Raw genomic sequence first — 72,089 nt, forward strand, 5'->3', positions numbered from 1 at the left:
CCGCGACGGTGACGCGCAGCATCACCATCGTCCGGCCGCCGTCGCTGTCCGTCCCGTCGCCGCGCGGTGGTGGCGGCGAGTACAGCTCGTCCGTGCCGTCCTCCCCAGCCAGCGCGCCGGACTCCCCGTTCGCGTCAGGTGGGGGTCTCCTCTGTTTTTTTTTCTCTCTCTCTCTTGGATTCTGGATTGGCGTGTAGTAGAGCCGCCCTCGCATCGATGCACTGTAGAACTCTAGATCTGCGTTCGTGGTTGGTTGGTTGGGGGATTGGATCCCGATGCGACGAGAGACCATGGTTGCGTGTCAATCTGGTGAGCTTTTTCCATGGAAATGGGAGAGAGACAAAAAAATCATCAAAATTGTTTGTTGCTTTTTATGCTTTATGCCTTGAGTGCGGCTGATGCAGTCAACAGAATACAGATCTACGGAGTTCATTCATCTGTTCTTGATTGATGCTATCTGTGGAGTTCATCTAATCAAGAAATGGTGGATCGTCGTAGTCTGATAGTACAGGGTTAATATTGAATTCAGAAATTAAGAAAGTAATGGGAACTGATGCATGTGCCTGACGTGTTTGTGAAATTTGATTCGGTGGTGCAGCTACTACGCCCAAGGGGGACAGCTGGAGGAGGCTTCGCCGGAAACCCAAGACGGCCACCGACGCCGCGCCGGAGGCCGCCGCCGCCGTCGGGCCGAGAAGCCCCACCGTCTACGACTGGTTCGCACTCTTCCTTTCTCTCTCTGCAAGGTTACAGTTCCGCCATGGTTGGTTGGCTCTGATCTGAAACTCTTGGTTCTTCTTGCTGTGCTTGCAGGGTGGTCATCAGTTCGTTGGACCGATGAACTATAGCGCGATCCAGCGGGGTGAAAAAGTTCTGAAAAATCTGAAAAAACAAAATAACCAATCGAGCAGAGGAATATCTATGACAAAGGAAGCTAGCTAGCTGACGTGCCTGAGGCTTCACGCATCCGTTGTGTCTCATGAATCTGTGTCTGTGTCTTGAATCCATGTGTCTGTGTGTGAGGTGGTCGCTGGCGATGCGTGCAGTGTTTTTTTTTCCTATGTAACTATGCGCCTACGCCGATAGATCACTGAAATATCAAATACTAGTAGTGATAGTGTTAGTGGAGTCATAGGCGATCTAGCTAGAGAGATGTCTGAAATGGTATGAGGATGTAATGAGAGTGTTCGCTCTGTATCCTCCTCTGTAATTAAGCACTATGGAAGTAAGAAAAAAAAAATGGAAAGCCATGCCTTTGCTGCTTTCTTTCAGCTCGTGTATAAATCTTGCTTCAACATGCAAGGCGACTGTATGTAAATTTTCCTGAACTGAATTGCTCAAGAAACATGATAACTGGTGATACTAGCTGGAGGAACAAGATTCTTCAATCTAGAGCGGGGTTCCATTTTGTCTTCATCAGTCTGAACTCTGAACAATCTCTGGTCATTTTTTTTGCTCTCTGTAGACCTGAATCCAGTGATTCCCAGCAGGAAATAGCTCTCGCTCGGTTCTATATGGCTGCAAACTCTTTCTGCTTGTCAACTTGCAAGTATATGGATTTGCTTTTCTAGAGAAAACAAATATACCAAGATCCCAATTGGATGGATCCCTTTGTGTGGACAAATAAATGATGCTCTACGATCTTATTCTATATTCCTATCTGTCCCGTCAGAACCCTGAACCCATCGGTCTAAAAAAATATAGGAAAGGAAATAGAGATAGCTTTATTCATTAATCATATTCATGAGGTCAAAATCAAATCGATAGGTTCTTAGGAAAAAGAAAACAAATACTGAAGACGACATCTGATCTGAAAGGCTCTAGCTTATTATGTTACTCGTTCTTGAGAAGTAGCCATGGTAGGATCAGAGGAAACAGATTAGCCACTGGACCAACCAGGTCAAAAAACGAGAAGTGATGGTACCCTCCATCCAATCATCCATGGAAAACCGGATGAGTTTAACCAAAGCAAGACACTGAGGAATTGAAAACAGAACAAAAGTTGGTGCTGCAACCTGATGAACCTCTCGATGAGCTGGAAACATGATCTTCCAACTAGTTCGGTATTATCTGCTCGAGAGAGGCAGAGAGTACTGAATCCACTCTCGAATCTCGATTAGTTCCATGTGGGCGCTAGTTTTCTCTGCATCAATTTGGCTCTTGGAACATTCCATGTGAGAGGTAGTAGGTTCTTGCCTGGGAAAGGTTGGTGCCGGATACCTGTAGGCAAACCTGGTGTACCTTCCTGTCTCACCCTCTCGCCTCTCGTCCCGTCTCTGTCCGTGTCGCCAAGAACCTGTTTCTCGACCTACGTACTCTCATCTAGTCATCTGTACCTACCGGCAGATCATTTGTTTCAGGCCAAGGTCGCTTCAATTCTTGATCAATCGAAATGTTTGCAGTAACAACAGCATGCGTGTTGCTTGCAGATTGTTCCATTCAGATTTTCAGACTTGCAGAGGGAAAAAGGAGGCAGTGCTGTACTGTCATAGTGAGGTCGTCAGTGATGGGGGCAAGGCAATGATCAAGGTGAAGGGTGGTTAGGATCGATGGAGATGCATGGCGTGAGGTTTGTTCGTTTGCTTGCTAGCTGGAGCCTCTATCTGGCTACCGTTGCCGAGCTGTGAGGCTGGGGATGGTGTCAGATTGGTCGATCTTGTGCAGACTGAAATCGTTGGGCATTTTGCTTTCAGGGAACTGAACATGCGTTTTCAGGGTAAACTGACACTGACTGTCGTTTATTGAAAATGATCAATATAATCAATACAGGGGATACCGTTTGCATCAACGGGGACGTAGCTCATATGGTAGAGCGCTCGCTTCGCATGCGAGAGGCACGGGGTTCGATTCCCCGCGTCTCCATTTTGTCATTCTTTTTGCTGTCCTAGAAATCTAGAATCTCTGGAGAATTTGTTGCTTGCAGTTGCAGTTCTTTCCTGCAGGAAATGCAACCGACGACCCAAAAGACAGCAGGTAAAACGCCTTCGATCCACCTCCTGTTGATACACAGGTCACCAGGTGAGTGCGAATTTAACTGCCATTGATATCAGATGATGTGTGTACATATTGACTTTGTATCTGAACAGTATATGTTTTGTGGACTCACCAATGGTTGGTACTGTGCTTGTCGCATGCTCCTGCTCTCGTGACTTAGTCAGCCGCCAAGCCGCAGTGTTCACCAGCTGATCGTGCTCTAGCTCTACCCAGGAGGGGGCTAGGTCAATTGGCAATACGAAAGCAGGGGGACACCACAAGCACGAGTTTTCTCTTGGAACCATAGCGTGGTTGACGTGTTTGAATAGACACAAAATGTGTTCTTCCATTTGTTTGGAGTTTGGGCAAATGGACAGGCCGCTGACGGTGGCAGCCCATCGAAACAAAGCCTTCCCAGTTAGTAGGAATAAGTTCACTTTGACTCCTTTAAAAGTGACCCGAATCTAATCCATGACCCTCGACTAAAACCAGTTCAATTTGACTCCCTCGACAGTTTTGAAGAGCGGTTTCGCTGACATGGCGCCTACGTGACAGTGCTGACCAGGTCTTCGTACTACTTGGCGTTAACATGACGCTTAAGTGGCATTAGAATTAAAAATATATATACGGGGCCCATTGGTCATTCAAAAAAAAAAGTTGTAGGCTCCACTGATATAATGATATGTGGGGCCAACATAAATCCCTTCTTCCTCCTCCCTCTTTCCCTCCCTTTTCTCTCTCTTTCTCTCCCTTTCTCATCGGTTCTTCCTCTTCGGTTGGCGGTGGGCGGCCATGGTATCTCTGCCCCCGCTGTCGGGCCCTCGCCGCCGGGGCGGAATGGGCCGAGAACCCTGTCCCTACTGTTGGATACTGACGCCACCGCTCCCCGTTGTTGTGGCGATCTGCGTTGTTGTGGCAGGCTCCAGATCGCCAGAGAGCGAGGCCGTGGCCATGGCAGCCGCCGCGGCATCTTCGGCCATGGAGGAGGGAAGGGATGGATCGGATGAGGATGCGGGGGCGGGTGCGGGTGGTGGCGAGCTCTAGGTCATCAGAGAGAGAGGCCGCAATCGCTGACCGCCGCTACAACGAAGAAAGAGGGAATATAGGAGGGGAGTCACATAGGCGCCACGTCAGCGAAATCATCAAGAGAGTTAAATTGAACCGGTTTTAAAGTTTAGGGTAGAGATATTCGGTTTTATGGTTTAGGATCACGGATTAGATTTTGATTACTTTATAGTATCACAGAGTGAACTTATTCCCAGTTAGTACTGCGCCGATGCCGCGGGCGCCCACCGGCAAGATCAGCAGCCCGAGAATCAGGAAGTGACAGCTGATAGCTGACAAGGCCCCCGCGCGACGAGGCCCAACCCGCGCCCGGCGTGGCATGCTCCATGCCCAAGCATGCTACGGCCCATCTGACGACGCATCGCGCGGCGGAACAGGCGACCCGCGAGCCTAACGACGAAATCCTCGGGAGCCGGGGAGCCCCGGACCGGGCAACACCGGCCTTCACTAGACATTTGCCAGCTTTGCAGAGAACTGGTTTCTTCCCTTATTGGTCCAACTAGTGCACAATAATCACTTTTCCGATAAAAACAAGACTTCGCGCGTACCTTTCAAGCGTTACACTACACACACGAATACGAGTGTATCATTTAACACACGATTAAAAAGACGCAAATATTAGAGAATGATCTAATATTAAATAATTAGAAAGAGTGAAGTTTCGAATTCAGCTCATTTAGCCCACCATTTTATGGAGTTAGCCGGAAGACCTCTGGACGTTTCTCATTTAACACACGATTAAAATGTGTAAAGCCAAAAGTAAAATCATGTGTTGATTAGTCCCGATTATAAACAATTATCAAAGGTAATAAAAAAAAGAAAAATGTATGAATTATCATCCTGAACTGTAGCTGTTGAACGAATTACCCCCTAAGCTTGAATACCAAATATTACTCCCTCCGTCCCTAGACATGCTCCACATCTAGATTCGTAGTACTAGAATACATCACATTCAACTAAAATCCCTTATATTTAGAGACGAATGGAGTACCTGACAAGCGTGTAATAGTTGAGTTGTAAAATGTCAAGTATTCGAGTTTAAGGGTGTAATTCGATCGTCTGCTATAGTTTAGGGGGTAATTCATACTTTTTCCATAAAAAAAGGTTGTGTTGGCGTGTCAATTTCATTGAATATGGTAGGAATAAAACACTATACAAATATCAGATTGTGACACACTGTGTTCATATTTATGAAGTGATGATAAATTAATTTGGGGAAGTTTCGGAGCCGGCAAGATTAGACCAGCTAGGTAAAGCTAGTCAGACTGGCGGGTAACTATAGTATGACCGATAGTATGTGAACGGTCAGACCGGTAGACTCTATGTTGGAGTTAGTTTCGGGTTGATTTTTTAGAATATGTTGATTACTTCATGTTCATGACTTCTAAATGGTTTCTATATGTAAGATATACTGTTGTGTGCTAATATAAGTCAAGTTGGAAAAAAAAACTTTTACTCGGATAATGTTTCTTTGGTTGTTTATGTGACGGTGTTGCTTGAAACCTCGAGAGTTTTTTCGGTGATAGATCGGAACTAGACTTGGGAGAAGTTGAAGTCCAGACAATCAAAGATATCATACGGTATACTAAGTCTATAGAGAACAATACACGTGGATGTGAAGTTTTTATGTGGCATACAAAAGAAATTGTGTGCATATGTAAGGAATGAAATTTGGATTAGAGCATAAGTTTGGAAAGATTGGAGTTCGAAGTTATAAGGGGATGTGTGTATCACTGGTTTGAAAGGTTTTCTATGTGATTAGGATTTCTTATTCTGGTTGGATTCGTCGCTATAGGTAGTCATGTTTAATGGTATAAATCACTTGTATGATTCTGGGGCAAAATCACTTTTGCGATGGTATTTTATGGAACTTACACTCGTTGATAGCATTTCTTGGATTTTGGTGTTTGTCAATTGCATTTTTTGGATTTTCAATATTCATGATAGCCCTTATTTTCCTCAGGATGTTACATCAGTTATATTAGTGATATCAGTGGATATATCAGTTTCCCACTGAATCCCTGAAAGTATCACAGGACCGTTTGAGTGAGATACCTGAACGTACTAAAGCCGACCGACACAAACGCGCGCACATGCACAATTTCTAACAGCGAACTTGCTTTGATCCAAAGAAAAATCCTTTTCACGGGTATTAGCTAAACAAGTTCTTTCGTTAATACTGGCTGTGCCATCGTTGAGCCAAAAATCACATCTGGGTTAACAACTCTGATGTGCAAGGTTTCGTTTTCCAGGCAGCCGGGAGTCGTGGTGGCCACGCATGGTGGTCTTGGGCACCATGGCGCCGGTCTCTGTCCCAATCCGTTCCATTGATTTTTTTTTTAAAAAAAACATTTGATCCGGTTGTCTCTTCCGTGCATACAGTTTGTGCTTTTTTCTTGGTGCTGATAGGCAAGTCCTCACCTACCAAGCTCGATCGATCAAAGTCTTTTCTAGCTTCCAGGTTGACAGCTTCTTGGTGTCACAATTTGCATGGCTTCTTCTTGCCATTGCAATTTCCCTGATTATATATCCTCCTTAGCTTTGATTTCTTTTTCTCTTGCAAGACCTCCTTGTCATGCATGTAAAGGTTCGTTTTTATCTGAGTTTTTTTGGGGTCTTAACATAGTGGTAGCAGGTGAGTTGCAGGGGGCATTAGTTAGTGCATTACTATTGCTGACAGCGTTCCACCGGTGTACTTACATGAGTTTGCCTATTTACATCAGTATAGATATAGAAGTAGAACGGCTCACCTTTCTCTTGTTAGATCATGACTCTTGATGACTGTTGACTTGACCCGTTGCTGTCGTTGCACTGTTTCCAGCTTCATCTAAAGCACAGTTTTGCTGCAGGCTAGTTTTCTTGCTTGAAATCGAGAAATTTGGACTGATGTTGATCGTGGAGTGTGATCACAGGCGCTCCTTTCTTCGATGAATGTAACAAAAATCTGTAAAATTTCCATAATTACGTTGGTTTATAGTATGCTTGAGCTAGCTGAACTCAACTGGAAGTGCACTGGCCACAGTTCCAGAATCCAGCAGAAACTAGAGGGCCATTAATTTGTCACTCGTCAGGCAGAATCTTTGCAACTTGTTCTATCAAATATCCTGGAGAGTACAGTTCATGCTTACAGCCAAACAGACATCTGTTTAGGACAGTAGCGGCGGCAGCAATCACGGGCACGGCCCAAAATTGTACTACACCCGTTTGTTTCCCCTTGAGCCGATCGCATGTTTGTCCTTCTGTTTGGCATCTAAATTTTGGTCATTTAAACTCACCAGAGGTGACAATTTTTTGTGTAATCTGTTCATGTCAACGTTGTGGTCACGGCCTATACATGGAGTACCTAAGCTAGGCACAACCTTTTGCTGCAATTTTTTTTTTATTTCTGTCCAATTGATCGTGAACTATCTTGTATCTTTCAGGTTGTATGTTTGTAAGACTATACTGCAGTAAAAAAAACCAATTCTTGCATTGACTGAATGGACTTCAAAGTTCAACCAAATTGGTCGTTTTCGAAGGACAGAGATTAACACGTCTTTCAGGATCAAGGTGGACTGCTTGTGCGAGCTAGATTAGAGCAAGTTGGGACGACTACTTGACTAGTATTCTAATCGAAATGCACCACTGTTTTGCACTGAGAGCTGGTTGGTAAATGTCCAATTCATCGTAGCATACTATCAGCCCAACATGGTGTTTGGTTGCTCTCTCTGATAGGTCCATTTTTACTTCTTTGAATTGCTGAATCTGACATTTTTCTCTATCAGTGGAGCTTTACTATGGCATCAGTTAACCTTTATTATATATAAGACAGTAGTTTTTACCATGAGTGTGATTTCATGTCATACTTTCCATCCAATTTCTTTCCAACTTTTTTGGTCTAGTCTGCTCCAAGCTAAGTAAAGCTACAAAATTCGCATCAAACGAGCACAAAATTAGATACAACAGTTGTGTGATTCTCGCAGACGGTATTGTTTATTCTCAACAAGAAAAGATGGATTTGTTTCGGTTTGGTGACAAAACGATGAAATGCCAAACAACAACTGCACTTGTCTATTTCACTCGGGGGTGGACTGATGACATGTTACAGATGGTTTGTTCTGACTGGTGTCATCTCATCTTCTAGAGGCATAACAAGAACAAACTACCTAACAAGGCGTACAAAACAAGCTTTTATCTTTAGTTCCTTCTCTGAATCTACTGCTAACCACTCTTCTCATCACCAAGTCCCCGATAAAGTTTGGTTACCAGTAAGAAAGAAAAATATGAGATCCTCTCATGGAAAGTGAAATGCAGGAGCAAAAAAATGGAAGAAAAGATTGACTACTTTCACCTTTGAGAGCTGTGTGTGACTGTTCTTTTCCCCCAGATAATGGAAATGGTTCTCATGGCTGGTTGTAATGCATTTTTCATCAGTCATCAGCAATGGCAGTTCCCAGCTTTCTACAACCACCGCGATTTGACTTGATGATTCTGCAATGGATATGGATATCGGCTTGATTCAGTTTTAGGTGAGAATTAGATGCTAACAAGCAATTAGCAGGTGATCGAAATTCAGGTCTAGCTAGTGCTAGATACGTCCCCTCGATATGCTAGATTGTTATTCTCCCTGGTGCGCCGGAAGTCCTTGTTGTTTTCTGAAAATTTCAAGACATGTTTGACGTGCAGAGATGCATCATTGCATCCACGGACAGTCTTGGTCGAATCAATCAGCGGCGAGATTAATGTCGTGCAAACTTGGATATGATATTGGTTTTGTCCTGATAGAATCATGGAATCTATATATATGTATCTGGTCATTCAAAAGTAGAAGCAAAATGCAGAAGCTGAAATCATGCGACATATATTGATATATACCTATAACATTGGTCATCACTCGTTGATCAAAAGTACATGACAGTAATATAATGCCACAGAGATAAGTGAATAAAATGAGAGGGAAAATAAAAACATATCACGACGATAAGGAGGAGTACTTTGCTCCTCTGCCGGCCGGCGAGACAAACGCTAAGGCACCTAAACGATAGGGAATATTTTGCAGTGGTCTGATCGATGCTATCAGTGATGTTGCCATTAACAAATCTGCACTAACAATGGTCTTCCGGATTGCTAGCTTAATGCTTAATCAAACGCAGGTCATGTGTGATAGCTAGTTTGACGTCTTCCCTGATCTAGCTCAAGGGAGTAGAGGCGGTTTGTCCGGTTATATGCTTTATTTTTTCTTGGGGTTTAGTTCCACGTCGCATGTTAATGATTTAGAGTGCGACGTAAAAGATGGATAAATTCTTACATACTATACTATTGTTTTTGGTGGTTGGTTTTTTTGGGTCCATGCTCAACGAGACATGATCTAAGATGCTATTCTAATTTCGTGCAGTAGAGGAGGCCACTCGTGGTTTAGCCAAGTTATAAATGCGAAGATTTACAAGTGGACGAACACTTGACCCAACAGGTAAACATGTCATATCTGGCTTTATACGTTCAAGTGTGAACCCAAGTCATCTTACAGAACTCCTTTCTCATTTCAATCCTAGCCTGCTTCCTATATAAGATATAAGAGGAGGCCACTTCTTGTGTATTGAGTTGGACTCTTGAACTCAATTGCTACATGCATCCTTGATGCATGCAGAGATATACTCCAGCAATTTTGAGGGGCTTTAATTAAGTTCAATTGTTACTTTTCTAGACCGAACTCAATTATCACTGGCGAAAAGAAAGCAAAGAACCCTATATAGGGAGCTAACAAATAACGCTTGGATCTTTTCTTTCAAACAGATAGATATGGTGGAGGCCATCCATGCATGAGCTCATGCAGCTAGGAAACCTCATATCCACTACCCAACTCAACGCAAACACAAAAGATGATATAGTTTGGGTAGCACATCCCTCCGGACTATATTAGACAAAAAGTGTGTACCTCTTGCGATTCCAAGGAGCGATTCTAGAACCAAACTACAACTACAAGTAGCTTTGGAAAGCACAGGCCGAACCGAAACATAGGTTCTTTGGATGGTTGATCATGCACCACAAAGCCCTAATTGCCAAAAACTCCTCGTCCGATATTGGATTTGTGATTGGATATGTTCCCTCTGTACATAAGCTTTTGAAGACACGGATCACGTATTCAGGGATTGTGCATACACAAGGAGAGTTTGGGAGATGGCATCTGTAAAAAAGGGCTTTGCATATTCCAAGATAGACGCCTCTATAAAGAGTTGGATATCAACACTAACATCATCTGGACGGCCACAAGAAGCTGGTCAAGCCTCGGTGCTTTCACTTCCTAGTGGAACATGTGGATAGAAAGAAATAGAAGGACTTTCCAAGAAAAACAATGTGTAAAATCAAAGGTGTTTTTGATTATTATTCTGTGATGAACAATTGGGCATTGGAGATTATTGGTTTTGTTATTTGGAATTTATTCACGAAGTGGTTTTGGAGATGATTGGAATTTACGGGTGAATTTATAGGATACTGTTGTTATTTCATGTGACCGGTCAAACCGGGCAGTGTGTGCCGGTCAGACCGGGGGTGATCGAGCGGTCGGACCGGCCAGCTCGCGGTCTGAACGGCCGACGCTATGTCGGTTTCTGTTTCGGGTTGGTTATTTGGATATCTGTGATTATTTCATGATTATGGCTTCTAGATGGATATTATACGTATGTAATACTGTTGTTTGCTACTAATGAGTCAAGTTGGAGATAGCTTGGTCTCGGAATATGGTTTCTTTGTTTATTTCATGTGTAGGTGACTTGATGCCTCGGGAGAGTATTTGCGGTGATGGACCGGGAGTTGGCTTGGGGATAAGACGACATCCGTAGTGGTCAGAGATCATGCGGGATACTTAGATTAGAGTTGATGCACGTGGTTGATGGAGATTCCGTATGGCATACGATGGAGGTATTGTGTGCGTATGGGATGCGGAGTCGAATTTGGAAGGAGTCCAAATTTGGTACGATTGGTTATGTAAAGTTTCTTTCTTGTACTAGAGGATTCCTAAGGTGTTTAGGACTCATAGTATGAGTTTGGTTCGTGGCTTTAGGCTGCTTACCTCGGGTATAAATAGAGGGGGAGCGTGAGGCTTCCCAGTATCGCTTTTGAGAGCAATTGAGTTGAGCTTTGAGTTAAGGTTTCGAGTTTAGTCAAAATTTTTGTAAGGAGTGCTGTTGGTGCACTTTGTAAACACAGAGAGAATCAATAAAGTCGTCATCCACTTTAAGAGTTCTTCGATTTGTGTTTACCGGGTTTCGGCGGTCTAACCGGCGATCTACCGGCGGTCAGACCAGCGGCATTGCGGCGGTCTGACCGGCGGGCACACGGCGGTCAGATCGGTGGTGACAGGAGTCGGCGGCAGGCAATCTCGGCGGTTCGACCGATCGATCTACATCGGTCAGACCGACATTCATCAGGCGGTCCGACCGACGCAACTACTTCGGTCAGACCGCGATCCGTCAAATTCGAGGGTAACTTTTATTTCCACTAAAATTTTTCGGTTTTTGGGTATACCAACCATTCACCCCCCCTCTGGTTGGCTTAGTTCTTGTGATTCGATCCTACACAATGTGATGAGATTGCGGTAGTGGGTCTCATCTTGGAAGACCTAGACCAACAAGCCCTAGCTTTTAAACTGCCCTAGAGGCGGGGCTTTCAATTTATTGTAACCTCGCCAGGTTGTAATCTCCTCTTAATCCCATCTCCCTCTGAAATTTATTTTGTATTCTTTGAATTTTATTTCTTCTCAATATATCCAGCAGAGCTCTTTGATATAGATACTAGTTACATGCATCCTTGATATATATGTTCTCTGACAATCTTCCGTGTCTCTCCACAACTATGTTTTAGGGTCAACTTCGATTGCTAGATGTACCATTGATGGAGAGGGCGAAGGTGTACTCACTCTTCTGTTATCTTAAAAAAAAAAGAGAAGCAAACACTACTGTCATTTACAAACAACATAGATGAACACATTTGACAACAAAATGGATCATAGTACTTTTTTTTCCTAGAAAGAACACATATTCTATTTTCTTAATTTTGTCTATTAAGATAGATAAAAATAACCCTCCACATTTACTCTGGAGGCTGGAAATTTTCACATTACTCTGAGAAAAAGAAAAAAGAAGTTAGACCATTAGCTTGTTCTGTTGGCAGGGATAAAACCCAATCGAATTCAGACGGATAGTAGTCATACCATATTCTAAAACATATTTTTAAAGTGGATTCGGAGCAGGTGCGTATAGTGTGCATATGTTATAAAGATAGATAAAAAAGAAGAAACCACCTTTGTTCTAGAGGCTACTAGAAATTCTTATATTAATCAAAGAAAAGGAGAAAGATAAGAATCATTCAATTGTGAAGATCTAAATTATAATGGTATAGATCGGTTGATATAGTTTATAGAAAATATGATTTTATCTATGGAAAATGAAGTTAAGAGTTGTATATGAAATCCAATACGACTTTTAAAATCCATCGATATAAATCCTATATATCTATAAAGTTCATCCCCACTAAGTGTAGTTAATGCTAATTCTCATTTCTCTCGTGAAGCCACATCACCTTAATTGTTTTTAGCTTATGGATGATTCATCAAGGGTGTAAATTCCATCTCTTCTCCCCAAAAGGCACATTATACAACCCAATCATTTATAACCTATGGATAATTGATAAAAGTAAAAAAAAAATATATAAACACATGAAAAAATTGTATAGTTGGTAGGAAAGAAAATTTTAGAACTCATACATACTATATTATTACACAATTCTCCCACAAAAATGCGCGGGGTACCCATCTAGTATACATTTACATCTATGTAATGAAAAGTTAAATGTTGTAGACTAAATCCCATTATTATTATGTACCTAGGCCCCTTGAATGTTACATAGGACAATCAGCTAGTGGTTTACATTATATGACTAGAGAGTTTACGGTCCTTAAAAAATAATACTTATATAACTATAGATATCAAAATTTTTCACTAAAAATTTTGGTACCTAGTACCTAGACATACCAAATTTTATATGAATAAATATGGTAACTCCCGATATTATCTTAAGAATAATACATTTACCATTACATAGCCATTACAGATGGCATATAAATTGGGATACCATTCAAGACCCCAAGCATCCAACTACTCATTTGCTTGCAAGCTTAAACTTGGCAGTTGTTCAAAGGTTTGTCCATAGTTTAATCTGTCTATCCTTTAGGATATGCATGGTCACACCACATGCAGTGTTTCACATCAGTTACGTTGATCTTCTATTCAATTTTCTCTTACTCCATATAATATGATCATTCAGTCACCAGTTGGTATTCAGATTTTAAAATGTTTGTCGATTAAGACATGAATCATATTTCTCAACTTATACGTACGCAATGAATTGAACAATAAAACCCAATTAAGTTACTAATCTTTTAAAGACAAAATGACGGATATCTCTGCCATTTTTTAGAGACACAAATTAAGCTACTAGTCCAATCTGTGCAATTAGCGCTGAAGAAACAGTAGTGAATCTTGGGCTGTGTCCAGGAGTGGCGCCTGACCTTTGGAGGTCCATATTACACGTCCCAATCCAAAGTTGTTAATGACGTCTTGCCTCTCTAGAGCCTCACCTTGTTGCATCCTGCACGCATTGTGCGTATCAAATTGGACATCTATAATCTCGGTGTTTGGTAGCCTATCCTGTACATGGGTTTGTACAATTGGATCGATTACCTCATACATAACCACTGCGTGTTGGGCTATCGGCACCGGCACACCGCCGTCCTACAGCTAGAGTATATATGATACTGACACATCACACAAGCAACCGCTCAATATTGCATCTAATTATAAACATTTTGTTAGAATGATGATAAAATAATTCTCTCTGAAAAGAGAGAAACACCTGTCAAAATTAGGGTGGAAAACAATCAGATAATTGTCATTGATTAATATTTGATAATAGTATAATATATAGCAGGGCCCTGAGTGTTTAGCCTCTTTTCTGGCATACACTGGTATATATAGTAGAAAGATGACTTTTTATATAGGATCAGAGCCTCCAAAATAATAACCTTATATCCTATTAGGATTGATATGTATGAATAGTATATGTATACAAGGATGTATAAAGATAAATCTAGTCGACTAGACAAAAAAAAAGAGGAAATTCCGATGACAGCGTTTGCTAGATGTAATCGGCGAATTGGTCTTCAAGTACCGATCTCCTTGATTGGATAATTCAGATATGGTTTTGGTGTCATTAGTTTGATTGTGGGTTCGATTACTCGATGTCCTAACTCCCTCTTGGGTGGCGGCGGATTCAGAAATGATGGGGAGGAGGGATTCATCTTTTTCTTATGCTTTCGGACCCCCTACTTTTCTTTCCCCTTCCTTCCCTTTCTCTCTCTATGGGGATCCAACGGGGTAGGGGGCTTGAGCCCCTGGTACTTACGTTGAATCTGCTCATGCATGGGCTATATATTTACACCTTTAGTCTCTTACTTCTCAGGGATTCATACATACAATCTTGGTATTGTCCTGAACAGTCCTGCTCGAGTTCGGGGCAATTTTAATGAAGTTATTTTGTATTTTCTTATTTGCTCGGAGAGATATATTTGATTTGAGGAACCTTTCCCAACACATTGGTATATTTTAGCCTGATGTTAGGCCCTAATTCACTCTCCATGGACGAATCTTGTGAAGGAAATCTAAAGGGCTTTGGGTTCTCGCTTCTCTCTAAGGTGGAACATGGATCACTCCCCTACTGCATAGCTTTAGCAGATCGCTTAGCCCCATTCATTTTCAACGCACAAATAAAAGAAGGATGTATATATGAGATATTGTGGAACATGATTTGATTATGCAAGTGGTTCAGTATAAACGAAGAAATTTCGAACAAAAGGATCAGAACTCACTGATAGGAAAAGGAGGATAAAAACAATGCTTCTCTTTTTCATTTCATGCCGGATGTAACAAAATATCATTAACTTTTCCTCAAACCACAGGAGCACCTAGCGCCCAGAAGGGCAAAGCTTTTGGTTCGGTGTACTTGTCATTTTTTTAACCTCATATGTTTGGTGTACTTGTCATTTTTTAATCCCATATTTAGTACACCCTCTATTTAAAAAGAATTATCTTCTGAAGATTTTCAGAAGTTAGTTTTTTTTGGTACGAAGAGAGTACACGATAATAATCTCTAAAATATCACCTCGGCATAAGACTAAACAAAATAAACCACCAATAAATAAATGGTTAGAATTTATCGATCAAAGCTCTTATGGCCGAGTTTAGTTTCAAATTTTTTCTTCAAACTTTCAACTTTTCCATCACATCAAAACTGTTCTACACACATAAACTTTCAACTTTTCCGTCACATGGTTCTAATTTCAACCAAACTTTTAATTTTAGCGTGAACTAAACATACCCTATATCTAGGTAGGCAAGGGGAAGCACGTAACAATACGATTTACTTGCACTTTTGCTAAAAATAATATTACGCCGCTGGACACGTGCTACTATATGATCAAGCCACGAGAGACAATATTCCATCCAAGTTTCATTTATGAGGATCTATGTCGCTACAAAACTCAACTTCTTGTCTTGTCCGAGGAAGCAAAACAGTTCATGAGCAGCAGGAATTTTTTTTTTTTTGATAGAGCATAACTTCGGATATGCACATGCATGGATATTGGATATACACGCACGAATTTCCAGGCCCTCGTCAGCTCACCGATAGGCCATCTCTTCAGCAACTGTGTGAACCTTTTTATGGGATTAGAGAATTTCGTTCAAATGTTTATATGAGTAAATTAATGGTCGTCTTAATTAATTTCTTTATATTCTTAACGTACAGAATATGTTCATATTAATTCCGTCTCAAAATTGCAACTCAAAAAATCAGAAGGGGTCTAAATTTTTTACCCCATATTTAAAAACCAAACTTTAAATTTAGAATGAATTTTAATTAAATTGATGAATTTTTAATGGGTGATTTAGGGTTTAGGGTGCTGATACCGCCTCATCGGAACCCATCGCAAGTCCTCTCACCTTCCCCCACCCTCTCCTTACTCCTTCACTGACCACTCTAGTGGTCGCCAAAATTCACAGCGTAATTCACAAGAAGCCACCAAAAATAAAGCTAAAGGTTATTGGCACAATAATCGTGGAATAAATTGGAAGGTTAGAAATTCACATGGTTTTATTAATTCGTAAATTTCTATCGAATGTAATGTGAAGATGAAAATGAAATTGTCATTTGTTAAATCATGCACACATACTCTGCTTCCAGGAGGCTCATGCAGATACCCCTTCTAAGAAGTAGTACTGTCTGTACTGATGAGGATTTGTGTGACCCAACTAATCCATTGTTCATGTGGTTGGCAACAGGCCAGGTGCTACAAGTTCCACGAAAAAGACCAGCTTTAGGCACCACAGATCATCAAAATATGGTAAAAAAAAGAAAGGCATTTTCAAGAAAGAAATAGATGAAAATGAGAGGGACATAACCCCATGATAGCCGTGATTTGCACGGTGCCTATGGCACCTCGTTACTCAGTTAGCGTCAGTCCGTTAAACGGTGGTTTTCACAACAGAGACGTTAATCGTCGGCTCCAAAAGCGAAATCTTTGCTGGCTTTTAGGTAGAAAAACGAAGCCTCTGCAATAATCAGACTAATTAACGTCCCAATTGCATCTTTTTCTTTGATTGATTGTTGGCTACTTAACACACGTTGAAAACGGAACGTACGTGTATTAAAATCTCAACTCCTCCCTAAAAAAAAATAATCTATGTTTCACTTTTCAAATTCAAAGCTACGTATGACACTCAACCACTAAATTTATAATCATACATTATGAAAACTTACAAGCGTGTGATATTATGAAATTTTTTAGCCATGCCATATCTGAATATAGTTTGGCAGACTATATATATTTTTAATCAATACAACTTGACTACATGTAGTGGCAAGCTTAACCATCATGAGGAAAAAAGTTAGATACCACGAAGAAGCCAAATATCAATACTATTGAGAGAAATATGAACTTACTTACAAATTTAACGCAGATAGATAGGGGATTCGATGGCGGCCCTGACAACTGGGTTAGCCCAACTCTATAACTAAGTTAAGAATTGAGCTTTTAACTGGGTGTACTAAGTGGTTGGAGATGTATTTTTCATCTTTCATCATCCTTGAAGATAATCTTGAGCTGAACAACTATAAAGATAAAAAAAATGACTATTAACATTTAAAACAACAGATGTTACTTGCTAGGGTGATAAAAACTACTAACCTCTGAACTACTATATTTATAAATAAATTAATGGCAAGACAGAAGGAGCCGCCACTCATCTGTACTTATACCTACTTCAGAACGACATTTTTCTTTTTGATTTTGCCGCCCCTTTACGGAAGTAATACTATTGCAAATCCGACATACTATATAGAAGAGATTGATTGAGGTCGGGGATATAAGACATTTCTATCATCAAATATATATACAAGAGAGATTAACTACTCGTGTGCTTGTCCTTGGCCTGCTTTGGTAATGGTACATAATACATTCCTGTTCCAAATAGATAGGCACCATGTCAATGCCGTTCAGCTAGCTGCTTCTGCAGGCAAAGCCAAAGACACAAGATAGCCCTGTGTAGTTGGATACAGCCAACATGTTTCAGTGCGGATCAGCTGCAGAAGAAGTTGGATTTGGCCGGAGCCCTTGGAGCACCGATCTAGCTAACGAACGAACAACACCGGTTTGCTCACCTCCATAGCCGCTCGCAGACAAGCAAAGCATCCGCCCAATGTGTTCGTGTGATCCAACGTACTACGCCCCTGTCCCTCCTTTTCGTAGTACCACACACACGTTTTCAGGTTTCAGTACGAGCTAGCTAGCCAACACCCGTTTGCAGCAGTGGCGTTTTGCCAGAAACCAAAATGGAAGGTGATTTTGTTATTTGTGTAATAACGGTGGAGTTTAATTTCCTTAGATATATATTCAGAGACTGGCTAATGACTGGGTAATTATAACTGCAAAACACTTGGGCTGATTATTATCTCCCACTTGGCCCTAGTCGATTTCAGTGTTTGTTAGCTTGCAGGCTACCATGACTGAATGATTGATTATTCCGTAATCTGTAGCTAATCAGATCGGATACGCTAATACGGCGCAGTAGGTATAGGGAGGACAAAGTCCACAGGCCCAGTAGCACTCTTTCTGTCACTCACTCACTCACTAGAGTTATAGAGCAGACGGCTCTCTCACTGTCAGTCCTCATGAAACTGAAAGCTATGAAAATCCCATCAAAAGAACTTGACCGTGAAAAATACCCCAATTAAATTACATAACCATCTAATTTTATGATGATAGTTTGGTTCGTTAAAAACCTAAACCAATTAGGCCCCGTTCTTTCACGATTAAGATATAAGTAGATTTTAGCACGGTTTTTAAACTGTTGAACGATATGTTTTATCTAAAAACTTTCTATATTTATATACTTCCTTCGTTTCATACTATAAATTGTTTGTTTTTTTCCTAGTCAAACTCTATTAAATTTGACTAAGTTTTTTGCAACATATAAAATATTAAATTGGTTTTACTAAATCTAATATTGAATATAATTTGATAATATGTATGTTTTATGTTGAAAATAATACTATATATTTTTTATATATTTGGTCAAACTTAAAAATATTTGATTGAAAAATAGGCAAACAATTTATAATATGAAACGGATGGAGCATCAGCATATTTTAAGTTCGCAATAATCAAGGCTCAATTATGCACTAATGTTTTTTTTCTTGTTTTGTGTAAGTAACCTGAGCCGTTCGATCACGCGTCGTCTCTCCCGGATCACACGACACCCACCGTTTGCCTACTTTTTATCTCCGTCCTCTTGGATTGGATGCGTCCGACACTCGAGCCACACCGAATCCCAACCACCATTGCCGCGCCGAGCTCTTCTTCTTCACCATCAGCGAAGCAGAGCAGAGCAGAAGCAGAGCGCGGAGATATGCTCGGAGGTCGACGGCGAGGTCAGCAGCAAGAAGCGAGGTAGCGGGCGGCGGCCGCAGAGAGACATGTGGACGCCGTCGCGGGGGTCGGCGAGCGGGCGGCGGGCGACGGGTCACCGCCGCATCGCGGACTACCTCGCCGACGACCGGACGGAGGCGTCGACGGAGAACGGATCGTTCAACACGGCCTACAGCGACGAGCTGTTCGCGCCGACGTCGTCGTCCGCCGGCGGCGATGGCGTCGGTGGAATGCTGCCGGCGTTCCTCGCCGACCAGAGCGACCTCGTGGAGGTCATGCTGGAGCTCGACGAGGAGTCCATGGTGGTGCGGAGCGTGACGCCCACCACGGGCGCGCTGTACGGGCCCACGTCGTTGGCCGGGGGCGGCGCCGCGCACACGCCGCCGGGGAGCGGGCGGAGCCTGAGCCGGTGCTCGTCGACGTCGTCGCGGATACGCAAGAAGTTCGCGTGGCTACGGTCGCCGTCGCCCGCGCCGGCGCCTCGCGCCCCCACGCCGTCGGAGCCACCGCCGCCGCGGGAGGCGGCGATGGCCGGACGCGAGCGGCGGCGCATCCAGGCGCGGCTGAACCGGTCCCGCTCCGGCGCCAGGCGCGCCCTCAAGGGCCTCCGCTTCATCAGCCGCACCACCGGCTCCGCCGAGGCCGCCGAGCTCTGGACCCGCGTCGAGCACCGCTTCAACGCCCTCTCCCGCGACGGCCTCCTCTCCCGCGACGACTTCGGAGACTGCATCGGTAAGCAAGCAAAGCCATCCTCCATGTCCATGGCGCGCCGCGCGCGCGCGCGATCACGCGATGACACGGCGTACGGCGCCGGCATTGGTGCAGGGATGGAGGACTCGAAGGAGTTCGCCGTGGGCATCTTCGACGCGCTGGCGCGGCGGCGGCGGCAGGAGCTCGAGCGGATCAGCAAGGAGGAGCTCTACGACTTCTGGGTCCAAATCTCCGACCAGAGCTTCGACGCGCGCCTCCAAATCTTCTTCGACATGTACCTAAGCCAGCCATAAATCCAACCAAATTTCCTTCGAATTTTGAGTTCGTGCGTGTTTCGATGAATTTGTAAAAAAATAAACGAGTTTCTTTCAGGGTGGATACCAACGTGGACGGGAGGATCACTAGGGAGGAAGTGCAGGAGGCAAGTAGACTTAATTACACTTACTTATTACTCCATGATTAACTTGTAAAATCACTGGACAGTAACATTTTAGAAGCTTCCGTTGTTGCATGGCTAACGACATTACTACTACCGTAACTGTCACTCTCACTCTCACAGCATTTCCAGTGTCAAACTAGGCTACACGAATGATTAACTTCACTGTTAATTAAGGTAATTAAATAATTTTTACTGCATGTGGTTTTTTTTTTTTTTTTTTTTACAGCTGATCGTGCTGAGCGCGTCGGCGAACAAGCTGTCGAAGCTGAAGGAGCAGGCGGAGGAGTACGCGTCGCTGATCATGGAGGAGCTCGACCCGGAGGACCTCGGCTACATCGAGGTGAGGATTTCGCTTTCGCCATTTCTGTGCTCTGTGTCCGCTGCTGCTTGAGCTTGACTCGTCTTCTCCGGCGACGGCGTGGTGCAGCTGTGGCAGCTGGAGGCGCTGCTGCTCCAGCGAGACGCGTACATGAACTACAGCCGGCCGCTCAGCAGCGGCAGCACGGCGCAGTGGAGCCAGAACCTCGGCGGCGGCGGCGGCGGCGGCGGAGGGCAGCAGGGAGGGCAAGGGCAGGGGCAGGGGCAGTCGGAGGGGAGGAGGAACGACTGGAGGCGGCGGTGGAGCCCGCGGCGAGCGGCGGCGAGGGCGCAGGTGGCGGCGGAGGAGAACTGGCGGCGCGCGTGGGTGCTGGCGCTGTGGTTCGCCGCCATGGCGGGACTGTTCGCGTGGAAGTTCGTGCAGTACCGCCGCACGCCGGCGTTCCGGGTGATGGGGTACTGCCTCCCGACGGCGAAGGGCGCCGCCGAGACGCTCAAGCTCAACATGGCGCTCGTCCTCCTCCCCGTCTGCCGCAACACGCTGACGTGGCTCCGCTCCTCCTGGGCCCGCTTCTTCGTCCCCTTCGACGACAGCATCACCTTCCACAAGGTAGGTACTCCTCCTCCTCTCGAGCTCACCGCCGGTGGTTGGGAGGTCGCCGTCGCCGGAGTTCGGGGAGACGACGCGTCGCCCAATGATTGGCGGCCGGTGCGTCTCTGCCTTGTGGGCCCGGGTGGGCCGGCTCGGGATCTTCTGCGGCTCGGCCCATGTGGGGCGGTGCGACTTTTGGGCCGTGTAGGTGGAGAGTAGCTCGGGCTTTAAGTGGGCCCCACCGGGGCGGTCCAATCAGTGTAGCGTGGCCGGGGAACCCGCGGGTACAGAAGATCCCCGGCCCGGTCGGCTCAGGGTCAAAGCGCCGGTCATTCAAAAGTCTCCCCGACCGACAGGGCTCCCACTGTCATGTGGGGCCACTGTAAGCTACTCCAACCGGCAGGGCCACGTGTTCATTAAGCTAAGCTCCAGGCATAAAACGTTTGTAAATGTACTTATAGGATCAAGGTGGTCAAGATCGCAATAATCGTTTCTTCTGACATTAGCAATTATAAATTTACCACCCTCTTAACTCGTTATCATAAAACTAGAATATGAATAGTGTAAAGCATTTTATTGTAACATATAAAAACCATTGATAAATTTACAAATACCCCTGCTTATAACTATGTAGGATCAGCCGTCATACGTCAAATTTAAATTTTAAAAGTTAATTTTTATTTTTTTAATATTTTGTTTTAACATTTTCTTTGGAATTAAAAACACGTATATAAAAATTTTACTTACGCTCCGTTCGTTTTTTCTCTTAAATGGCACGAAAACCGGAGCAAAGAAATTAACAAATAATTAAACTTAAAAAAAGATTCGTTTGAATTTTTAAATAAAATTTTATATAAAAACATTTTATAAAAAATACACCGTTTAATAATTTGGAAAACGTATAAAAAACAACAAAGTTGAAGTTTAGAGTTTTTTGTAGGGAACCTTTTGTTTTAGGGAACGAAGTTTAGAGTTGGAGTTTAGAACGGGGCCTTATAAATTAATTTTGATTGTTTCATTTACTTTTTCACAACTAATTAGTTGTAGAGCAAAGAGAGCGAGGCTAAAATTAGCACATTGTTTAGGTTGCTAGTAATTGCAAAAGCTAAAAAACTTTGGCTACACCTGCAGATCATCGCGACGGCAATCGCGCTGGGCATCTGCACGCACGCGGGGACGCACCTGGCGTGCGACTTCCCGCGGCTGATCGGGTCGAGCCGGGAGGAGTACGAGCTGCTGCTGTCCGGCTTCTTCGGCGCGTCGCGGCCGACGTACCGGGGCCTCCTCGCCGGCGTCGAGGGGGTCACCGGGATCGTCATGGTGGTGCTCATGGTGGTCTCCTTCACGCTGGCGACGCGGCCGCTGCGGAAGCGGGAGGCGCCGCGCCTCCCGTTCCCGCTCGGTCACCTCGCCGGCTTCAACGCCTTCTGGTACTCGCACCACCTCCTCATCGTCGTCTACCTCCTTCTGCTCGTTCATGGCTGGTTCATGTTCCTCGTCACCAAGTGGCACCAGAGGACGGTAAGTAAAGCTTATATTAGCTATCTTGTCACGTCATCTTTCCCTTTCACTATCAGAGCTTAGTTCTTTTTAATATATTCATCAGATTATTGGAAGGAAATATTTTTTTCACGCTTAAAAATATATTTAAGCTATATGTTTATCTATTTATCAAAATATCTAATTTGTTCCTATAATGAAGTACTATATAATTCTTATCAACAATCTGTTTTAAACTGAGCCTCTGAGTACTTGATTATAATAAGATCCTATTAAACTCTCAAAATCTAGAATAATAGCTGTAAAAGTTAAGAACTATTATAATTTTATAAACTTATTTCGATATCCTTAAAAAAACTTACTACTACATTGATATGAAATAATGGTAAAAAAAGTACTACATTTTCAATATTGTTTTTTTTAAAAAAAGTCAAATGCTAATTACTCTGTACTTCTTACCGTACAATAGATTCTTTTTGCTAGGATGCTCATCACAGATGCCAGTAATTTGCCTCGTGGGGTAGCTTTCGTGAGGGCGACATTTTTCCGGTTAATTTTGATCCTTCCAAAAGGTTGCAATTGCACGTTTTTTTGGGTTCTAGCATCGATCGTTTTGGATGTGTGCTCTCGCTCGCTCTCGCCCTCTCTTTCTCCTTTGGTGGCTTTTGCTTTTGTTATCCATTTGTTAGGGTCGTCCTCCTCCTGGTCCTGCCTGTTACGGTGATGGGCACAGGGCACCATTGGAAAAAAAAAAGGAGAGAAATTTTAGTTGCAAATTAAGGGACAATTGACCTCTTGGGGGGCCGGCCAAAATCATTGCAAAACAGAAAAAGGAAAAGATAATTAGGACATTACACCAGAAATTATTTAGTGAGTATCAAGAATTCAAAGTTAAATTTTAAGGTCATTAGTAGTACGTAGTTACACAGGCACATCAATTTATTTTTGGGTAGGTCCATGCTTTGGACATTGGACATGGAAGGAAGATATGTAGACCACCATTGCACTGCTTCACATTGCTTTCCTTGGAGGAAAAATGACGTGTGCATAAATGTGAGTGGAGCCCACGTACATGTGGGGTCCAGGATGACTAGATGCATCTCTATCCGTGTCCTACACTCCAACCTGTTTTAGATAGTCTTGAAACCACTGTTCAATATCATCATGTTATTTTCAAGTTATTCACTCGATTATGAAAATATATTATTTGCTCCACGCTCTTCTTTTTAAGCTTATTCACTAAATTATTGAAACGGGTTATTTGTTTCACACCCAAAAAATGCGTTTCTCTCTACAGCGTGTCGCTTCGACAACCTGATTTTTCTTTTTGTTAAGTCTATTTCTTAAAATATTTAATTTATTCATAAAATTAAATCGATGATCCATTGTAATAATCTGTTTAATGATGTATAAATCACATGGCATCTATCCAGTTTCACCGCAAAGAGTTTAGATCCAATCATTCCATAAACATAGCAGTCTTGGATAAAATCTGTTGGGTTCTACGGACCGTACTGTTGCAAAGCTAGCTCTTGCACGGAACGTACAGTGATGGTAACGGGATGTTGACGCCGGCGCACGCACAATTTATTGTCCGGTTGGTGTCGCGTTCGAGTCAGACCGGAACTCGATCGACCGAAGCAAATATGAACCTGTCCAGTATTGAGGGGGTTTGATACGCCAATTTGTCATTTTCAGATGCCTACGCATCAATTGGGGAATGCGGGGTCCAACCGAATGCCAAGCCCAATCTGTTGTGAGTTGTGACCATGAAATAATAAAGTATCCTGCAAATCAGTCTGGGAGATGAAATCACTGTCACATATATATATGTAGTATATTTTTTGGATCCACAGAGAGTTTTATAGGAGAAAAATACTAGCCAATTGGATATTTTTGGATCCACAGAGATTTTTATAGGGGGAAATGCTAGCCCATTGGATTACTCAATTAGGTTACAATTATAGTGACAGGGGATTTCGTTAATGGCATCCATTTGTAGATTATGATTGGGTGTGATCTGCTAGTGGTTTTCCTTTAAAGCATGTCTGGCATTGGTTGGTTTTAAGGCATACAAACTTCCAAAACTACAGAAAATTAATTTAATTATTTTTGCACCATTTCTAATTTGAGCACATGGAAAACACCTATAAGAAATTAGCTTTATCTTCCACAATTACAATGGTCAGTGCCATTCACAAATCTGCATTCATAGCCTTATGGGTAGCACTCTAATCCCTTTTTCCATTTGTTCTTCCTTTTGGAGTGCTACATTTGCCAAAGGCAGGGGTTTGTTTTTTTGTTTTTGTTTTGTCTTGCCAACAACCACATGGCTAAACAGCACATTTTGATTTGCGTCAGTCACAAATAGTATGATAAGTTAATGAGGTGTACTACAAGCTCATGATACTTACATAGCTGGAATAGGTTCATTCACATTTGCCATGGATTTTTTTTCCACCCTGGTTGACTTGTGCTACCCCTAAATTCCTCAACACTAATTAACTCGGATTGATGCTTCTGCGCCTATTCAATCTGCGATATGGTTCATATGAATCCTGTCCTTTGCCACATGCATCTTGGCTACATACCGTTCAATCATTGCTGGCAACACAGGGCGTTGGTTGTACAGGGTCACGGATTTGGCATCTACAAATCAGTCATTAAGAAAACATAATCAACTACTGAAATGCAGAAGAGTACATACTTTGCACTCAACATCTACGGTTGCCATTATTTAGGGCCAACGTTGAACAATCCAATTCCAACACAATCTGCCCTATCTCCTCGACGCTGAGGTGTCATATTCTGAACATAAAAAAAACCACAGATTTAGAGTTCAGTATGTCTAGATTCTGCACTCTTACAACTTTGCAACCTCACATTTAGAGTTCATTGTGAAATTTAGACAACCTTCTCTTATCAAGTAATCTGAAGTTAACACAGTGATTTCTTTGGTGATATTCAGACATGGATGTACATTGCTGTGCCATTGATGCTTTATGTCGGCGAAAGGACGCTACGGGCCTTCAGATCCAAGGCTTATGCAGTAAAAATCCTGAAGGTAACTGAACATCTGAATGATCATACATTTTCTGAATTTCAAGCATTAATCATCACTCCTTGAACGATAAATTGTTCTTAAAATTATTAGTTGGTTGGATCCAAACCAAAAAAGGTTGTATAATTTGCATTGAGGAACATACACTGATTAAGTTTGGTGATCCATTTATATCATAAGAATCTTGAAGGCAACAATAATATAGTATAGGGAATGGAAAGATTCAGGATGCATGAAAGATAATGGCATGTGGACGGTCAGATAAGGTTCTGGGGTTAGGTCATATTGGCACTACGATATTGATGATATTATAGGCCTAACTAAGCTTCTATCTCCTTTTAGGAATTTTCCATCACATCCTATCCAATTCAAAAGTGACACCATCTAATGTTGAAACCAAATGAGACAAAAAGAAGGATATAGCGTATAAACTATATGAGTAGCATCTGTTATCATTTTCTTTACTACTACCTCCATTCTTCTCAGAATATAGCTACTTCTGGCTATACCATCCAAGTGCATAGTCAGGAGTAACTATATTTTGGGATGGTTGTAGTAGTAAAAATATGAAAATGAAAATAGGCTAAATTAGGTTCATGTTCTTAACTGAATTTGATCCACTCAGGTGTGTCTTCTACCGGGTAATGTGTTGACCATCACAATGTCAAAGCCTTATGGATTCAGATACAGGAGTGGGCAGTACATTTTCCTTCAGTGTCCAACGATCTCTCCATTTGAATGGTTCGTCTGCCCTTCAATCTACTGCTTCAGTCAGCCTTGCTCTGACTATCTACTACTACTACTTTCAGACACAAGTAACTGATGGTGTTCTTTCTTGCCCCATTGCTTCAGGCACCCTTTCTCCATCACTTCAGCACCTGGAGATGACTACATCAGTGTCCATATCCAGACCAGGGGGGACTGGACGCAGGAGCTCAAGCGCATTTTCGTCGAGAACTATTTCGTGCCAAGCGTTCCGAGAAGAGCTTCATTTGGAGCTCTAGGCATGGCAGAACAGAAGAGGTCAATGCACTCTCCCTGTCAATTGTCATTTCTGATCCTCTAAGAGTTAGCTATGGAACTGAGCACTCCCTCATCTCTTCTGCAGTCCACCAAGGTTGCTTGTAGATGGCCCTTATGGCGCGCCGGCGCAGGATTTCAGGAACTACGATGTTCTTCTCCTTGTCGGCCTCGGGATCGGTGCGACGCCTTTCATAAGCATTCTTAGAGATCTGCTGAACAACATCAAGCTGGCTGATGAGCTGATGGTAAGGTTTCTTTAACATCAGTAGGCTAGCTGGGTTCCCTTCTCAGCCTTCTGAAAGATGCATCATTGCATTGATGCTGCAATGATGCCTCCTCCCTTGTCTGAATTCTTCAGGATCTGGCAATGGAGACTAGCAGGTCTGACGACAGCGCCAACAGCTTCAGTGTGTCGACGGCGAGCAGCAACAAGAGGAGAGCGTACAGGACGAGCAGGGCACACTTCTACTGGGTTACAAGAGAGCCAGGGTCATTCGAATGGTTCAAGGGGGTGATGAATGAAGTTGCTGAAATGGACAAGAAGGTGATGCCTTCTGCTCCCTGAACTAGTGCTGCTCTCCTTGCAATTTTTGTGTACTGATGAAGGTGATCATGCTTTTTGCTGTTGCAATCAGGGTGTCATAGAGCTGCACAACTATCTCACAAGTGTGTATGAAGAGCGTGATGCCAGGTCGACGCTGCTCTCAATGGTGCAGGCCCTGAACCATGCAAAGCATGGTGTAGATATTGTGTCAGGCACAAGGGTAAGGTTACTCTTTAAGTACGATGAATTTGCATTTGAAACAGAAATGGGTGTTCAGATGGATGAACAGACAAAACAACTTGAAGTAGATTACTGATATAAAATGTGTTATGTGCAATTGACAGGTCAGGACACATTTTGCAAGGCCTAACTGGAAGGAGGTCTTCACTAGAATTGCTTCCAAGCACCCCAATTCTACAGTAGGTAATATTCTGACCCAATTTGAAACCTCTCGATCTCCTAGTTGTTTTCAAGCACCCCAATTCTACCATTTGTATCAAATGCTAAGCATCATGAAAAAAAACAACTGACAATCAGTCAATCTTATATCATTCTGATCATAGTAAATTTTCTTTATACTTGCAGGGGTATTTTACTGTGGAAAGCCCACACTAGCCAAAGAATTGAAGAAACTATCACTTGACATGAGCCACAAAACGACAACTCGCTTCCATTTCCACAAGGAGTACTTCTGATGGAATACAGAACAGTCATGATTACAGTAGATATTGATAAAAAGAATCAAAATTTTTTGCATAGAAGCAAACTGACCCTCTTCACCATTTGTAAATGTACATAGTATAATGCAGAGGGATAGATAGAAACATTTTTATTAACAAATTTGAGAGGGCAAAATCTTCAGTGCCCTCAGCCATCGTCTATCATAGATATACATGTATAGCCTATAGCTACTCATCAGATGCTAAGCTTACAAGACCCTGAGGTCACCAAAGTACACGTCTACCAGTCTAGTACTGGCAGTGGCATTGCGCAGTGATACTATATATGGATATTCAGTTGGGCCTTGGCATTAACACAGAAAAGAAGACTCATAAAATATGATCACGTGATCCTTACTGCAAGCATATTGCAGTACTCTATATTCGTTGAAACAAATAACATGCTGTATAATTAGCATACCAGTAAAGAGCTGCTTAGGCTTTATTTTGTACTTTGAAGGCACTTTGTATAGCCTTCACTTCAGTAAGTGCTGTTCAACATACCACAATAGCACAAGAAGAATTGCTTACTATTAAAAAAACTAATGGAATGGATTGTCACAAGTAATAATGTACAACATATCCACATATCTATTGAAGCTATTAAAGACAAAAAAAAAAAACATTTTTACTACGCAGTAGCCCTATAGTTCCTAAACCAAGGTCAGAAGGAGAAACAACAGTCTTCAGATAGTACTTACACCTATTTAACGCCTAGGAACTTAATCCTTTGCAAAGAACAGCGAGTCTAGATTCTTTTCCACAGAAAGGACGCTACATTTTAGTGATGAAGTATGCTGCGCAAAGAGCATCATGTGCGGAAATCCTCTGCAGAATAAATAAAAGCAGAAAGGTATTAGATTGTTTCCACGTTCAAGACCCACAGTAAAAAAACCTTAAGAATATTCTTCTATAGAGAGTACAATTGATTCTCTAAATCATAGTATAAAAAACTGATACAAAATTGATATTAGCTGGCTCCATTCATATTGAATTCCAGATACATCATATCCGATTTCAGAAATTTAAATTTTATTTTATACTAGAATGATGTGCACATTAATTATTGTCCAGTTCAAACAAATGCATATATGATTTACATCAGATCAACAAGCAACCTCGACCTGCATAGAGTGTTTTACAAAGGTTTCCTACATTTAACACACATGTCTACACAAATCCACTCACAACTATCTTCTGAAGTGAAGAGGTGAAGTTGAGTGTGGAGTGCACAATCCCCGCTTACTCCTTTGAGCAGCATAGATATAGCATAGCAATTAAACATAGAACCTTCCCTGAATGTGTTTAAAATGTAACAACTATTTATGTTTACGATACCAATAGGGTTAAGTACGTTTTACCCCTCCTCAACTATCACAAAAGTTTGATTTACCCCCTCAACTATGAAACCAGACAACACGCACCCCTCAACTATTAAATCCAGACACTTAACCCCTTTGTGCTGGTAGTTTTGGCCAGGTTGTCTGAGGTGGCACCTCCACTTGGCGATGACATGGCAGCACATTAAAATATCCCATCTGTCCCTCTGCTTCTCCCCTTCTCTCCCCGTGAAAATTCCCTACTCAAATCAAATCCCTAACCGTAGGCTGTAGCTACTCAAATCAAATCCCTAACCACGAGCAGCCACCAGAAGGCCGCTCTGCCTTCTTCAACCGGGAAGATTGACAAAATTAAAGTGGTGGTCAGGGAAAGGTCAGAACATCACCTCACCATCAGGACCATAAGGGAAGACTTATGGTTATGGCTAATGTCAGACTTGTGGGATGATGATCTTTTGATTTTGCTTGTGGCTAATGTCAGACTTATGGCTAAGTGACTTATGCATGTAATGCAAGACACGGTATATTATGGTTATGTTAATGTCAGCCTTATTGTTATGTTAATGGCAACCTTGCCAAATTCAGTTCTGCAAATTACACCTTTATGTGCTTTTTTTCTTCAAACAATAGGACAGTCGCAAATTGATGGATTGTTCAGCCACATGGAGATGACATGTCGGACAGCATGGTCTAAACCATCTAAAATAGGGCGCAGGGGATTAAGTGTCCAGATTCAACAATTGAGGGGTGTATCTTGTCTGGCTTTGTAGTTAAGGGGGGCAACTCAAACTTTTGCAATGGTTGACGGGGGGGGGGGGGGGGGGGGGTAAGTTTAGAACTAATCGTTATCAATGGATATCTTGAGTTCTATAAATTAGTCCAAATCTTTACATAAACATATAGTAGTTTACATCTTAAATGGTATAAGTGGCCTAAATTGAGATGGCTCTCATGCCTCAACATCATATGAATTCTTGTACACTGAAACATAAGAAAGGGTAACATACCTCAGTAGGATTAAGGATCAACATGCGATCAATTAAATCCACTGCATGAGAGTCAAAGCTGTAGAAGAAAGTTTTTAGCCACATTACTCCATTATTCTTAATCTTACTAGAAAAACAGTAACTACTGTTGATAAACGGATGAGAAGTGATAGCAGGTGGACTACTTGTGAAAAATATCTCTCAGACGTCGTTTCGTTGGGGTTGTAGGATGAATAGTCTTGTACAATGGAAGTTTGGATACTCCTGGCCAGTTTTCCTCATTTGGAAATCCACAGAGTTCAAATATTTTTGATAGCTGCTCTTGCTAAAACAACATACGAGCTTCTGTCAGAGTTTTATATGGAAATAAAATACAAAATGAAGATTGTAAATATCATGCAGTAATATATCTGAATCCAAAAGAAAGACCATTGTGTTGACATGCTTAGTGCTTATGAGGGGGAGGGGTCGTTCTTGGAGCCAAGAAAAAAATGCAAAAAAGAAATTTGGCATAATGTCATTTCACTATGAGGAAACGTAACAAAAAGGGCAATCAGGATCAATAGTTGCTCAATTTCAAAATATAAAAGAATATAATGTGTGCACGTGATATATTTGTGGAATGGCATTTTTCCAAAGAAACATATCTATCCTTCATATATCTTTCTGATCATATGTTTCAAGTGTACTATATACCATAGATTACAACTTTTGAAATGGAGAAGAGGAGTAAAAGTAGAACTTAACTGAAAAAAATTTGGACAGATAAGAAATGTCACGGTGAAGGTAAAATCTAATCCCCGCGCGCGCGCGCGAATTAGTCTTACGGCGAGACACCTGCTACAGCCGTCCGACGATGTGAGTCTCATGTAGTACATCTACTAATCTATTTAAATTTTTTGATGGCTTATATATTTCAAACCATGTATTATTTTTAAGATCTGTTTTAACCATTAAACTCCACTCAAAATATATGATAAAATGAGTACAATATTAAATATATTGAAATATTTAAAAGTAATTTAGTTAAACAGTAGAAGTAACTAAGCTCTGCAATGGAAGCAACTTTTTATAGAATGCATTAGAAGTAATTACATATATGTGTCAAAAGAAATATCTTCATAGTAAAGTGTGGATTCACAAGTAAATACATAACTTTTTATTCGAGGTAAACCATATGTTTGTGTATATATCTATAGATTATTGTTTTCGATGAAAGCAATTTATTTTATATAGGAAGTAACTCTTCATATTATTAAAAGTTGCTACACTCATAGAGGAAAGTAACTGAAAAAATAGAACTAACCTTTTACGGTGTTAGAAATAACTGCACTGCTAGAGAGAAGCAACTCTTCATGGTATTTAAAGTAACTATATTGGTATAGGGAAGTAACTCTTCATAATATTTAAAGTAACAACACTGCTACAAAAGTAAATAATTTGAATATATTCAATATTGGACTCAGTTTTGTCATATATGTTCAGTAGATTACGATGGTTCAATTGGATCTTAAAAACAATATACGGTTTAAAAGATATAAGCCACCAAAGATTTTAAAAGTACTAGACTCTGTTAGCATGTGACTGCATAGTACTAAAAGTGAAAGTGCATTATGACATGTCTTTTTTCCAACAAAGCTGGACCTGAGGAAAAGATGCAACGCTTCTATTTTTGGTAAGTGCGTTGTGTCACTGCTTACGATTCCCTTTTCTTTTTCTTTTTTTTTTTGGAAAAACATGTGCGGGAGTTTGCTGTAGCCCGTGGGTTTCTATTTTTGGACGGTCGCTCATTAGCGCTAAAGCACTACTACGCGCCACATAGTCGCGTCCAAAAAATCATCATGCTATAGACAAAAAAAGGTTCAGTTTGTACATGAAACCATAAGTTGTAATATTAGGCGTTCAACATGCATTATCGAGTATTAGAAAACATCAAAAGTACAAGGTAATTCATTGATCTTATCCCCTAGTCCCAATCTCAATAATAGCAATAATAGAAATAGGAAAACAAGGAAAAGTAAAAGGAATGTATCATACCTCAGTTCTGCCAGGAAATAATGGTTTCCTCAATAAAAATTCTGCAAATATGCAACCAACAGACCATATATCCACTGCTTCAGCATAATTTGTGGCACCGAGGAGCAACTCTGGGGGTCTAAGAGCAGTTTGTAGAATGAAGGAAATTGATATCAGCAAAAGGAGATAGGAAAAAAATACAACACAAGTAAACATGTTGGGGTTGGACAAGATGATATATAATAGCATAAGTCCTTAATTCTTTATTCGACTTACCGGTACCAGAGAGTAATAACATGATTTGTGAAACTTCCGTCTCTAGTGAATGGCCTTGCAAGGCCAAAATCAGCGAGCTTTAACAGCTTACCACCACCACTTATTAGAAGATTAGCCCCTATAAATGGTAACAAGTAATCTGAGGGTCGAATAAAAATGATCATAGATATAAAAGTTGAAGATACATTCAAACAGAACAAACCTTTGATATCACGATGAAGTACATTGTTGACATGGCAGTAGTGCAATCCTTTTAACAACTGCTCCATATAATACTACAGAAATGAAAATAGACAACAATGAATAGGCTGTTCTTAAGGAGTACAATCAACTTGTATCCTGCTTGGTGAAGCACTGAAGCTTAATTTGTTTACAACAGCTTGCATAAAACTATACAAGAGAAACTGAGCGAGAGAAGAATCTTTTGTTTTGGTAAGCTTACCGTTCAATGTTAATTGTTACAGCAAGTTAAATCATATTTCTGCAGCAAGTATATATTAGTGGAAATTTTATTCTGTTGGAACCTGCAGGTACCACGCTAACCATGTGAATTGTTGCATGCAATATTTTATCCTATCCGATAGGCATCAAGGCACAAGACAACATCCCTACCACTATCCCAACCTCCCTCGTCCTTGATACCATCACAAATACTTATTTGTCCTTCACATACTCCTTGCTGCAACCCTCAGCCCTCCTTGGTCACTGTTGCCAGACCTGGTTTCCCAATTCCCATAAATGTCACCATGGTCCACAAACCACAGATGGCCTCTCACTCTATCCATCCCCGGCATGCAGCAGTAGTGTGGAAACACTTGAAACCAGGCCAAGTTAGTTGTTTGAGGCTACTGATGAAGGAGGTGACAGGATCCATGTCCAGGAAAAATAAAAGCAGGTATTGATCCCCCCCCCCTATGGTGAATTCTTGGAGAACTTGAACCAATTTTGGAAGTTTTGTGATTTACTAGTTTAAATCTCTCAATTCTCAGGATGAAAGCAGAAAATTCCTAATCCAAGACAATAGCTCCTTTAATCTTTAGCTCAAAATTCCATAGTCCACTTTGAAAGTACGAGAAGAAAGGGGGCATCTCTCTAAAACACAGGGGCGGAGATAGAGTCATTAGGAGGGGTTCCCAGGAACCCGGTGAAAAAAAATTTGTAACTAAACCTTACCTATTTTCACCATGTGTGCACCCCCCTCAATATAAATTTAGGCACCCATATCAACTTAAACTCGATATAAAGTGAGTAAATTAAACAAGTGGCACCCCCCCTCCATTTCGTTCTAGCTCCGCCCCTGCTTAAAACACATGGGATAGAAGAACTACATATACCAGAGTACCTTGACTTGGGATGGGGTACTGTGGTGCAAGACTTTCTTCAAATCATGATCCATGTATTCAAAAACCATATAGATATCTCCCCTATACATGTAATCATCTGCAGAATTTAAGCATAGGTTATGAATGATTTCTGTGCATTGATCAATATGAAGAAAAAATTGAGCAGAATGAAAAATTATTAAACAAAACAAATAAAATATATCAGCATTAGCACATCAATGGAGAATGCAAGAAACAAAGAATAAAGTAACTGACCTGATCCTCCTGCTCCATGTGCTGTACCTGAAAAATATTTACACATGGTTGGAATATGCAGTTTTCTGTACTCTTAGACATCTTGAAATTGCTAGAAGAAATTTGTTACCAGGAGATACTACAATCTCTTTCAATCTGATGATGTTCTCGTGATCCAGCTTTTTTAATAGTTTAATCTCACGCAAGATTTGGCGTGGAAACTACAAAAGTATGGATCAGATCAGAGAAGTGCAATGTTCTTCAATGAACACGGTTGCTCATTAGAAAGAGTAGCCATAGCTTTGTGGATATCATAAAGCTTACCCCTTCTTTGCCATCATCCAGTTTGATTTTCTTAAGCGCTGCTCTTTCTCCAGTTATAATATCCATAGCCTCGAATACTTCACTGAGATTGTTAGGAAAAATAAATAAATGTAGAGGTAAAACTAGCGCACTGCCAGCTTGGCCAATGGTGAAGAAGGTAAATTCATAAAAAAACTGGTACCACATTTAAATATTTAATATGTATTGTTATTATATATTGGTCCTAAGGAAAATAAAAAGGAAACAAATATTGCAACTGCGTCATTTATTTTTGGACTCAGTGAGCTGCAAACTGCAAACCATACTAGTGTGGCATAATCTGGACTGTTGCCAATCAAGCGAAACCTCATTTCTTCTGCACACAGGAAAGAGCAGTCTTGGATTCTTTTTCCTTATGGAATATGGATGAAATTGCAAAGTCGTTGGACCTAACAAGACAATATTCGAATTCACCCATCAATTACATGTCTCTAACATTCTTTATCTTTTCCTAATGTACTTCGGCAAATGAGATGTGAATTTTTAATAAACCTGCTTTGTACAGGACAAAGGCCTATGTTAAGAAAGATATGCTACTCCGTGTGAAGAGACGGGATGTTTCGAACGAATCATTTATATTGGTTAGTGTTGTAGCGAGCATTAAGACATGTCCTCTTTCTTTCATCATGGTGAAAATCTCAACTAGCTAGCCGCCGTGGATAAATTACTTCTCATTGTTGCAGGTTAGTCAGCGTATCTGCCAAATAACTAGCGAATTCAGCAATCAGCTGTAAATGAAATGCCCCACGTGCAACATTAACCAACGAAACCTAACCGAAACCAACGAACCACTACATATTTCTAGAGCTCAAACGAAAAGGAGTAACTAAATATAGGGAAAACAACTAGACCAAAAATGTCGCCTCGCATTCTGAAGCGAGCAAACTAGCCAGCAACAATTGACACAAAGCGTGCATTGACTTGACGAGAATTCGACCTCTCACAATTCCGTGGAACCACAGCCCTAACTAGGGGGGTGAGACGAACATCCCGCCCCCCACTACGATCTCAAAGGCTACACCGCTACACTCCACCGCGGCTCAACCACGCCGCAAGGGAGACAGCGATTTCGCACGAAACAGTTCATAGCGCGAGAGGCGGAGATCGAGGGGAAGTTTCGCTTACCCGTAGGTGCCCTCGCCGATCTTGCGGATGCGCCTGAAGCAGTCGACGGTGCGGGCCCCGGCGGGGGCGTAGTCGGCCAGGTTGAGCGCTCCCGGAGGCGCCTCCTCCCCGTCCATCACGCAGCGGGCGGCGGAATCAACGGCGAGGGCGGCGGCGGCGGCGGCGACGGCGAAGGCTAGGCTAGGCAGGCAGCGGAGCGGAGGAGTAGCGGCGGACCAGGAGGAAACGAGTCAAAAGCGGCTGACTTTTTCTTTCTTCCGCTCTTGGGCTTGGGACGCAACGCCGTCTCGAAGAAGGATTGTCTGGTTGTGGGCTTTATTTGGGCCGAGTGGGCTTCATCTCAGAAAGTCAGTGGGTTTGGGCCGGAGGAAGACTTCTGCCCTCTTTGGATGTCTTTACAATCTGTTGTAGAGAAAAAAAATAGAGAGTATATTTTGAGTCCCTCAACTATGGCGGAGTCTGATTTATTCCCTCGACAGTAAGAGCCTGTTTGGCTGTTTGGTTATTTGGTACTCCCTCCGTCCCATTTTAAGTGCAACCATAAGTTTCCATGTCCAACTTTAATCGTTCATCTTATTTAAATTTTTTTCTAATTAACATGAATAATACTTTATGCGTGACTTATGTTTTTAATTTTTTTTTCAAATAAGACGGATGATTAAAGTTAGGCATGGAAAATTATGGTTGCACTTAAAATGGGACAGAGGGAATAGAACTCTTAATTTCAAAAGTTAGGTGTTGTGAAGCAGCCAAAACGCAGCTCCACCTCCCTAGTTCATTTTGTGATAACACTTCAACTAGCTCCACTTCTATTTTGGATGGAACTGAAACTGTTTGGATGGGCTCCAGCTTCAGAAGAGGTGGAGCCAGAGCCAGAGGTCTACCAAACAGGGCCTAAAACCATTGTAAATTGGATCTCAACAATTTTGCAACCTGATTTTATACCATACTACTATACTATGTGGCATCCACAATGACCCATGTGGAAATTGACACGGACCCATGTGGAATTGACCACGTTTATTTCTTCCTCCAACTATACTACTCTCTCCTCTCTCTTCTTCTTTCCAACAGGCTCGCTATCGTCCTACTTGGCGGTTACCATGCCTTGTGGTCTCATCGGCAATTGACTGTTGGTTTTACAACAGTGTAAGGGGATCAACAAGTGAAGCAAATGGCGTCTTGTGGGTCGGGTTGTTGCCATCCTCGGATGCTTTTGTGACGCTGAGTTCTTTGACCCTGAGTCCCCTTAGGCCCCTTAGGCCTTAGCCTACGCCTCCAAGTTGACCCTTAGTTCATTGTGGGCGGCCATATTGCTGGTATACTCTAGTCAGTGCCCCATTGCCGCTAGCTCCCCCCCCCCCCCCGCCATCCCACCTTTCCCACCGCTGGGAGAAGCTCCCCTAGATCCGATTGGATCAAGCTTGTCTCCTATAGTAGTAGGTGCTACTGTTGAACATGCCACAAGCGTCAGTGCAGCCGTCGGAGACTAGGAGTTTGTGGAGTCACCTCGCCGTGATGTTGATGGCACAGCTTGACTTGCACCCCTTGATGCACGGGGGTGATAATGGGTCAATGCCCATGGGTTCTTTCACAACCCTATCTATCCCTCATATATTTTTAGTTCAAAATAAATAGAAATTTAGCCCACCCCATTTTATACCCATCAACATTTTGTAGGCTAAAATGTTGGGCACTTTAGCATCCCTATATGCACCCGATGCCACCATGGACGGTTCCTTATGAAAGTTCAAGTGCCATTAATTTGGTTTTGACGATTAATGACGAATCCAATTACATGAGACTAACATTGTTATAAGCATTTCTTTGTCTACTAGTCTCATATGGATATGAAAGTGGAATATGTGAGAGGTGATTTCTGGACTTCATATGAGTTGAGAGAAAAACGTTCATTGATGGTGTACCTAAATCACAAGGATGAAATGCATGGAGATCAAACTATATGTATCACTCTTTCTATCTGTGCACATATTGATATATTCATATATAATATTTTCATGTGATTACATAAACATGTGAGACTAATGTTTTGTTTGAGCCATATCTTGTTTAGTCTCTTTACATTTAGAACATGGAGATGATGAAGGTATGTTTTTATTTTATTTTCTATATTTGATAAATGCCCTCTATTCTTGTATAGGATAAGCTCTCAATGTTTAATATCTTGTTATGCATACTCTTGCTTCACACAAATATTTTGTATGCATACATTTAGGGGGAGCAAATCCTATACTTTAGTTATGCATGTAATCGATCCAAGTTATTCACCTTCATTTAATTGAGATCTTTACATTTGAACATATATTTGAGTATATGACACTTATGGTGTCGATTAATACTCATCATTTATTCATATCCTTTTATACATGTGATCGGTTGGTCAACACTTGGAGGTTGACAACCGGATCATTGGGACTAATAATTTTATTGAGTTGAATGAAAAAAATATGCCCCAAGGATTACAAAGGTGTTGATGCTCAAGTGATATCATTACACCTAACAATACCAAGAATGACAAAGTGAAGATATTGAAGATGTGTGATACGAAATGGCTATTATGGCAAGACGGTGAAGGGCAAGCGATGCTTGATCACGATAGACCATGCGGCGGTGAAGGGCAAGCAAGGGGCTTGGCGCCGAAGAACCAAATCCGATGGTGAAGGGCGAGTGACGGCTTTGTCATGATGGACCGTGCGAGACCATTTGAAGCTACAAGTAACCGCATCAATCATTTGAAGAATATATGGTGAAACGGTATCGGCATTGGCGTCCCTCAAGACAATGAAAGAAAGATGAAAAAAAGTCATTCCTAATGGTATAATTATCTTCTTGTTTACATTTGAGTTTAGGAACGCCATACTATTAAGAGGGATGCAACGTCGAGGTGTTTGTGTATGTCTCGGTGCTCAAAGTGACCTATCATAGTGCTACCTTAAGAGAAACCCAAGCTTTAACCTATCATTTGAGTGGTTTTAGACCTTGTTTTTGGTTGAGTTGGGTAGTCCTCTGAGTGAGCTTTCCATAGAGTCCAAGATCATCAAAAACGGACTCCCAAGCAAAAAGTTATAGTCATTTTTACTCTGTGCTTTTCGGAAAGTCTAAAAAATTATCGAAAACTCCGAAAAGTTTTCGGATATATCCGAAATTTTTCGGATATTCCGAAAATGGCTACGAATCTAAGATTTGCTTCTGTAGATTTTCGGACTTGTCCGAAAATGCTTTTCGGAAAATCCGAAAATTACAGTCTTGGCCTCCAAGGGCTAGTTTTTGAGAAGCTTGGGTATATAAACTCCTCCACCCCACCTTTGAGTGGCTGCTGCTCTTGGGGAGTATTAGACACATCCAAAGCCAAATAGCCATCCCAATTTCCCTACCTCTATGGTGCCTCTTTGTGAGGGGGATTTGAGAAGGGGAGATAGTTGGATTGTGAGAGTGAAGAGTTGAGAGCTAGTGAGCTTCACTCCATCCTTTGTAGTGCCTCTTTGTGAGAGGGATTTGAGAAGGGGAAAGAGTTGGATTGAGTGATTGAGAAGTTGAGAGCTAGTGAGCTTCACTCCATACTTTGAGCACTCGAGTTCATAGCAAGCAAATCTTCGATTGTGTTTGTTACTCTTGGGGACTAAGGTCTCCTAGACGGCTAGGCGTTGCCGGTGAGCACCCAAGGTTGTGGTGTGCCATGGAAAGTTTGTGAAGGCTTCGATTTCGCCTCCGCAAGGGAAGAAATCAAGAGTGAAACCGAGGAGTGCATTTGTGCAACCTCGTGAGGAAAGGGTTGAAATAGGCCCGGCCCTTGTGGCTCCTCAATGGAGACGTAGGATCCGTGGATCCGAACTTCGGGAAACAAATCACGCGTCTCCTCTCTTGGTTTGTCCATTTGTGCATTCTCTCATATTGTGCTTGAGCTAGTTTTTACCCGATCTACTTGCATGCTTAATTGATTTAGTTGGTAACCTTATATCTTGTTTAGATAACTTATTTGTCACCTTTTGATTCATATACATTTTGTTTATTTGAACTAGAAGTTCATAGCTAGTGTTTTCTTTCATTATCCGCCGAACTTTTCGGTTGAGACCGGAACTTCCAATCTCATATCGGAAGTTCCTATTTGAACCGAAAGTTCTCATCATTCTAATATGCTATGAAGTTGTGATAATTTTTAGGAACACCTATTCACCCCCCCTCTAGGCGACATTAAGGTCCTTTCACCTTCCTCTCCACCCACTCCTCACCCTTCGGCTGCTCTCGCTCCCCCACCTTCATCCTCGCTCTGGTGCCTCCCCTTGTCCCCCTTCCTCTTCTCGCTGGTGGCACTTGATGCCTAGGCTGAAGTTCGAGAAGGAGCTCAAGGCTCGAGCTTGACATCTGGGAGCTACCAAGTGGGGGTGGAGCAACTACTTAGTGCTGGCAAGAGAGTCAAGGAAGCAGTGGAGGGTGGAGCACTACTACCATGGGTAGTGCTCCCATGCGCCGTTGTCAGTGTTCACTAATTGAGGTGGCGGTGCAAGCCAGAAGTTGCTGGGGTAGTAGGGCAGTTCAAGTCAGGCCACTCTGACTGCCCTCACCACCCTCCATGGAGGATGTACCCCCAAGCTTAGTTGCCATCGCCGCTTCTGTTGTGAGTTCCTCACCTCCGCCTGGCTCCCTTCTACTGATTGGAATGAGGAGAGAAAATCGGGATACAGAGAAAGGAGATAGACGGGGGAGAAGATATGACAAGTGGGACCCACATTTATTAATTTCTTCAATGCCTAGACTAACACATGGACACCACGTTGGATAAAACCATCGTGCAATCTACCAAAGGAGTTAAATTGTATCCTTTTTAACAGTTGAGGGATGTGTTCCAATTTTTTTAAGAGAGTGAGAGCGCAAAATTAGACTTGGAGCCTACTAGATGGAGGCAAAATAAACTTTTTGTCTAAAACGTTACTCCCTCTATCTTATAATATAACAACCTAGAATTAAATAGGACATATCCAATACTAGATTCTTATATTTTGGAATGGATATGATGGAGTAACAACTAACCGACCTATCAAAAAAAAACCCAAATTAGCATATTATAGAGAAGAAGCACTTCTTTAATTCTTATATATAGGTCGAGCCATAACATCGATCCTCACATTTGCATAGCCAAGGAACAGCAAAAGAAATTAAGAAAGAATCGAAATTAAACAACCGAAATGTAATGCATGGCTTTGATGTTGAAAGCGCATTTCATTTTATATCATTAATTAAATTCGAAATGGACATCAAACGATGGCGCGCATGAACGACCAAACCATCCATAATATATACAACCTACAATCATACATACGTATAGCCGCCATGGTTGGTCGCATTGACCTGACGATATTGCTTTAATTTGTTGGCATGCACATAACCTGCACTCTATCTGTATGCTAGTTTATGCGAACTGATCGATCAAAGCCCGACAACAACTGCTCCAACTGAAATAATTGAAGTGCTTGACTATGGGGGTGTTTGGGAGAGACAGCCCCTCTCTCCCAAACACCCTCTATGTTAATTATCAGCAGGTCCACGGCCGGCCTCGTCTCCTTAAGCTCTACATACATTTGAAATTAAGTATTTAACGGCACGCATGAAATTATATCAACTGCTAGTTGTCTCTTTTGTTTTTCATCCGATAACTGAAAAGTTTATATCGCAGATATCTGATTTAATAGTATAACTAAAAAGTTAATTATCTACAATAAAAAGGGAAATTATATACTCCCTCCGTTTCACAATGTAAGTCATTCTAGCATTTCCCACATTCATATTGATGCCAATGAATCTAGACATATATATTTATCTAGATTCATTGGCATCAATATGAATGTGAGAAATGCTAGAATGACTTACATTGTGAAACGGAGGAAGTATATGTCAAGCCATAACACATTGACCTTATACTTGAACAAGTTAGAAATTAGAGACAATCCAAGAAATATCATTGACGCACGCCCAATTTCTAGAAATGTTATCGATAAGTGCGAGTTCCATGAAATACCTTCGTACAAACGATTTTGTCCAAAAATACAACGTCGTTAGGGTTCCGTCCATCTCGCACCATTAACTTAAATACACTATTTATCCTATAGCGTTTAATAGAGAGTTGCTAACGGAACTCTAATAGCGATGGCATTTTCGAGACAAAATCGGTTATACGATGGTATTTTATAGAACTCACACTTGTCAATGATATTTCTTGGATTTTCTCTATAAATTAATAAGAGATCATAGCTAAGCCTTTGCAATATATGTATGCATGCGCAAAATTTAATTACAATGACCAGCTACAGTTAGTTTGACATATTCCATGAGAGAAAAGGAGTCAACTTGCTCTAACTTTTGGAATAATTTATCGAAGTCAATCATAATAACACGGATGGTTAGGTTAAAAACCACATGAGCTCGATCTGGTTAAACAACCACAACGACACTCCATCATGCATTTGGATCACATGCAACAGTGCAAGGCCTAATTAATAAGCACATGCGTGCGTAGGGCGCATAACCAAAATGAACTAATTGCGCTCTTAGGAAGTGGTCCATATGTGTAGTACTTTAATTTTAACTATAGGCATATAATTAATTAAGCACACGTTGCCGCGCATGGCCACACGCTTAATTACTTTAAGCTAGCTAGCATTAGTAGTGATAGATTATATATATACTTAAAATGTGATGTCCTAGAATGAGTATAAATACAGTTAAATTATGATATATAAGTACATCGCAAATTGTTGTTAATATATAAAAACATATTGTTGACACTTTTTTTACTTGGACCACTTCAGGGGGAGTAATTTTGAGATTTGATACGTAAAATAGTGGTGTGTTTGCACTGGTAGATTCTTCATTTTTTTATAATGGAAATGGGTTACATCTTCGGCCTCTGTCCATAGACACACAACCAACGATTATAGAGTATACATTTATAGTTTTAATAATTTTTATAAATACATAGTTAAGTAACCTCTAGTTCTCGTAGTTAAGAAACACACTATTAAGAAACTAGTATGTCAATGCCTTTGTACAACATACTACCTCCGTCTCAATATAAGTGCAGTTGTGAGTTTCCATGCATGTCTGGTATTTGATCATTCATCTTATTGAATGATTGATATTATTATTGTTATTAGATGATAAAATATGAATAGCATTTTATGTGTGAATAATTTTTTTAATTTTTTCATAAATGTTTTAAATAAGACGAACGGTTAAACATTGGACACAGAAACCCACAATTGCATTTATATTGGAATGGATGGAGTAAAACAGAACGGATGTATACTGGCTGAAAGTGTGTTCAATTTTAAAAAAGAAAACTTAGCTAGCTAGCTAGACCTAGGAAACAAAAGGAGTCGAGATAAATAATATTGGGAACGAGTGAACGACACCCAAAAGTACCAGCATTGCTTTGCAAGTTGACATGTCACATGTGTAATGGAGGTGTGGCAAAATAGATTATTAAGAGATGATCTATTGAGGACTATGAAAAAAAAAGGAAAGCCACGAGGAATCCTAACTGACCTGTTTTGTGGATTAGAACATCTACTTCTAATCCTAGGAGGATCCACGAAGGGGTATACATAAATATAATACCAAATATTATTGTTAGTTGTTGAATGTTAATCTAACAGTTGCAAATGTGATTGATCTATAGAAAAAATATCAATCACCACTATGTCAGTGTCAAAGGGAATTCGTAAAAAAATTAAGTTCATATATTACACGTTGCATACCTTTCACAACTATACGAAATGAAATCCCATGAAAACGTAGAGGAATGCCATGGCGATCAACATCAATTACTATGTATTTTTTTAGATAATAGAATTTATTTCGTCTTTAGCTTCAAAAAAGGTACAACAAACTGTTTCAGATGTTGTAGTTCGAACTACTGCAGATTATAATATCATATCTTCATTAAAAACAAGAAAACTACCAACACCTATTGCTAAACCTATATCTATAGTTGACGAAAATGTACATAACCATTGTTTCTGCGTAGAGGCTTGCAAGTTGCATGTAGTCCTTGTCTTTATCAAAAACCAGGAACCAGAATCTCCGAAATCAGCGGCTAATTGTTATGCTGATCGAATTTCGTGCACATCACCACCAACAACCAACATCGAACCGAAGCAAAAGATAACCACCGCCGCAACCATTGGAGCTGACCCGGCAAGGATTTTGACAATGGTTATGAAGGTTGCCACTAGACAAATGACACTCCCATCGTCTCAATCACCGGATCTTGCACACGGGACCTCGACCACGACCTGAGCTAGCCAATCATTGTCATCGTATATTAGCTCAGCCTCGACATGCCCGTGAAGTCACGGACATGAGCTTACAACATCGGAGCCGATGCCAATGATGGTGATGGGGAACACGAGGTGCGTGAAGGAAACTCAAAGCCAAAGTAATAGATGAGCAAGATGAAATCTCCATGGTGCTGGGGAATACGTACTATCTCCGTTCTACGTGCAATCAATTCTTTAATTTTGAATCATGATAATAGATTAAAAAATTAAAATGGCCATAGTATATGGATGGGATGCAGGTCTCGAGGGTTGGTGGAATGATAGGACCCACTAAAAATATATCATAAAAAGTAATAGGGTAAAAGTCACATTTTACGTATCCTATACAGTTCTATCAAAATAAAATGGCAACATCAAATTGGGGCAAAATAGAAGATCACACTGGTTAACGTCAGTACGTCAGCATACTTGTACTTTCGGTTGTATCCTTTGTAATAATATCAAAATTATTAAACACAGTGTGGCACATGCCCTATACCACCTAGCTAGCTAGCTAGCTGCTACACATCCGTCTTGTGAAAGATCGTCGCGGCTTCACTTCTCCGCAGCGACAAACAAGGGCAAAAGGCACAAAATTAAAGCACATATTGATTGATTGTATGTACGTACGTACGTACTGTGCACTTGCCTTTTCTCAAACGTGCTTGTTAACATCATATATTGGGCAGCAGTACAATATTCCTTCTAAATTTTGCCACCAAACTGTCCGTTTCCAAACCTCTTGTTTTGCATTGCAAGCAGTCTTGCGGCTCTCCTCCCACACGGAGAGGTTGACCATTACCAGCATGCGTGTTGTTATCCATCGCAAATTAAAGCTGATTTAAATCATATCAAACAACACGTCTTCCGTGCACTATAAGTATAATCTCTCACTCTCTCCTCTTTGATCATCATCAGCTCATCGATCACTAGCATAGCTAGCTGGCTGCAAATCTGCAAAATGAATATGATCAGTAACTAATGCGTACATAGGAGAGTGTGTTTCTTGCCTACATTAGTGATTAGTTGCGAGCTTAGCTAGCCATGGATCATATTGGAATTAGCGGCGGCGGCGAGGGCGGGGTGGTGTCTCCGGCGCAGCCGTCGTCGCCGGAGCGGCGGTACAAGGGCGTGCGGCTGCGGAAGTGGGGGCGGTGGGTGTCGGAGATCCGGATGCCCAACAGCCGGGAGAGGATATGGCTGGGCTCGTACGAGTCCGCCGAGAAGGCGGCGCGGGCGTTCGACGCCGCCGCCGTCTGCCTCCGCGGCTCGCGCGGCGCCGGCTCGCTCAACTTCCCGGAGTCCCCCCCTCCCGACGTCCGCCGCCGCTTCCCCGGCGCGGCGCTCACGGTCGAGCAGATCCAGGCCGAGGCGGCGAGGCACGCCAACCGCCCGTTTCCGGCGAACACCGCCGCCGCCGGCGGGTCGTCGTCGTCGTACTCGATCTCGCAGCGGCAAGAAGCAGCAGCCCCTGCGCGGTCGACGAGCAACGACGACACGGCCATGTCGTCAGTGCCCTCCACCGACGGCGGTGATGATGTCATTGACTGGTCATTCATGGACACGTTGCCGGCGATGTCGTCGTCAGCGGCTAGTACCAATGCCGATCTGGTCCCGGCCATGGATGATTTCATGTATGGGTTCTTGCACACAATGCCGCCATCGCCATGCGAAGACGGTGGGGAGGATGTGATGATCGACGGCAATTGCAACATGGATCAGACATTTTTCTCAGTAGATCTTTGGAGATTTTGATCCTAGAAATCTACTAGCAACTGGTACCCAAGAACACAAATATGGCGGCGGCCTATATATTTACCGCAGTCACATTAGCATTCTCACCAGCATAGATACAGCATGATACGAAATTAATTAATTAGTGCATTGTGTATAAGGTTCGATTTGTATTTGCTGTGCTATACGCTGCGTTGTGCTTATTTTTAAGTTGATATACTTATAATCGCCGTACATTGTTTTACGGATCAAATTATAGTTTTGAACTAGTTAGATAAATAAATTAAAATATATATGTTACCATACTTCCAGTTTTTCATAGTTCTCAACTTTTTTTATTTCCTATTTTCAAACTGTGATATTACAACTACTAATAGAAAAACAATTTACTACTACGAGGCTGATTAACTACAGGCTGACCGTATTTTCAGTTGGGGCGGCCTGGTTGCAAAACAACATGATTTTCGTAAACACATGCTGAGTGGCGGGCTGTCTGCGTAAAGCGATTTGATCGCTTGAAAAAATGGTTTTCATAGTATCAAACACCAAAAGAAAATAATTTCCAAACATGAAAATGTGTGGTTGTATCCAGTGGTGGATCCAGAACAAGATTTAAGGGGGAACTCATCTCCTTCTTCCTTCTTCAGTCCTCCCTACTATTAATTTTTTTCCTATTCTTTTCCTTTCATCTCCCCCTTTGTTAGTGGTGATCCAGCGGGGTAGGGGGAACTCAAGTCCCCCTAGCACCTACGCTGGATCCGCCCCTATTTGTATCAGACTATATCATACTGCACTGCAATACTAAATGGAGCCTAAAGTTGGGTTGCATTCATCGATTTGCAGATTCTTCCGTGGGATATATAATTAAGAAAGTCCAAAGGAATTAATTAATCACTTGCAAGCTCCATTTCTAGCTTAGCTAGCTAGATGATGGTCAACATTGATTTGGCCAATTGAGATGATGTCTATGCCTGTGCTGCTTAGATCCAACAACAACCTCTTGCTTCTGGTAGGAATCCCCCCATCCATTACAGTCATGGCGAAACTCAGTGGCGGATAGGCTAGGTCATGGCACCTGCAAATTAAACTGAGAATCAGTGGAGGTGCTCAAAAGGATCCCATGGAAGTGAATAATGGCAAAGAATGCTACTGATCATTGTCTAAATTAATGGGGATGGACTAGACCTAGAGGAAGGGGCCGGGGTGGCTAGAAGCCAGAACAAAGCATCGGGGTATTAGAGTATTTCTTCCGAAAGATGGTTAGTTATCCACTACCTCAAAACATCGGATTAGTGCCAGTTGGTACTATATTTATTTTTTATAAGATGGAGGGAGTAACATTTGAACAATATATGAATGCAGGGCATCACCAATATATATGAACCAACTAATCAATAATGCTATTCGGATTCATAGTACTAAATTATGTTACATGTTGTACTCTCTCTGCGTCATAATATAAGGGATTTTGACTTTTTGCTTGTAACGTTTGAGCACTCGTCTTATTCAAAAAAATTATGCAAATATAAAAAACAAAAAATTGTGCTTAAAATACTATGGATAATAAAGTAAGTCACAAATAAAACAAATAATAATTCTAAATTTTTTTGAATAAGACAAATGATCAAATAGTGCAAGTAAAATGTCAAAATCCCTTATATTATGGATGGGGGGAGTATAAGATTTATTTTTTATGAGATGAAGAAAGTATGTCCTAACATCTTAATAGTACATGCATGCAGGGCATCACCAATGTATATGGACCAACTAGTCCATATAAATAGGACCCACACAAGTGAACTCTTCTTGTTTCCATTTCCACAATGTATAAAAATAGCCATTGGCATTAAGATAGGATATACTCCCTCCGTCCCAAAATAAACCAATCTAGGATTCGGTGGGACATCACCTAAATTGGTTATGTACTAGATGATGTTCCAATCAATCCTAGATTGTTTTATTTTTGGACACATGGAGTACATCATAAAATAATCAATCTAACTAATAAGAGTTCTCTCTTTTTCAGTGACCTTGGTCCTCGTTTTATATCACGGTGGCATGTTTTTTTACAAATGGACCCTGCATAGGGGTAAGGTGTCTTTTTGGTCTTGTTGCTTCTTGGTGACTGGGCCCGGTTGTCAGGCCGTGCGCCTGCCGTTGGAAGAAAGTGTGCGATGACTGTGAACTAAACGTGCGACATAGTACTCAATAGTGCCGCCTACAGCACACGCCTTTTCGCATAGGGGAGATAAAGGCTTGTTGCAGGGTTGGTATGTGTTGTCTTGTCGCGTGTTGTACCGGTCCCAGGCTAGGTTGGTATACCCCAGATACTTGGGAACAGGTGACAGATGTGCTCCGAGAACCGCCCACGGAGGCCAAGTTCTGGAGTTCATGCCCGAGGGGCGAATGTGCCCCGAGCATCGCCGGGGGGAGGGGGCGCCCGAGGTGCACTGACATAGCCCACAAAAGGATCATGCTTGTGGGGGTCATGCCTGGGGACGAATGTGTCTCGAGCACTACCACAGGGAGCATCACATGGGAGGGAACAAGTGTGCTTATAGCTAGTTAGAGAAATGGGAACATGGGTCGACCTTACAATTAATGTGAGGCAAAAATAATACTTATAGCTTATCCGAGAAATAATAACAAAATCCTTATCGACAAGTTATAAGAGTACTTTTGTCTCACATTATGAATGGCCAATTAGGGCACCCTCAATGTTGGGTTGCTGAATGAGCGATAGGGGTGGGCCCATGTGCAGATAGCTTTAGCTATATCTATCTCTATAATGGTTATGGCCTTGGATGAGAAATAAGCCGGGTCCCACTGGGTCCTATCAAAGAAGAAACATACCACCAATTCGCAACCATATGCTGATAGGCTCCATTAGATATCATTTTTTAATCTCTTAAGTTCAACTATAAGCTTAGAGCTGTTTTTAAGCATTTAATGCCTTATGTCCATATCCACAATATATATAGCTGCAAAAAAAAGTCTTAAGGTTCACTCTTATGGCCACATTATGGATGCCCTTAGCCAGTTGGCCTTCATTTTATTTTGAGACTGTCACACGTTGATCAGCATAAAGTGTCAGGAGACCCATGCCGTTCTCTTGTTTACTGATGAGAAGTGTATTATATAAGTGCAAACCTATAGCTAGTGTGCAGCGCGTGCGTTTTTGTGGTTTCAAATTGCAGGCACATCCCCGTGGTTGTACGTGTTCCTGAATTTATATATTCACACAGGCAGCTGAAGTCCTGATATACATATAGTTTATTTGATCAACAGCTTGGCTGCCTCGGAACTGACCATGCGTCAACAGGCAGGGCCCGTGATGCCAGTGACGTACGCAGGATTTATTAATTGAGTATACGTTCAACAATTATATAATTACATACTCCCTCCGTTCCATAAAAAAACTAACGTAGCTAGTACTTAATGTAACACATCCTAACACTACGAATTTGGACATAACTTTATCTAGATTCGTTGTATTAGGATATACGCCACTGGTGGAGAAATCATCTTTCGTCGGTCGGACGAATTCCACAATAGTTCGGTTGCAATAAAAACCGGAACTTGGCGATTTGCTCATCTTTAGTCCCGATTAAAAAGGGTAACGGGCATATTTGATCATCTTTAATCCCGGTTCAAATGCTGTCAGGGCTTGTCAGGCCCCCCGGGATCTTTAGTCCCGGTTTGTAACACCAACCGGGAATAAAGATCGTAACTTTAGTCCCGGTTGGTGTTACCAACCGGGGCTAAAGATCCCGGCGATCTTTAGCCCCGGTTCATAACACCAACCGGGACTAAAGTCCCACCCCTTTATATATGTTTTTTTTCCTCCTTCAGCCCGAGCAAGCTTCAAAATTTCTTCAAAAAAGAGGGGAGGTCATGCCAAAATTTCTAGTGAATTTATTTTGGTGATTATATACAAATCGGAGGTGCCTAAAAGGTTAGCAACTTCATCCTCCAATGTTTTTTTTGTCATATTACATTTGGAGCTATGTTTTGCTCACTTTTTTGTCTCCAAAATTTTGTTGTTAGTTGATGAGAGAGAAAATTTGTGTGGGAAAGAAAGAATATATAGAAATTTTGTTTATTTGCTAAAGAAGGTTTTATAAAATAGTTGAGAAGAAAAATATAGTGAAAGTTAATCTTAAATAATAGAAAACAAACTAAATTGAAAATCAAAAGAAGTACAACACATTAATATTAGTTTAAAAGTTCAAAAATAATAAATAAGAATTATTTGGTGGAATATTTTATAATTTTTGTATGAATAATGATATGTCATTATTGTATGACCGTTGGAAGAGTTTGTGATTATTTTATCATTATTGTATGACTGTCATTATTGTACGAATAATTATTTATGTACGATTTTTTTTTCATTTCATGTAGATGGATGGGCAATGGATGTACGCTGACCGGCGGTCTAAAGAGTTTATTGTCGGCATGCATTATTTTTTGAGAGTGGCCGAAGCTAACAAGCATAAGGGTTTTATTTGTTGTCCATGCAATAAGTGTAAGAACCAGAAGGAGTATTCTGCATCCAGAACTATTCATTTCCACTTGTTTAAGTCGGAGTTCATGCCAAGCGATAATTGTTGGACATCCCACGGAGAGCAAGGGGTTGAAATGGAAGAAAATGAAGTGGAAGACAACAATATTCCGGACTTTGCTTAGTACGCTGGATTTGAAGGAAATCAAACGGGCGAGGAGGACAGGGATGCTAATGATAACGATGTTGCGGATGATCTTGGTCAGATGTTGCAGGACGCCAAGGAGGACTGCGAAAGTGAAAAGGGGCCCCATAAATTGGACAAGATGTTAAAGGACCACATAACGTCGTTGTACCTAGGTTGCGAGCAGGGGCACAAAAAGTTGGATACCACTGTGGAGTTCTTGCAATGAAAGGAAAAAAAATGGTGTTAGTGACAAGGCATTTGGCGATTTATTGAAACTCGTCAAGAACATTCTTCCGGAGGGAAACAAATTGCCCGAGACAACGTACGAGGCTAAGAAGATAGTTTGCCCTCTAGGACTGGAAGTTCAGAAGATTCACGCATGTCCGAATGATTGTATCCTATATCGTGGTGAGGAGTACAAGAACCTAGAAGCATGCCCTGTTTTTAAAGCACTACGATACAAGATTAGACGAGATGATCCAGGTGAAGTTGACAGGCAGCTAACGAAGAAGAGAATTCCTGCTAAGGTGATGTGGTATTTCCCTATAATACCACGGCTAAGGCGTTTGTTCAGGAACAAGGGGAATGCTAGAATGATGCGTTGGCACGCTAAAGAACGTCAACAGGACGGGATGCTGAGACACCCCGCCAATGGTTCGCAGTGGCGAAACATCGACATAAAATTTAAAGACTTTGGAAAGGACGCACGAAATATACGGTTTGGTTTAAGTACGGATGGTATGAATCCTTTTGGAGAGATGAGCAGCGGCCATAGCACTTGGCCCGTTACGATATGTATCTACAACCTCCCCCCTTGGCTATGCATAAAGAGGAAGTATATAGTGATGCTGATTATTATTCAAGGCCCCAAGCAACCTGGTAACGACATCGATGTATACCTAAGACCACTGGTCGAAGATCTTAAACTGTTGTGGAAGAAGGAATGTGTCCCCGTGTGGGACGAGGACAAACAGGAGGAGTTTAACCTACGAGCACTGCTGTTCGTAACCATCAACGATTGGCCTGCACTTAGCAACCTATCCGGGCAGTCCAACAAGGGGTACAAGGCTTGCACTCACTGTATGGATGAAACAGAAAGTACGTATCTTAAGCACTGTAGGAAGGTTGTGGACATGGGTCATCGTTGATTTCTTGCTGCAAACCACCCAGTATGGAAGAAAGGCAAGCACTTTGAACATAAGGCGGACCACCGTACGAAGCCTAAACATCGCAGCGGGAAAACAGTGTTTGCTATGGTGAAAGATCTTAAAGTAGTGTTTGGAAAGGGGCCTGGCGGCTAGCCTATAGAGAGCGAAGATGGTCACGCGGCGATGTGGAAAAAAAACTCCATATTTTGGGAGTTACCCTATTGGGAATTCTTGGACGTCCGCCACGCAATCGACGTGATGCACCTCACTAAGAACCTTTGCGTAAACCTTCTTGGCTTCCTAGGTGTATATGGAAAGTCGAAAGATACACTGGAAGCTCGTAACGATCTGAAGCATATGGAAAAACGCGGCGACCTTCACCCAGAACCAAAGGAGAAAGGAAAGCCATTACTTGAGTCCAGCCAGCTACACTCTTAGCAAGGCAGAGAAGGAAAGTATGTTTGAATGCTTGGAGAGCATCAAGGTACCGTCCGGATACTCCACGAATATAAAGCGAATAATAAGCACGAAGGAGAAGAAGTTCACAAACCTAAAGTCTCATGACTGTCACATGTTGATGACACAACTGCTACCAGTTATAATAAGGGGTATCCTCCCAAACAATGTCCGGGCAACAATAACAAAGCTATGTGCTTTCATGTACGCAATTTCGCAGAAGGTCATCGATCCGGATAGATTAGAAGCCCTTCAGAATGATGTGGTGCAATGTCTTGTCAGTTTTGAGTTGATATTTCCACCTTCATTTTTCAATATAATGACACATCTGCTTTGTCACCTTGTCAAAGAGATCGGTATTCTCAGGCCTGTGTACCTACACAACATGTTTCCTTTCGAGAGGTACATGGGCGTTCTGAAGAAGTATGTTCGTAACCGTGCTCGTCCAGAGGCAAGTATCGCCAAGGGGTATGGAACAGAGGAGGTCATTGAATTTTGCGTAGAATTTATTGAAGACCTTCGCCCAATCGGGGTACCTGAATCACGCTATGAAGGGAGACTACGGGGAAAGGGGACTCTCGGAAGGAAAGCAATAATGACGGTAGACAACAATTTATTCCGTAAAGCCTATTTCACGGTTCTGCAACAATCTTCATTGGTGGCTCCTTACATCGAGGAGCACTTGGCTCTAGTTCGCGCCAGAAACATCGGTAAGTTCGATGCATAGATTACACGGCATCACATTGATACTTTCCCCAGGTGGCTGCGACAACATCTCATGGGCAACGAGACGATTAACCAACAACTGGCCTTCCTGGCGAGGGGACCATTTGGCTCGATCGCGACATTCCAGGGATATGAAATCAATGGGTACACATTCTACACGAGAGCCCAAGACATGAAGAGCATGAACCAGAATAGTGCTGTTCGTATCGATGCCATGGGACACGATGGTACAACTGGCACGCATTACGGTGCCATCGAGGACATATGGGAACTTGACTATGGACCTCTCAAGGTCGCTCTGTTCCGGTGCCAATGGGTTAGGTTGACTGGTGGAGGCGTAACGATTGATGACAGTGGGATGACAACGGTTGACCTTAACAAGGTTGGATACTCGGACGAACCTTTTGTCCTTGCCAATGATGTAACGCAAGTTTTTTACGTGACGGACATGTCTAGCAAAGGAAAGAAGGGAAAAGGGCCTAACGAGCCGAAGCGCCACATGGTTCTCCCAGGCAAAAGAAAAATCGTCGGAGTAGAGGACAAGACTGACGATGATTACGATCAGTTTGATGGGCAACCCCCCTTTCACGGTGACGATTGACCCTAGCATCCTCCTATCAAATGAAGACACCCCTTACTCACGTAGCGATCACAAGGAAGGAACAATAGTGAGGAGAAAGTACGTGCGGTCAACCGTTACCGCCGATGTATTGCCGTAATTGTTGTGTACACGATGTAAACTATTTTGGATGTATTGAATATCCATATAAATCAATTGTTGTATGGCATATGTTAATTATGTATGATTATTAGAATTTTTAACAAATTTAAATCATGCATATCTTAGTTATATACGCTAATTAGAATTTTTAAAAGTTTTAAATCATGCATGTGGTATTTACATATGTTAATTAGAATTTTTAACAATTTTAAATCATGCATATACAAATTATATATGATTATTAGAATTTTTATTAATTTTAAATCATGCATGTGGTATTTACATATGTTAATTAGAATTTTTAACAATTTAATATCATGCATATGCTAATTATATATGATTATTAGAATTTTTAACAATTTTAAATCATAACATGTGCTTATTATATATTATCCACTTAATTTACTACAGACAACAATAATTTTTCGAAGGTTTTGTCATTAATTTTTTGACTTTAAATAATTTTAATGCATTATTTACTATTTTAGAAACACATATGTAATAAAATTCAATATTCGGTCTATTATCTTTAGTCCCGGTTCTTAACCCTAACCGGGTTTAAAAAGAATTTGGAAATAGCGGGAAAATATCTTTAGTCCCGGTTGTTCTTACGAACCGGGAGTAAAGATATCTTTAGTCCCGGTTGTTCTCACCAACCGGGAGAAAAGATCTATGGGTATATATATTCCCGATGTGCCCTCGTCTTCTCCACCAACACTTAGAAGTTTTTCCTCCGATCTCGGCTTCTCCTTCGCCGCCACTGCATAAGCCTTCTCCTTCGCCGCCGTCATCTCTCGCCGTCGTCTCGCGGTCGTCGCCGCCTCCGCCGCCGACACCGCCGCCGCATCTCTGGGGTGATCAGAGCCGCCGCTGCCTCTCTCTCTCGATCTCGATCTCTCTCTCTCTCCAAACCACCGCCGCCTCATTGCCGACGCCACCGCCGACGTCGACGCGGCCGACCCCGACTTCGCCGCAGCCGCCACCGCCAACGACGTAACATGCACGCGGCCACCACTGCCGACGACGCCGACGCCACCGCCACGCCGCCGCCCCCGCCTCAAGCTCGCCACGCCACCGCGCCACGCCGCTGCGATGCCACCCGCCGCCACCGCCGCTCCGCTGCCGCCACTGCCGCCCCGTCATTGCCGAACGTGAACGAAATGTGAATGAACGTGAACGAACGCGAACAGAACGTGAACTTACGTGAACGAACACGAACTTAACGTGAACGAAAACGTGAATAAAACGTGAACGAACGCGAACGAACGTGAACAAAACGTGAACGAAACGTGATTGAAGCGTGAACGAACGCGAACGAAAGAGGACGAACGTGAACAAAACGTGAATGAAACATGAACGAAACGTGTGAACGAACGTGAAGGCACTTGAACTAAAAGTGTGAGAACGAACGCGAGCGAAACGTGTATGAACGAGATAATTAAACGATTATTAAACTTAGCATATATATATATATATGATTATATATACTTGAAAACGTGAAATACAATATATGTTCCTTTGCGTTTAGACTAATACATTTTTTTGCATGTTGCAGAAAAGACGTCGTCGTCGTCGTCCCTCAAGCCTAAGTGGTAGCTAGCCCTCGAAGGATTTCGTGCATGCAAGTGATGTAGAGATGTGATTATTAGAGATTCAATATAAGATTCGTAGTCCCGGATTTAATATGAGATTTAATATTAAATATTATTTCACCTGGGACTAAAGATAGTTATCTTTAGTCCCGGATTCGTAGTCCCGGTTGGACAACCGGGACTAAAGGGGGGCTACAAACCGGGACTACAAACGGTTTCTCCACCGGCATGCCACATCCAATCCTATGTTTGTTTTTCGTGGGATGGAGAGAGTATGTATTACGTCTAATGTTTAATAATGAACTTGTGTTTTGTGTTAGAGGATTTAAGTTTAGTTGACTACTAGAATATAAATATTGTGAGCCAAAAGTCTAGGAGAAACAAATTTGGTGAAGAAAAAGGCAAAAAAATAAAGTATTAGGCGTAGTAGTTTCTTTTTGAATTAAGATTTAGATTTTACCTCGGTTCTCGTTAGCACGTTTTTTAAAGTAATAAATGATGTTTTTCGTACGAAAATTTTATATATAGAAGTTGCTTTAAAATATTAATTATCTATTTGTCAAGTTTGTTCTAATTAAAATTTAATTAATAATATGCTAATGTCTTTTTTGTTTTACATGTACCAACTTAATCTTCTTCTTCCATCAGTTTCAAACACCCCTCCCGTAACCTTTTTTTTTCTGAAATTTGTGGGTAATCCTGTACATACAGTGAATACCCACTGTGTCGGCCACTGCGTGATGCAGTCTGAGAAATGCTACTAGATCCAACAAACACCTGGCCACTTGAATTTATATACTTCTAAATGCAAAGGAGAGCTAGTGAAAGATGCAAAGCTATAGCAGAGATCAGTACTAAAGAGAATAAAGAGAATAACGCACGCATGCTAGCTAGGTTTGCTAGGCTTTCGAAAGCTAGCTCTAGCTGCAACTGCTCCAGTCACGGAGCTCTTTCGTCATTAGTACTGTTTGTTATTACAGGAGTCACATTAGTAGGTTTCAAATGCATTAGATCATCAATCAGCAGTCCTAGACTCCCAGCCAGTAGAAAAGGTACAAATATATGACCAGATTTTGCATGTGAAAACACGGATGTGCTAAAACACACCCAAATTTGTAATAACTAAAACACGTTACTTGCATAATAAAATGTTTACTGCAAGTTAGATCGTCCTTAAAATATCTCTTCATATACCCTTTTTATTATGCAATACTCATAGTAATTAAAATCTTTATTACAAGTAGAATTGCTTCCGACCAGTCATTCCTGATATATCTTTAAATTGATAAAGTCATCATAGATGTCTTATTATCAATAGAACTCTGATCTACCATTGAAAGAAGTAGGTAAAACCCCGCGCGTTGCTGCGGGAGTTTAATATAATATCAATAGGTAAAAACAAAGTGTAAAATATATAGATAACATAAGATTACGTAATTATGTGGGATGATGATTTAACATACTTGCATTTCAAAAGCTCTAAAATTTAATAATTATAAAATTATTGAAAATGTAGTATATTTGCATGATGCTTAAATTTAATGATTGTTAGTGGATGATGATGTGACATCTTTGCATGTTAAGCTTTAGTAGTTAGTGGGTTATAACTTTATACTAAGAGAGGATAAAATTAATCCAAGCATTCATATTAAACCTAGTTCTTAAACCCAGATGAGCTGGTTGCATTATAAGAAACATATTAATTAGTTGAGTTACGCGATCCGCAATCCGACGGTTAGGAGAGAGAGACGAAAGCTGAAATTGCACAACACCACGTGGAAAGGCTATTTCACGCGAATCCGTATAGACTTCGGCATTATAAGCATTACTTTATCTCTTTTACATTATAAGATGTTTTGATGTTTGAATAGATTCATGTATAAATTCATGTATATGTTTCTTACATGTATCCAAATTCATATGAATGTTACTGAATATATTGGACCCACATTTCAGTGTGCCTCTCTTTTTACACACTTACCTCTCTCTCCTCTACGAGGAGGAGTAACATCCGCCGTGCTAGCGGGGTCATCGTTTAGGCGGCTCCCTCCTTGATGCCACCGTGCCAAACTCAACACCCTCGCATGTGCTCCACTGCGAGATCTCTCCCTTCTCAAGCATCATGTGGAGTCGTGAACCCGAAGCAGCCACCAGCAGCAGCGGCTGCGCCATCGATGCACTCGCACGCCTCCCTATCAAATAACCTACCCAACTCATGAATCCAGCTTGATAAGTACTCCCTCACATTACAAGATGTTTTGGCCTCTTCATCTCTCTTGTAGATTCACTAACATCCATATAAATTTATGCACATATATGAAACATGTATGTGGATCAATGTATAAATCTATTCAAAACCCAAAACGCCTTAAAGTATTATAATATGAAACATAGGAAATAGTACCAGCGGAGAGCCAGAACCGCATGGAGGCCATGAGGCCATCAAAGTCGCCGTGCATCTGTGGTACTCCGAGTCCCCAATTATAAGAGTGCGTCGAGGACATCCTCATCAACCTCTACAAGGTCACCCAACAAGATACAACCATACTTCTTGTAAGAGCTACTGGCGGATGTAAGGGGTTCTTGGGTATTCCCGAGAATATTCAAAATACTATGAAACAAAATTAGTATATATAGGTATATCATATATCCATATACTTAATTTGACCTGATACTTGATTCTAGATTTTTTCTTAACAAATCTATTCTTCAAGACTTCAACTCACACCAATTCTAACATGGTAGTCAACTATCTCAAATCCCCTAATCACCAAACATAAGGGACAATATACTTACAATGTTGAGTGATTATCTAGTCTTAAAATCCTGCATCCGTCATTGGTAAGAGAGCTCACATTTCTCATTTATCGACTCATGAAGCTTCAATTGTTATCTTGGTCGTATCAATTCAAATCAATATAGTTGATAAAATTTCTTCTTGTCAATGATGCACGCATCAATTAATCTTGGTGGGCGCTGATACAAAAGAACTACATGGAAGCAAAGGGGACGTACTGTCGAGCGTTGCTCATCAAGCCGAACAAAAACAAGATGTGCAACCTAGGCATCTATTGCTGCTCCTCCGCCGTTGTTGCTGCTATTGTGTGACATCCCAACCCAATTAGAACATGGCATGTGTGGTCCATGAGAGTTGTGTGCGCATATTTAGTACCATCTTGCTAGTTTAGCAAGGATGGAACCAACTTATAAGGGATTATCCCTCCAACCATATCTCCTGACTTAAACCTTTTACACTAAGCAAGAAGGAAAGTGTAAGTGGGGTGGTATTTGTAAGTGGGCCCACCCATCGGATGGGCTAGGCTATGCGATTCTGGAGGGTAGACTATTACATATCAAAGCACAAGCTCCTCTAGTGGGAAGGCTAGATACCCTTGGAAGTTCATCCAAGGTGCACGTACCCGAGCTCGTGTTAGGGTCGAGGGTCCTGTAAAAATGTGGACAAGCAATGAATACATCTTCAGGCCACTTGGGAGTGTAATGCCCTATTCCTATGTTCATCGCTATATGATGAAGTTTACCATGTGTTCTTAGAAGTTGTTTTGAGTGCTAAGGGATGAACTCACCCTCCCTCAGCTATGGCTTGAACCTAACTTAGTTAAACCCTCTTCTTAGTGGCATTGGTCCTCCTTTTATACGACAAGGGGTTACCATAGGGCCCATGCATGTGTACATAGGTAGGGGCTAGCTCATAGGAGTTGATAGGATTAATCTTGTCATTGTCCCTCCAAGAGAGCCGGTCGGATGTGACGGGTTGACCTTCCATCTAACACGTGGGGTAGGGTAGCTGAAGTCGTCATCCAAGCTACCATTGGGCCCATCTGTCAGCCACTGAGGATGATGAAAGGGGGTCCCACCGGGTGAGTGTGGAGCACGCGCCGCATCGCCCACCTTTCCTTCGGGGTGATGTGGGAAAGCGGGGGGAGGCATGCACCGCCACGTCCCTACATCATCTGTGATCTTTCCACATGAATCAAATCATGCTGCAATTAAAATGCGGAATGATGGGGAAAGGCTGCACAGAGGGTTTGGTCAAATCTCCTTTATGATGTAGATTCAACCGAAACATACCTCAGGGCTCTAGCCTACTTCCAGAGGACATCATGGCCTCGGGCTGATGCTAGCTAGGGCCCAAGCTGATGTTGACCTCGGGTCACCTTCCTTGCTTTGGGAAAGTACCTAGGTCCCTGCGTCAATTCTCCGATTACTCTGGTTACTAATGTGGTGGATTTCCATAAAGATCCATCGACACCACTAGGGGTGGGCGTTCGATCTAGACCAAAAATTTGGTCTAGTCTTTTCGATATAAAAATAGGAGACTGGAATAACTAGTAGAAATTTGTAAATTGGTGGTTCGGTTAACCGAAATTTCAGTCTAGTCTTCGGTCTGACTGACCAGATTGAACCCTCCTCAAATCCCCATGGCGTGCAGGGAAGCATGCCAGCTTTGAGAAAAATCAAAAAGATAACTTAGAGGAAGATTGAAGAACATCCCAAATCAACTCGTTGATCTAGTGAATTAGAGCAAAATCAAATCATGCAATAGAATGTGGGACGGGGGAGAAGTGAAGATGGATGCCCGCTAAGTCGCAGCTAGGTTGGGTAAGCGGCAGCCAACACCATCCGCTATGGTGGGGAGGTCGATTGACCGTAGCCTGGGCAGCCTGGAGGCTAGCCGACGTTAGCCTGCATAGTGGAGAGACTGGTCGATGTCTCCTGGTTGAGTGAGACGGCAAGGAGGATGAGTTGGTTTTTAAAGAGGGCACCAGATTTGCGCATAGGGACAAAGGATGTCGGGCTAGGCAGAGTAGAGATCTATGCGGCGGCGAGAGGATGAGGAAGACAAGGAGCAGACATCTATGTTTCTCTCGGTCTTTCTGAAGACCATGAATCTGTGCTTGTTCAGGTAAGAGCATCTCTAAATCTCCATTTGGCCGGATTGCCAAAAAAAAGATAGTCAAATTTGCCTTTCACTGCAATAGACTCTTCATTACACTCTCCAATCTAACGATATATCCCATATATCATTGGCTCCATCACCTTATTCCTCACCACCTCCTCCTCTCACTCTTCCTCTCATCTTGTCCTCTCTCTCCTCTTCTACGGCCAAATCTTTGTCGTTGTCATCATGCCGCGCCCAAGTCCACACTGTCTCCATCCTCCTCCTATGGCAATGCTGGCACTGCTAGACGGTGCCTCCTGCAGTCCCGCCTGTCCCCTCACCCTCGCCTCCACCTCCGTCTGCTCCACGCAACCACAGTGGTAGGGGTATCTGCTTCCACCGCTATCATCACTGCACTCATGCCCAAGCCCATGCTAGCTCCATCCTCCTCCTATATCGATGGGTGGTGCCTCCTACTATCCCGCCCGTCCCCTCTCCTTTGCCTTTGTCTCCTTCTCATTGTACTCACAACCACCACGAGCGGGTGCATCCGCTTCCCCCACCGTCGTCATTGTGCCCATGCCCAAGCCCACGCTGGCTCCTTCCTACCACGAAGTCCTCCTTGAGCACCTCCAGCAACGAAACCTCGAGGGCATGTCCATGGCTCCTCTGTGGCTGATGCAAGGGAAGAAGGAGAGCGGTGGCAGCAGGGATTCCGGTGGAAGGTGGCAACAGTGACAATGTAGAGAAGAGAGAGATGTGGCAGAGCAAGAGAGAGAAGATGAGAGGAGAAATAGTACGTGGGGTGCACCATTAACAAGTGAGTGTGGCTGGGCAAATTTGGCAAGTGAGGGGAGGAATTTAGCCAACCGAATGGCCAGCTGGAGCAAGATTGTTTTGCTGGAATTGCCCAAATTTGGCCTGGAGAGCCATTTGGATATATGCATTAAGGAGGCAGGCTTTGCTTTCGGAGGGTGTTGGGTTGCTTTGGGGACTCAGAGTTAGATCATGTGGAAATTGGGCCTATCTCAGTCACTTCGGGTAGCAGGCCAGGACAACTAAACGGGCTCAAATTTGTTCGGTCTTTCGAGCACCGATTTCTTGGTCTTTTCTGGTTTGGTTTTGGTCGTTAGTTTTTATTGCCACCCCTAAGCACTTGCAATTCCTATGAAACTATTTTACCGACTAAGCCACCCAACAGGTCAACATATACTGGCAGTTCCCACGAAAACTGAAGACCCCACCCTTCATCCACTAATTGTAGACCTAAATCGCATAAAACAAGCAGAAAATTTAGCCACCTGACGAGTTGTATCTGGCTGCTCACTCGATGGAATTTCCATCCACTGCTCATCCCGTTGATGACTGGGTCCGATGGTTGAAAACCACTGTCATCCACAACTCGTCACTTCGCAACAAACAAAGCGGGCGTGCAAACACGCGTCGGACGACGAACAATAGACCACCGACCGATCACTGGGCCTTCATTGTGTCGGGCCCCTATAAGTCAACCAACATACATCTTATTTACCAGATAGAGAAGCTACCAGAGAGGTTATTGAACCACTTATCCATAATTTCATTGACCCATCGAAATAACATGCAGGCCTTCTAGTCAATCAGAAGAGAGCAGCCATAGTAATTTCACAACCATAATTTCTAAAGTCACATAGACCAGTATCCGCCCCTTCTTTCAACCTTAGGTTTTAAACTATAATACATGGAGTTCCTCGAACTCTGGAAAATTCTGCAGAAAGATCCAACTATTACCACGCATAAGTAGTGATGTCATCTACCAAGCTAAACAAGTTATAGCAGCAGGCAAATTCTTGTTGCCATTGTGATGCTATCCCACCACAATGGCATACAAGGCCTCAAAAAATAGTTTAAGAAAGCAGGGAATTACATCAAGTTGCACCAAAATCTTTAACAAAGGCAGACAGAGCATAGAGCCTGATTCAAATCAGAACACGTATTCAGTTTGATAAATCTACAACTCTCCATACCAAGTCTTCCAAGCTCCAAAATCTTCAATACGACAATATCCAATTCATAGCTTTTCAGTCTTCCTGCCATCAACTTGTTCTAGTAGTTTGGGAACCCGTCGAAGTCTTTCTTTCCTGGCCTCCAGTTTGGCTATTTCATAAATCCATGGAAAGAGAGAAAAGATCAATTCAGTGAGATTAGCAGGAAAACTCTCTCTAAAGTGGGCATTATTCCTTGCTTTCCAAATGGTCCAGCACACAACAACAATCCCACACCCACTAAAGATTGTAAATTTCTACACCTTCCCTTCCACATCATAAGACGTTTTGATCTCTCCATCCCTCGTCTAAATTCGCTAACATTCATATGATCTTAGATACATATATGAAGCACATCAATGGATCCATGCATGAAACCCGAAATGTATTATATATGATGTGAAATGGAGGATTGAATTTATTTAACCAAGCACCAAAAGTTTGTTGAATGTTATGCACAGGTTCAACATCATATGCACATTTATTCACATTTCATAAGAAATGAGCATACCATCAACACTAAGGGACCAGAAAGTCAAAGGACACGAGGAAAGAACTTACTAAATTACTTGATCTTTAGTTGCCACATCCTCAAAAGCGGAGCCACCTAGAGCTATTACCTTCTATAAAGCACTCTGAGGCTCTTGCCCAGGCACAAAAGACTCCGATAAAAACAAGCCTTATTTTGGCTGACACCAATTGCAGGTCAAATCCCACCTGGATCAACTATGGAAGTTTCTTTACAAAAATACTCTTGAGCTGAAACGACCACAGAAGTGTAGATTTGATCAAGCATGATGTTGCATGTACTTTGCATTGTTGTTGCACTTTGAGAAACAAATTTGGGTTTTACTCCATGGGAAAGACGTGATATTGCTGATGGTGAAGACACCACTATATCTTGCCCAGGTACAGAGGTGGCCCCAATCAACGAAACATGCCTTGCTTTGGCTGACATCAATTGCAGGTCAAATGCCACCTGCATCAACTCTAAGAGTGGACGGCTGTTAAGTACCAAATTCTCGTCGTCACTACTACATAAGACCATAAATATAAAACATCCAACATAGTGGTAGGGTTTATTTCTAACAATTTCCACGAGTGTTGGTGTACATTCGTATGTAGGTGGCAAACTACCTAAGTTGAGAAGAAATATACATGAAGGAAAAGGAGAATCAAACTTATATCCAAACTTATGGAGGTTTGGACCCAAAGACCCAATTAAACACCTTCAAATGGGCCAAACATCCATAGCAATAGAATGAGGGGCCCAAAATGAGTGTCTAAGCCGAAAACCGGAGCCAACGAAGCCGTCTCGGGTTTGGCTGAACCCTGACGGAGGCCGCTGGCCCAAGCCCAAGTTGCGCTGAGTGGATAACGTCCTCCCAATGACGGTTGTGAGCGTTATACCTGAAGAAACTATCATGGACACTTGTCAAGAGGAGAGAAGAGATGCTCTTTGGATGCTTAAGCATCTCCACATTCCTAAGGCACCTCTAGGCCTATAAATACCCCTCTCCTCTCCCTCATTCACACACACACACCAAAGCATGAAGTGAATTATAAGAGGCTCTATTGTACTTTATTGTATACTAGATTAGGGAGACAGTACAGTAGAGGAAGTCGGAGGAATTTCGGAGTTGTTAGTAATCCTCTCTTATTTCTTATACTTTGTTAATTACTATGCTTTAATACAAATATCATTCTGAGTAATTAAGATTTATTCTGTGAGAGTTACCTCTTAGTTCATAATCAATGTATGGGATCATTGTTCAGTATAGTCGATTAAAATATAGTGATTGCTTTAGTGAGTTATAAACACTAAAGTAGTTATTAATTGCGTAGACGTGGTGTCTGGGTAGTTAATTTCCGGTGTTTGCTTCGTATCTCATAGTAGGTTTGAGGTGGGTGTAGAGGTGGTGACAGTCCTCAAGTACATTGAAGTCCTCCCTGTCCGGGTACGTTGTAGAGCCATATCTGGAGAAGCGAGCTGGCCAGCGCCCGAAGTACCGCGTTAGGATTAAATTAGGCTTTCCATAGACATTGTCTCTCGCTAGTAAATCCTCTCTACCTTAAAATACCTTAGCTTCGTGTCCTTGGATGAACCTGGAGAAGAGCTGACACACACGTTCCCTGTGGAAATCAATACCTTGCAATAATCTCGGGTGAAGTGCTACATCTTCCGTGCGCTTGCGGATTTTATCTGTGACGTTAAGAAATACCAACAAAGAGTTTATTTACAAAATACTCTTGAGCTGAAGTGACCACAAAAGTGTCGATTTGATCAAGTAGGGTGTTGCATGTTCTTCGCAATGTTGTTGCACTCTGAGAAACAAATTTGGGATTCACTCCATGGAGAAGATGTGTGTCGATTTGATTAAGCTCCATGGAGAAGAGGTTGCATGTTCTTCGCAATGTTGTTGCACTCTGAGAAACAAATTTGGGATTCACTCCATGGAGAAGAGGTGTGTCGATTTGATTAAGCTCCATGGAGAAGAGGTGTGTCGATTTGATCAAGCAGGTGTTGCATTTACTTCGCAATGTTGTTGCACTTTGATAAACAAATTTGCGATTTACTCCATGGGAAGAGGTGTTGTTGCTAATGGTGAAGACACCATTGTATCTGCTATTAATGGTAAGGATCCAACCTCCAGTCTTTGTTATTGGTATGAATATTGAGGGAAGATGAGTTAAGAGCTGTAATGAATTTATCTGTTGATGGCGGTGAATGTGTAATCTTTTGATTGACTGCCGATGATGATGAAGCCTTCCTCTTATTCTTCAAATGTTCGGTAAGAATCCTCTTATTCTTCAAATGGTCAGCAAAAGTAGACATATCTAGCACCACTTTCCTCTTATCTATAGTATTCAACCGATCAAGCATACCCCTTTCCCCGTGTTGCCAGCGACAAACCACCAGAGACAAGGAGGAAGAGAGATATGGGGAGAGAAGGAGACTGGAGGAGTTTTCACCCGAGCGTGTTAACGAGAGCTTGAGAAAGATATGTAACTAGCTAGCAAGCCCGTGAACCTGGTTGGATCTTGTTTAGAGTACTTCATTAAGTACTTTTCACATATGACATATCAAATCAATATTCATGTGAGATAAGCTTCTTCGGTGAATAAGCTTTGGCAGTTCTGCAGAGTTAGGTCCTGCGGCAAATTTGGAATGATGGTGGGACAATAGCAAGCTCGTTTGCTTTGTGGGGGTGATGGGTGTCATGATATATGGCAATGACAACATTGTAGCGTCCATTTTTGACGAGATAAGCTATGGTAGCTCGGCGAGTGTGGTGCTCTGTGGCGATGATGGCATGGTGCCGACGTACTTGTTCGTGTTGTGATGATGTAGGTTGTCCAGGCGACACTTGACTAGTGCTTGGTGTCCGCAAGGCAGCTGGGCAGACTAGTTCCATCCTTTTTCTCCACTCATAGCAGAATAGAGGAACCTTTTTGGTGGATGCAATGGCAGTGAGTAGGCGTGGCGGTGGAAGGGCGAGCTAGCTCAACATTTCCTTGAAGTTTGCTAGCTCAGCATTTCCTTGAAGTTTGAAGCAATGAGAAAAAGCTTGCAACTTAGACTTTTAGTTTTTTTCTTTAGGTTGTTTGTTTTTTTTATCTCGGTTATGAGATTAGTAGTGTATGCACTCGTGTAACCTTTGGCTGCATATATCCATTTGTGGATATAGAGGCCAGATTTAGCTTAGCCGTTAAAAGCTATTTTTAATAAAGAGTAAAATACATGGAGGGTCATCTAAATTGTTTAGGTGTGTCATATAGGTCATTCTACTTTTAAAATGCACATCTGGATCACCAATGTGAATTAAGTGAGTCATTTAGCCATCTAACTATTCTCATGAGCACATCTCGTACATATTGCGTGCCACATATGATTGAAAAAATTGTTTGGGCATCCGTAGCCGCTGCCTCTTAGGATTTAACCTCCTTTGCTATTTTAGTTTGTCATCGCTGCCGCTTAGGAGTATGTTTCCGTCGCTCTTTATATTCATGACTTGTTGCCTCTGTTGCTAGGTTTTATGACAAGCGAGAGAGAGGATTGAGAACTAGAAGAACTCATAAAAAAAAGCACAAGTGAAATAATTTGGCTTCTCTAATTTTGTGTATTTTCAAGTGCTAGTGCTGTGACAATGGGAAAAAATTCACACGCGATTTTCTGCACATGTCCGGGAGCAATTTTTTCAATCATAGGTGGTATACCAGATCTACAGGGTTTGCTCATGTGGATGGTTAGATGGGAAAATGACTCACTTAACTCATTAGTAATCTAGATGTGCATTTTGAAAGTAGAGTGATCTACCTCATACACCTAAATAAGTTAAGTGACCCTCCATGCATTTTACTCTTTAATAAAAATCCTAAATTTCAAAATTTTGGTATTTTGTGCGTACGTAGGGTCTAGTAGACTAGTAGCAAGATCTGAATTAAAAGTCATTCCTTGTGACCCAAAACCTACATCCAAAATGTATATCTGAAGTAAACTCTCGAGATTCGGTTCCCTTCCTAAAAATGTCAAAACCCTGATGTAAAATTTCCTACAAAGCTTTCCTTCGACCTTCATTCAAATCTTCACCAATCCATTTAAATCCTTCAAATTACCCAAGAATGAGAGCTTCCCTTGAACTCTACCCGGAGAATTCAAATATTAATTTTGAGTTTGGAACACTTCTAAGATCCTTTCCTTCATCTATCTACATTTTTTCTCCAAATCATCTAAAATTATCCAAAAAATCCTCTCATAATCTCAATCAAGCGTTATCCATTGAAATTCCTAGAAATTATACAAACTCAAATATATCAAGCATAAATTCAAATTCTCAGAATATCTCCCAAAATAATTTCATGGGAAATTATCAAACTATAGTATGCAATTGGGCCACGTGCTCCCTCCATCTCCGTCTTCTCTCCCTAGTGTAGCCCAACCCATCTCCTCCATCTTCTAGCCCAACTCGATCCAGCCCAACTCCTTCCATACCTATCTTCTTCTTTTTTCTCTTCCAGGCCGGCCCACTGGCCCAGCTCGTTCCTTCCAGGCCAACCTCGCCCATGGCAAAGGAAAAAGTACACCGAAGGTCCCTCAACTTGTCATCGAATTACAAAATCGTCCTTAAACCACAAAACCGGATACAACGCGCCCCCAACTTACAAAACCTGTGTAGATTAGGTCCCTCGGTGGTTTTGACTTTGGTTTTGTCCAACGTGGCAACTGACTCAGTGTGGGTCCCACATGTCAGCCCCTTCTTCCCTTCCATCTCTTCCTCTCTTCCTCTCTCATCCCTAAACTGGCGGGGGAGGAGCGACAGCGGCGGTGATCGCGGCGGTCGCTGCAGCCTTGGGGGAGAGGAAGAAGCAGAGTCCGAAGGCGACGGGGTCGGCGGACAGCAGCAGCAGCCGGCGCTCCTCCGAGACGTAGAGCTCCATGGTGGCTGCGACCAGGTCGGCCACGCGACACTCGGTGCGCGCCATCACGTGCAGCGGCCACATGCTCGGCTAGCAGGTCAAGCCGTGTCCGTGGCCGCTGCTTTAGCAGCGAGTGTCACTGCTCTGCCGCGCCGCACCCGTGGAACGACGCCGACCGCTGCCGCGACTTAGCCACCGCCGCCGCCATCGTCGCCGCCGCCGCCGCGTGCCACAGGGCCCGTCCTTGTTGTCACGCCCTGAAGTTCCCCTCCCTTGCTTTAAATTCATAAAATAAATCGCCGGAAGAAATTGTTTAATTAAACCTAGAGCTAATTCTAATTAATAAATGCAATCAATAATTGGAAATGGCATGGTTGACTTTTTCTTGAGTTCCCCATGCTCTAATGTGCTAACAGGATTTTTAGTGGAATTTTCAGAGCCTTGGAAATAATTTTAACCAACTAAAATTAGCAAAGCGCAATATTTTAATCCTTGGAAATTCTTTTTTCCTTTTCTCCTTTCTTTTTCCTCCTTTTTCCTCTCCTTCGGCCGTCGGCCCACTCCACCCGCCTCCCGCCTGCGCTCGGCCTCATCTTGTTGGGCCGGCCCACTTCCTCCCTCCTGTCTCCGGGTCACCGACAGGTGGGGCCCACCTGTCGGCCCCTTCTTCCACCTCCAGCTGACGGCGGCAACCTCCGCCGAGCCACCCACGCCGCCGCCTTTCCCGCTCCTCCTGCGCCCCACTCCGCGCCCTGCGCCTGCACCCACGTCGCCGCCCACGTCTGCACCTCTCCCGCACGCGCGCACATGCATAGAGGCAGGATTCAATTCGAATCCCCCCTCTCTCTCTCCCCACCTCCCCCACGTCAGCGAGAAATCTCCCCCCCGGGCCACGTTCGCCTCCTCCTCCGCCTATAAAAAGCCTCCCCCAAGACTCCTTTCTATTTTCCCCCACTTGCCGCCCCCTTCCGTGCTTCCTACTGCGCTCGCGCCGCGCCGCTAGAGCTGCCGCCGCCACTACCTTCGCCACCGCGTGGGTCACCTCGGCCGCCACTCGGTTGCCGCAAAACCCCACCGGAGCCCCCCTTCTTCTCGCGCGCCGGTGAGTCTCTCCCTCCCCTCCGCCTCCGACCGTCAATGGTGGCCGCCGTGGTCGCCTTCCCTACCCCTAACCCCTCTCTGCTCTTTCCTAGGGTGCCGCCGCCACCCGTCCGACCCTCCTCATCGCCGGTCATCACCGCCACCCTCGTTTTCCGCTCTGGCCACCAAGCTCGCCGGTGAGGATTCCTTCTCCTTCCTCTTTCCCTCTCTTCCGTGTGCGCCGCCGTTCTCCGCGCGTGCGCTGCCGCCGCCTTTCGCGTTGTCCGCCGCAGCCTCCCGCGCTGCCGGTTGCCGTCGCCGGTGACCGCGCGCGCCGCCGCCGCTCGCCATGGCCAGCCAGGCAGCTTTGAAGCCGAGCCGAGCCCGGCGGTAGTTCCCCGTGCTGTCTGATCGGCCTCCTGGCCAATCTGGGCTGTCGGTCCCGTGGACCAGCGGTTGACCACCCGCGTGGTCCCGGTCCACAGTGGACCGGTCACCTTGAGCCGCTGCTGGGTGGGGCCCATGTCGGCGCCTCACCCTCCCTCTATGCGCAGCTGACCCGTGGGGCCCGCTTGTCGGCGCAATAAAATCAATTAAGGACTTTCTTTTTATAGTAAAAACACAGATAATCTTCTAAAATTCATAACTAATCCATCCGAGCTCCGTTTGAGTCCATTCAAGTCTCAGTAAATTCATAAAAGTCCCTAGAATCCAATTAAAATGGTTTTGTTTCCTATTTCAGTAGACTTATAGCATGTTTTTCTTGTGTGCTTCGTTTGTTGCTTAGATTTCGGCCGTTTCATCGCTCCGCGGTTTCTCGAAGACGTTGTTGTGGTCTCATCAGTGCAAGAGCAAGGCAAGTCATGCATTAAATTGATCATATTGTACCCAATTTATAAATGTCCCGTATTTTCTATTAACGTTGCATTCTTTTACAATATCATGTGGGATGGGTCCTATTACTCAGCTATATGTTGTTACCCTTACGCCATTGATAACTTGGGTTTTAAAATGACTAGATGTTGGTTTAGGACATGCTTAGCCATGCTTAGTTCAACAAGTATACAAGGGGGATCATATTAATGCATAGACTTTGATCATTGGCATAGATTTGGATTAGTGCTACCACAATGGTGTTAGTTAATTAAAATACTCTACATGGTGGGATGTGGGTGCACGGTTTTGCTAGTCGTGCCTAGAGCGTAGCCTTAGCTTATTACTTTCCTCCCCTTTGTTTCGCCCTTAACTGTTGTAACTATGCTCAATCACCTTTACAATCTGTCATAGATACAACACACTATCATTTTGTTAAAATCACTACTGCAAAAACTATTTTTACATGTTGATGTGACCATGGCTACTACAGATACAACCATTAATCACATCATGGATGAACAAGAAGATATGAAGATCAAGTCCTCCAAGTGCTGGAATCCGATTCGGCCACCTACTACATTGCTGACTTCAAACGGCCGTCGAATCAGCATACGACCTCCGTTTTCGGCCCGTGAGTACTTGATGGAAAGCTCTCGGAGTCCTCTTTAAAATGGATCCAGCCTCATTGCCAAATTCCATCTCAGTCGGCAACAACTGAAGAAACAAGGTGCCGCGACACCTGTAATGAGCCTATGGGCTTGTAATTTCGTCTGGGACCCCGGCCCAAGTGGGGCCCATGTGGGGTGTGTCCCAATCAGGTGGAGGACGCACTATCTCTATAATCAGGCAAGAACTCCTAGGTCCATTATAGAGATAGTGCGTCCTCCACCTGATTGGGATGCACTCCACATGGGCCCCACTTGGGCCGGGGTCCCAGACGAAGTTACAAGTCCATAGGCCCATTACAGGTATCGTAGCACCTTGTTTCTTCAGTTGTTGCCGACTGAGATAGAATTTGGCAATGAGGCTGGATCCATTGGAAAGAGAACTCTGAGAGCTTTCCATCAAGTACTCACGGGCCGAAAACGGAGGTCGTATGCTGATTCGGCGGCCGTTTGAAGTCAGCAATGTAGTAGGTGGCCGAATCGGATTCCAGCACTTGGAGGACTTGATCTTCATATCTTCTTGTTCATCCATGATGTGAGTAATGGTTGTATCTGTAGTAGCCATGGTCACATCATCCTCTCCTTCTTCACGGAAAACCGTCCTCGGTTTTTCCCTATGGTGCTCTTCACGTAGTCCATTTAAAACCATCTGTTTCTTCCAATCAAAACAAGCCAAACTCGAGATAATTTTGTTAGCAGTAACATTTCTCTCTAGTTTTCTTGTTTTATCCACATGTACAGAAGGTTCTAAATCCGAACATATGTAAACTCTATGCACCAAATATATTCCTCTATCATTATATTCACCAAAGATATAAGAAATAGCATTAGTTAGACATGGCAAATCAGATTTAGCAAATAATTTCTCCTTCAAATTTTCGAGCTCACAAAAATCATCAAACCAAAAATAGGTATTTAAAGAAGATAGCAATTCATGTTTCTCTACTTCATTTACAATGTGAACAACATGCTTAAAATCAGCACACAAAGAAACACTAGAAATAGCATGTTCACTCACTAGTTATGGCATGGATATAAGTGAAGCATTATCACACAACTCTTCTTTATCACAAGGAACAACAAGTAAATCAACTTGTGACAAAGGCATCTCAGCAATTGGTTCCACTAATGGTTGCTCTACTATAGCATGAAAAGTGGACATGTGTAGCTCAGCTTGAGAATACTCACATTCATTTATCTCAGCACCATTTAATTTACCTTGCAAAATTTCTTCTGAAAGCGTAGGTGCTTCATCCTCTTTCTTCTCAAGTACACCATTCTCCTCCTTTTGTTGAATGTTCTGAACTTCCTGCAAAACGTTAGTAACAGGAGAGACAAAAGATTGCTCCTCCAAATGTTTGCACATCATCATTGCACAAGGATATAGGAGATTCAGAAACGGGAGATAAATCACATTGTTCATGCTTCCTCGCATTTGATATGATCTGACTCTCAATGCTACGAGCAAACATGAATAGGTGCCCAATATGATTATATATCACATTATCAAGCAAAACCTGAATTTCAGATTTAAGGCCATTGAAAAATCTACGCATTGTATTTTCATTGCACTCTTTGAGACCACTGTAGATGATACAGACCTTAAATTCATGAATGTACTTTACAACAGTTCTATCACCTTGTTTTAGATGTTCTAATTTCTCCCGAAGAGTACATTTGTAATAAGATGTCACAAAGCGTTTTCTCATCATGGTTTTGAATTCATCCCAAGTTTCAGGTTTATTACTAACATAACTCCACCAAAATAATGCAGAAGAGGTAAACTTATTACTAGCAGCCTTAATCATTTGAGCATCAGAAAAATCATATTTGTCAAATTCATTGTCTACTGCTAGTTCCCAATTAATATATGCAACAGAATCATACTTACCATCATAAAATGGTAACTTAGATTCAACTCGCGCAAAATTATAGTGATGTACCTCGTATGCATCACGTGGAGATGTTGTCATATCTTGTAGATGGTGAAGACGCCGATGTTCTCGTATTCCCTTGCTCAATCCTGCCATGGTTAGTAGCAAACAAGAAACACACACAAGAATATGCACGCTCCTATCAAC

At 42.5% G+C, this 72,089-nt stretch overlaps 4 protein-coding genes and 1 non-coding gene across 7 annotated transcripts in view; 4 read left to right on the forward strand and 1 right to left on the reverse strand.

The window, feature by feature from the left end:
* Nucleotides 1-1,271, forward strand: part of LOC127781255 (dormancy-associated protein homolog 3-like) — a 1,587-nt gene extending 316 nt beyond the window's left edge. Inside the window, exons 1-3 of the mRNA XM_052308186.1 lie at nt 1-138; nt 599-716; nt 814-1,271. The exon at nt 1-138 is cut by the window's left edge and continues 316 nt beyond it. Coding sequence (XP_052164146.1) covers nt 1-138; nt 599-716; nt 814-841 — 284 coding nt within the window. The 3' untranslated portion in view covers nt 842-1,271. The remainder of the gene's footprint in view (nt 139-598; nt 717-813) is intronic.
* A 1,518-nt stretch (nt 1,272-2,789) lies between these two features.
* On the forward strand, nt 2,790-2,862 carry TRNAA-CGC (transfer RNA alanine (anticodon CGC)). The gene has a single exon. It is a non-coding gene; the product is annotated as a tRNA-Ala (tRNA).
* Nucleotides 2,863-18,919: 16,057 nt separating this feature from the next.
* LOC127781682 (respiratory burst oxidase homolog protein E-like) lies at nt 18,920-28,160 on the forward strand. 2 transcript variants are annotated; one of them, XM_052308691.1, is made up of 14 exons: nt 18,920-19,786; nt 19,880-20,039; nt 20,138-20,186; nt 20,431-20,544; nt 20,632-21,132; nt 22,246-22,635; nt 25,583-25,678; nt 26,301-26,416; nt 26,528-26,698; nt 26,784-26,943; nt 27,057-27,242; nt 27,334-27,462; nt 27,587-27,665; nt 27,828-28,160. In XM_052308691.1, exons 1-14 carry the CDS (start codon nt 19,102-19,104, stop codon nt 27,935-27,937), a joined length of 2,946 nt encoding a protein of 981 aa, XP_052164651.1. In that variant the 5' UTR covers nt 18,920-19,101; the 3' UTR covers nt 27,938-28,160. The 2 variants fall into 2 exon arrangements, with proteins under 2 accessions (XP_052164651.1, XP_052164650.1); XM_052308690.1 differs by having other exon boundaries at nt 18,920-20,039.
* A 134-nt stretch (nt 28,161-28,294) lies between these two features.
* LOC127781683 (cyclin-dependent kinase C-3) lies at nt 28,295-35,889 on the reverse strand. Of its 2 annotated transcripts, none has more exons than XM_052308693.1 (11): nt 35,645-35,889; nt 34,481-34,562; nt 34,287-34,377; nt 34,178-34,204; nt 33,922-34,019; nt 32,782-32,854; nt 32,580-32,697; nt 32,325-32,442; nt 30,473-30,603; nt 30,309-30,366; nt 28,295-28,789 (listed from the first exon to the last, which is right to left on the reverse strand). In XM_052308693.1, the coding sequence occupies exons 1-11, from the start codon at nt 35,758-35,760 to the stop codon at nt 28,736-28,738; spliced, it is 966 nt and encodes a 321-aa protein (XP_052164653.1). In that variant the 5' UTR covers nt 35,761-35,889; the 3' UTR covers nt 28,295-28,735. The 2 variants fall into 2 exon arrangements, with proteins under 2 accessions (XP_052164653.1, XP_052164652.1); XM_052308692.1 differs by having other exon boundaries at nt 30,473-30,612.
* A 9,132-nt stretch (nt 35,890-45,021) lies between these two features.
* On the forward strand, nt 45,022-45,732 carry LOC127783105 (ethylene-responsive transcription factor ERF017-like). The gene has a single exon (XM_052310365.1). The coding sequence runs from the start codon at nt 45,022-45,024 to the stop codon at nt 45,730-45,732; it is 711 nt and encodes a 236-aa protein (XP_052166325.1).
* The last annotated feature ends 26,357 nt before the right edge of the window (nt 45,733-72,089 follow it).

The sequence above is a fragment of the Oryza glaberrima genome, chromosome 8 (genome assembly GCF_000147395.1).
Source record: "Oryza glaberrima chromosome 8, OglaRS2, whole genome shotgun sequence".
NCBI lineage: Eukaryota > Viridiplantae > Streptophyta > Magnoliopsida > Poales > Poaceae > Oryza > Oryza glaberrima.

What these genes read in the sequence shown, in the direction of transcription:
- LOC127781682 (XM_052308690.1), top strand. Translation starts at nt 19,102, where the DNA reads ATGTGGACGCCGTCGCGGGGGTCGGCGAGCGGGCGGCGGGCGACGGGT. An exon ending in ACAGCATCACCTTCCACAAG is followed by an intron (nt 21,133 to 22,245) that starts GTAGGTACTCCT and finishes CTACACCTGCAG; the next exon opens with ATCATCGCGACGGCAATCGC. An exon ending in CCAAGTGGCACCAGAGGACG is followed by an intron (nt 22,636 to 25,582) that starts GTAAGTAAAGCT and finishes GGTGATATTCAG; the next exon opens with ACATGGATGTACATTGCTGT.
- LOC127781683 (XM_052308692.1), bottom strand. Translation starts at nt 35,760, where the DNA reads ATGGACGGGGAGGAGGCGCCTCCGGGAGCGCTCAACCTGGCCGACTAC. An exon ending in AGAGATTGTAGTATCTCCTG is followed by an intron (nt 34,205 to 34,286) that starts GTAACAAATTTC and finishes AATATTTTTCAG; the next exon opens with GTACAGCACATGGAGCAGGA. An exon ending in ACTTCATCGTGATATCAAAG is followed by an intron (nt 32,698 to 32,781) that starts GTTTGTTCTGTT and finishes TACCATTTATAG; the next exon opens with GGGCTAATCTTCTAATAAGT.
- LOC127783105 (XM_052310365.1), top strand. Translation starts at nt 45,022, where the DNA reads ATGGATCATATTGGAATTAGCGGCGGCGGCGAGGGCGGGGTGGTGTCT.